The 72,089-nt window shown below is 45.6% G+C and overlaps 1 protein-coding gene across 1 annotated transcript; it reads right to left on the bottom strand.

The window, feature by feature from the left end:
- Positions 1 to 19,803: 19,803 nt before the first annotated feature.
- On the bottom strand, positions 19,804 to 57,172 carry GC (GC vitamin D binding protein). Its single transcript, XM_083398489.1, has 13 exons — positions 56,880 to 57,172; positions 38,430 to 38,499; positions 36,236 to 36,368; positions 34,724 to 34,935; positions 33,802 to 33,934; positions 32,886 to 32,980; positions 30,938 to 31,067; positions 28,410 to 28,618; positions 26,293 to 26,425; positions 23,475 to 23,566; positions 21,143 to 21,275; positions 20,729 to 20,829; positions 19,804 to 19,957 (listed from the first exon to the last, which is right to left on the bottom strand). The coding sequence occupies exons 1-12, from the start codon at positions 56,941 to 56,943 to the stop codon at positions 20,773 to 20,775; spliced, it is 1,461 nt and encodes a 486-aa protein (XP_083254615.1). The 5' UTR covers positions 56,944 to 57,172; the 3' UTR covers positions 19,804 to 19,957; positions 20,729 to 20,772.
- Positions 57,173 to 72,089: the final 14,917 nt, after the last annotated feature.

The following is a 72,089-nucleotide window of genomic DNA, read 5'->3' as shown; positions in this document are numbered from 1 at the left end:
GGGGTGTGTGGATTTTTCTATATGCGAGTACAGCTGCTAGAATAGTGATTGCTGCTAGATGGAAGTCACAAACTATACCCACAAAGGAGGAATGGATTTGTAAACTAAATGAATATTTAATTTTGGCAAAATTAACTGCTATAATAAGAAATCAGTTGAATCAAAAATTAAAAAAGGAGTGGAAATGTTTTGATGAATATATGACAAAATATTGCTCCAAAAAAAGATATGGTAATGTGCCTAGATTAAAATGTGAAGTACTGGATGGAAGAAAAATTAGTAAGGAAAGATAATAAGACTATATAGATTATTTGAGAAGTCTGTAAAATGCAAAGATTATTGTAAATTGTATAATGTGGAGGAAATTGAGTGGGGGTGGGTGGAGGGAAGTGGGAGGAGGGAGAAAAGAATAATATGATGGATTGAGGAAATATAAATGTAAATGTATGGGGGGGGTGGGGAGAAAATGGTGTTGGCTTTGGTACACCACTGTGAAATAATTCCGTTTGCCTCTCTTGCCAAGGCAAATGTTCTGTTGTCTTCACCCGCTGCTTGGAGCTGGTTAGTGGAAAGGGGTGGTGTCAGGGAACTGTCATCAGTGCCGGAGGGAGAGAGAGAGAGCTCCAGAGGGATCCCAAAGAGCATCCCGGGATTGGGAGAGGCAGCCCATCTTCTGGGGAAGGGAATCAGCTCAGCTCCAGTGGAGAAGGGGAGCAGATGGGGGAATCTGAGAGGGAGTCACATGACTCCTTGCCGGGAACCAGCAGGGGGGAGTAGAGGTCCTCCGCTGCCTACGCCCTCCTTGCGCAGAAGGCTTCCGCGCAGGGAGAGTAGGAGGAGACTGAGTGTGAAAGAACTTCTATGTTGGAAGAAGTTTAAGAAACGCCCACTGACGGATTCTGCCAGCGATTGAGACAGCCACGGGTGAGTGGCTGTCCAGACAGGAAAGGTTCACTCAGGCAACCCAGCCAGGTGTTGGCACCAGCTTATGCGCGAGCAACCCCTAGAACCACTACAGGTGGCCCCCAAAGTTGTGCAAAGCGACAAATGGTGTAGCAGGGAAGCTCACCACTCACCCACCCACAGATAAAGCCTTGAGCTTGCTCTTCTGGTGCTAACTGGGATGTCTAGGAGATCTGTTCTCGCTGGCAAGAGCGCATCCTTCCCCTTCAAAGGAATTGGGTCTGGTGACCATCCCTTAGATGATCAAATGAGGCATTTGCCTCATTGGGAAATCCAAGCCTGATTTTTGGGCTGGGGTGGCGGTAGGCTTCTGGCTGTTGTACAGAGAAGTATTAGCAAAAACCTTTCTCTAATGGAAAAAAAGAGAGAGATGAAGGTTGTGAAATCTCCACCGAAGGTTGTTGCTGGGTAGCTGGCTAGCGTGACTCTGTGCTTGTGGGAATTTTGCATGAGAGATTACCCGAGTTCCTTGAACTTTAGGTGCATTCGTGGCATTTAGAGGCTTTGCTCTTATTTAGAACCAGGGAAAGGTTAGTGGGCTTTTGTGGGGAAAGTTCATTCGCTCTCAAATGGCAGCCAGCCCAGAAAAAGGCCACAATCCACAGATGAGTTCTTCTCTTGCCATAACATCAGTAAAATGCTTTGAGTATAAGAAGCTGCCTAATATCAGTGTTCTTCAACCTGGGGTCCAACTCCCTTCATCCCTGACCTTTGGCTAAGCTCAGCTGGCAGTGGGGATGGTGGAAGTTGTAGTCCACCAACATTTAAAGATCCAAGGTAGAAGAAGACAGCCTTGTATTGAGTCTCTCCTGTCCTGGCAATGACATTCCTGGGTCTTTCCTAGCATTCCCACCAGGCATCTGGTACCTGAGAACAGTTGTTGTGACTTTAGCATCTGAGTAGGACCCATCAACATTATCTGCCTAATTCTGGTCAACTGGACCTTCAGCCTGCTATTTTAATTTCCCATAATGCCCTGGAGTGAGGCGATGTCAGGCACTCAGGGCATTGTGGGAAATTTAAGCAGTGCCTCTTAGCCAACTTTAGAGTCAGAAATGTGCCACCAGAGGACATTTTGCTTATGGCTACCTCAAACCTATATGCCCTTGTTTCTTGCAGGTGAGGATTGGATTTAGAACCTTTTGCATACAAAATGTGTGCCCTACCGCTAACCCTGTGGGAAATGTCCAGATCACAGTTGGGTTCTGCAAATACAGAGGTAACCTCAGAGCACCTTATGTCAGTGGTTTCCAAATATTCATTAACGCCACGTGTGATGAAGAACAGGATGGTAGCAAAATATCAATAGAACGTCACAAGATCCAACAGGAAAGTAAGGTGTCCTTTGTTCACACGAATGAGCAAATAGCCAAGGTGATTATTTATTGAGAAATTGTGAGAAAGAATTTTCTCTCCAGGGAATTTGTGAATTGTGAATGGATGATGGAGCATCTTTGATTACACACACACGCACACACTTAAAATGCATGGCTTTCCCACAGAGAACCCTGAGAAGCAAATATCATTTATCAGAGAGCTGCAGTTCCCAGCCCCCTTAATAAATTACAATTCCCAGGATTCTTGTATACAGCTTTAGTGGCCAGAATATTCCTTATGCAGATTATAGATTTAGCAAAATTTATATACAAGTCAACCTTTTAGCAGTTTACCTAAAATGCGATAAAATATTCATTATTGAATAGCAATTAAAACAGACTTCAAAAACAGTGGACACAACAAAATGACCAACCCCCCCCAATCCAAATGTACAAAATAAAATTGCCCAGGTAGTTTTGCCTAAGCAAAAAAAGTTTTTAGAAGGTGCTGACAACAGTATAGCTGAGGCACAACCTTAACCCTAATATTATTAGGTGGGATGTTTTGGAGAATAGGTGCTGGCTTGCTAAAAGATTTGGGGAAGGTTGCAGCTCAGGGGCAGAGCATCTTCCTTGTGTCAAGAAGGTATTTAGTCCCTGGCATCTACAGGTAACATGAGAATGGTAAGATTTTTGCACCTGAAGTCTGACTCAGTATAAGACCGCTTCCTGTATTTCTATAAGATTGATTTCTCGCAAGTGTGATGTAAACCTAATGTGGCACATTTGTGTGTACATATAGTCTTGCATCTTCTCACCGGGTTACTGGAGGTCAGTGTGTCACCTGCTTCATTCTCCAGTTCAGCCTTCCTTAACCTGCAACACAAGAGATGTTTGGGGAACTATATTTCTTCTCTTTCTCTTTGGTGATCACTCGTAGCTAAGTAAGATTGCCTTCCATAAACACGGTTTTAACAACAAGTCTGTAAGTGACTGTGGAGGCCAATTCTGGATCCACATGTCCTTCCACATTGGGGACATTGGTTTCCGGGAGAGAACAGATCACAGTGTGGATTTGCCAAGTGTGCCTTCGTCTTAGGACATTTCTCCCTTGTGTCCTGAGTTTGAGTGTCTTCAAAGCCCATGACACCTTTGGTAATGGCTGTTCTCCAACTGGAGTGCTCACAGGCCAGTGTTTCCCAGTTGTCAGTGTTTATACTACATTTTTAAAGATTTGCCTTGAGACAGTCTTTAAACCTCTTTTGTTGACCCCCAGCATTACACTTTCCATTTTTAAGTTCAGAATAGAGTAGTTGCTTTGGAAGACGATCATCAGGCATCTGCACAACATGACCAGTCCAACAAAGCTAATGTTGAAGAATCACTGGTGATCTTTGCTTCTTCCAGTACCCTGGTATTAGTTCACCTGTCTTCCCAAGTGATGTGTAAAATTTTTCGGAGACACCATTGATGGAATCTTTCAAGGAGTTGGAGATGACCTTTATAAATGGTCCATGGTCACTATAAACTCCCATCAGCCCCAGACAGTGTGGTCATATTTGCTGGGGCTGATGGGAATTGTAGTACAAAACAGCTTGGAGACCAGGCACACTCAGTCCTGAGATTCACCTCAACCTACAGTAAAAAAGATTTATTTATTTTCTAATGTTTTTGAGCCTCATCATTGCAAATCAGAACTTGCTGAAGATCAGAACATTCTGCAACCGGAGAAGCCACATTTCGTAACTTTGCTGTGAGCAACATAAATTACGCTCAGCAAACTGGAATTCTTTGCGGGAGCTGAACTCTGAAATAGCTACACTCTGATTCTTTTTTTTTTTTAAAAAAAATCCTGCGGTTGCCAAATCAGTAATTATGCAAATGTTTATAATCTTGATAATTTCGCTTAAAAATAAAAATGGCAGGTTGAGGCAGCTTCTTCCTTTTGGCACGTTGAGAATGTGGTAGTTCCCCATTGCTTGCTGCTACACTCCCAAGATAGACATCTCTATGAGGTCTATGAACTTTACGCCACCTAGAAGAGGTTCTGTGTGACAGTGTGGTTTAAAAGGAATATTATCAGCCCCCTTTATGAAACTACAGTGGCGGTTCTCCTCCTCAATTCAGCCTCACAACCCTTTGAGGTGTTGTTGTTGTTGTTTAGTCATTTAGTTGTGTCCGACTCTTCGTGACCCCATGGACCAGAGCATGCCAGGCACTTCTGGCCCTTTAAGGTAGGTAAGGCTAAGACAGCTAAGATCAGCAAACGTTTTCAGCAGGGGGCTGGTCCACTGTCCCTCAGACCTTGTGCGGGGCCGGACTATATTTTTTTGGGGGGAAAGAACAAATCCCTATGCCCCACCAATAACCCAGAGATGCATTTTAAATAAAAGGACACATTCTACTCATGTAAAACACACTGATCCGTGGGTTGGATTTAGAGGGCGATTGGGCTGGATCCGCCCTCCCCGGGCCCTAGTTTGCCTACCCATGGGCTAAGAGATGGTGATTGGCCCAAGGTCACCAAGTGAGCTTTGTGGCTGAGAGAGGATTCAAACCCTGGTCTTCCAGGTCCTAGTCCAACGCTCCAACCATTGTGCCACACTGTTGTGGACTGCAACTTCCACCAACTCCATTCAGCATGGCAGATGGTCAGGGATGGGTTTATTCATTCATTCCCCCTCCAGAAAGATGGGAGTTGTGGTCCAATGACACTGAGAGGGGTCACACATTTCCCATGCCTGTTCTAAATCAAGGCCAATGCAAATAATGTCAACCTATGATGGCTGAATTGAGCCTTTATATATTGTTTGGGGCCACATTAATCTCTCTCTATTTCTCTCATAGCCATATTCAATTAACTGAAAAATGCAATACATCCTTTTTTTAATGCAGCTTCATCCTCTTGCAAACTTTGCATCAAAGGAAGCAAAAGCAATAAGAGGAAAGGAGAGAGAAGAATGTGAACAATTGGCAATGGCTTTGTGCCATTATTGCGTTTGCTGGCGATATTCGTTCATCCATCCACGCTTGAGGTTGTAGAATGACTGCAATTTGTTTGGAATAATTTTTTTAAAAGCAAGTTGGGATCTGCGACAAAATGTTGCAGAGTATCCTGGCTCAAGCCCTGACAGGAGTGCTCCCGCTCAGGCCCCAGTCAGTCTGGACTAGGAGACTTGCAGCGTCCCTCAGGGCCTGTGTGTACGTGTGTGTGGAGTTTCAATTTTTTAAAAAATAATTTTTATTAATTTTCCATTGAAACATATATAATCACATCATTATTATCCACTTTACTTCTTTGGCTCTTTAGAGCCTAGCGACTTCCTTCCCTCCCACCTCTTGGCTTTCAAAAATAACCTTTATATCACAGCATTATATATATTTCCCATTTCTAATATAACTCATTACAAAATACCTCAAAATTTAAACAAATGTAGAAAGGTAAAAAATTCTGCATTACAAATCTTCAGATAACCCTACTAAGTGTTGTTAATTGCTTACAATTATCTTTCAAATATTGTGTAAATTTACTCCAGTCTTTTTGGGATTCTTGATCGTGCTGGTTTCGGATTTTTCCTGTCAGCTTTGTATTTTCACCTTCCACTCTTCTTTCATTGGTACTTCTTGTTGTTCCTATTTTGGGGGCTAAAAGGGTTCTTGCCACTGTTGTTGCATACATGAACAGTCTTTTATCTTTATTTTGGTATTTCTTCACCTACTATACCCAGTAAAAAGGTTTCTGTTTTTTTTTTTAACAAAAGTGTTTTTAAACATTTTCTTTAACTCATTATATATCATTTCCCAGAAAGCCTTTACCTCTGTCCAAGCTCACCGCATATGGTAAAAGATACCTTCCGTTTCTTTACATTTCCAACACTTGTTAGATCTTGTCCTATACACGTTAGCAAGTTTTGATCGTGTTAAATACCATCTATACCTCATTTTCTTTAAATGCACTGAATGCAGTAAAATCAATACCTTCATTCCACATTCTTTCCCAAGATTCTAACTGAATATTATATCCAAAATCTTTAGCCCATTGTATCATCACTCTGTGTGTGTGTGTAGCTTCTAGATCCAGAAAAGATAATAGGTGCTTTTCCTCCTTCCTGCGTTCCTGAAAACTCTGTCCGAGGTGCTATGTTATCTTAGAATCATAGAATCATAGAATCTTAGAGTTGGAAGAGACCACAAGGGCCATCGAGTCCAACCCCCTGCCAAGCAGGAAACACCATCAGAGCACTCCTGACATATGGTTGTCAAGCCTCTACTTAAAGACCTCCAAAGAAGGAGACTCCACCACACTCCTTGGCAGCAAATTCCACTGTCGAACAGCTCTTACTGTCAGGAAGTTCTTCCTCATGTTTAGGTGGAATCTTCTTTCTTGTAGTTTGGATCCATTGCTCCATGTCCGCTTCCCTGGAGCAGCAGAAAACAACCTTTCTCCCTCCTCTATGTGACATCCTTTTATATATTTGAACATGGCTACCATATCACCCCTTAACCTCCTCTTCTCCAGGCTAAACATGCCCAGCTCCGTTAGCCGTTCCTCATAAGGCATCGCTTCCAGGCCTCTTGAGGGTGGTGGTTCTGGAAAGCAGGAAAGGCAAGGATGCCCACCTGCTTCCTCTTCCCATCTCTTGCCTATTTTTGCTACTGGGAAACTTGCAGGGCAGGAAAAGAGGGTTTGGTGGAGCAGTGGGTGAAAGGAGGTTTGTCATTGGAGGCTCAGGGATTGGGCTCAGAGGGTCCCTGAAGGGGAGGGGGACAGGCTGATGGAATTCAGATTTATTGAGATAACCCCCCAATCTATTCTTCAATAGCTTATGTGGGAACAGCCTTTCCGAGTCAAGCTAATTCAAGCAGAGATGGTGTGGGTGTTATCATGATCCCTAACACACACACCATATGTAATATTATAGGACAAATATACAGAAATATACTACTATGCCATAAGATCCACTGGGTCTTCTGCTTTGTTCGTTTGTTGAACTTTATGAGTTACTTCCGTTGAAATTTATGATTTGATACATGAATAGTATACTTTACTTATCTAAGAACACAGTTGTTTTTGTCTCGTGTGTTAATTTATTCTCTTTGCAGCAACTCTGCAGGATTTTGGTTTCCTTGGCCATGGAACTCGCTTGGCCCAGAGAGGGCTAGAGGGTGCTATCTGATAATGGGAGGAAAGACTGACTTCTACTTCAGAGTTTGTCTTGGTTTCTCGCTATGAGAATGAGCTCTGATGAGCTTGTGAATTTCCTTCCCTTCTCTAGTCCATAGGTGGTCTTCAGCTAAGTCGTACTCAGAGAAGACCCATTGTAATGACCATGACTAAGTTAGAGCCACTAATTTTAACGGGTCAACTTTGAGTAAAACTTAGTTGGCTACCACCCTCAGTGTTGAGATGTCTAGACACATCACGTGAAAATGGCTTCAGAGAAACCTCTTTAGAGAAATAACATCTGAGGACAGTTCAGCGCCACCCCTGCTCCTTTGACTTAGCTCAGAACTTCAGATTGTGCATTTATATTCGAAGGCAAGAGACACAAATTATTTCCCTTAACTGGTGCTTCTCAAGCAACTCCCTTTTCATGTATGTGAAATGGAAGCTATCTTAACTAGGAGATGAGCTGGTCAGTTAGCTTAAATTCTTTGGGTCAATAAGAAAACATTTTTTTAAAAAAAATCTCATCCACAAAGTATTATAGTTCGCTACCTTCAATAACTTTATATTAAGAATGAATGAAACGCTAGGCATTCTAAATATGAATGATGAGTTTTTGAAGCTGTCCTTAGGCATAGCTGACACATATCAGCTGAAGGGAAAAGGGCTTCTGAGAGTTATTCGGTTCTTTCATAACCTGCGTGCTTCATAAAACAACCTGGAGAAGATGGTTAGAAGCCATTCTGCTCTTAACAACAGGAATCTTCAGGCTTTGGAGAGCTGGACGGTTCTTTTGATCTCTGTATCAGGTCATGCGATCACATGGTACATCTCTTGATGGGTTATTCCACATCATTCTGCAGAGAGCTAAGCCACGTTTGTCCAAGGATTAGGGGGTTAGGCTAAGGGTTATGGTCAAGGCTTCCTCACCACCCAGCCTCAGTTCCAGCACCTCACAGGTGGGCACCATTGCCATTATAAGAGAGCAAGGGAGACATTCGTGGTGAGTTCTGGCATCTCCTTTCTCTAGAAAAATAGCACAGATTATGGTAATGGTTAGGTGTAGACTTTGGGTTAAAGGTAAAGGGACCCTGACCGTTAGGTCCAGTCGTGGCCGACTCTGGGCCGACTCTGGGGCTGACTCTGGGGTGCTCATCTCGCTTTACTGGCCGAGGGAGCCAGCATACAGCTTCTGGGTAATGTGGACAGCATGACTAAGCCGCTTCTGGCGAACCAGAGCAGCACATGGAAACACCGTTTACCTTTCCGCCGGAGCAGTACCTATTTATCTACTTGCACTTTGCCATGCTTTCGAACTGCTAGGTTGGCAGGAGCTGAGACCGAACAATGGGAGCTCACCCCGTCGCGGGGATTCGAACCAGTGACCTTCTGATCGGCAAGTCCTAGGCTCTGTGGTTTAACCCACAGTGGTTCCTAACATATTGTGGCATGCTACCCCAATCTCCAAGTGGTGAGTGGCGCCAGGGGTTCTAGCCACTTACCCAGGGTTCAGTTCCCTTGGAATGAGGGACAGCGGAGACTGTGGGGTTTTTATGATGTATGGTTTATCTACACATATATACAACCTGAGCCTACGATGGAGGGGCTCTGTCATGGACTGGTTGGATGCAGAGGAAAGGTGGGAGGAACCAGCTGGGGAACCACCAAGGGAAGAAAGCTCAGAGCTTGGGGAGTGGTGGTGGGACAATGATGAGTGGTGGTGGGAGAAGAGGGAGAAGACTGGGAGGAGGAGGTGTCAGAAGCTGAGGAGGTAACAGGGCTTAGTGAGCTGGGAGAGTCTGTGGCAGAGAGAAGTCCAGCATCAGAGGCAGAAGCTGAACCAGGATGTTAGAAGAAGGGAAGCCAAGAGGCAGAGATGAGTCAGGCTGGTGAAGAGTCACAAGTGTCTCCCCCTTCTGCTGCAACAAGCTCCCCTCTCCACCGACTCCCAGAACCAGGAGAGGCATGAAAAAGGTGGAGCAAAGACAGAGGGCACACAAACGCAGTCCCTGGTTGCTTGGAAGATCTCGAGAGCCTCAGACCCAGTGCCGGATTTACGTATAAGCTAAACAGGTTTTGCTTAGGGCCCCACTCTCTTGGGGGCCCCCCAAAATTTAAAGGAATAAAACCTAGATGTACATTAAAAAAATATAAGATAAAAAACAAAATAAAATCTACATACAGCAACAGTGTTTTCTGTTGTGTAGGCTCCTATGATGCAAGTCATGGGCCCCGCCTGCTAGCCTGCTCCCTAAAATATCACTGGTTTGCTCATTTGTATATATAGGGTACCTAAATTCTGCATGGCAACATGTGCAAATGGCTTTAGATACTTATTAGGTCCATAAATTACCATATAGCAAATATTCAACATAAAAAATGAACATTTGTTGTTGACAAAGGACAGCTGGACATATAAAGGGCCCCATTGCCTTCAGTAGCTTAGGGCCTCATCAAACCTAAATCCAGCCCTGCTCAGACCATAGAGGCAGAGCATAGCCTTCATGGCTAGTAGCCATTGATAGACTTACCTTGGATTTGTCTAACTCTCTTTTAACGCCACCCAAGTTGGTGGCCATCACTATTTCTTGTGGGAACGAACTCCATAATTCCATGGTTCTCTAATCTGGATTTGAGCTCAACAGCTTGCTCCCCTCCAGTAACTAGTATTCCGAAGCATCCTGCCTCCAACAGTGAAGAGAGAACTGAGCCATTTCCCCGACATTTGGACATCCTGCCATAGCATCATGGAAACAGCAGTCTGCACTCAGCATGCTCTGAGCCAGACTTTTCCTTTCAATATCTAGCTCCATGACCCGTGATATCTTAGAAGCTCAAGGAGCTGACTGTAAGGTGACATTTAACTTGATAGCTCGGCCTTTGCTATTAATAAAACATAACATTACTTCAGCGGTGCAAATCCTGTTCCTTCAGATCATCCCAACCCACTGCAAAAATAGAAGAAGAAAAAGGTTGGGGGTGGGAGACAGACTATAAAGAGAAGGTGCCAAAAAAAGCTTACGCCAGTGTTTGCTGTCAAACAAAACTTTGTGCCAGACGTCCCAAACCGAAACATTACAAGATCACAAGGCTTCTTTTTTCAGGAGAGCCTCTGAATGAGGCACCTAAGCACAAGGATTATGTCCATGTGGGTTGCAGTGGGGAATAAATTGAATTCTGTTTGCATTTAAAGGTGTTTCAACCAAATCTGCACCTTCCAAAATAATATGCAACACTGAAATGCAACAACCCTTCAGAATTTGCGCGTTTCGGAATTTTGCAGTTAAGTTCTCTGGCCAAGTAATTCGTATAAACAACAACTGCATCAACAATTTATACCCCGCCTATCTGACTGGGTTTCCCTAGCCACTGTGGGTGGCTCCCAACAGAATATTAATAATAAGAAGAATAAAGTGATAAAACATCAAACATTAAAAACTACCCTAAACAGGGCTGCCTTCAGAGATCTTCTAAAAGTCAGATAGTTGTTTATTTACTTGACATCTGATGGGAGGGTGTTCCACAGGGTGGGTGCCACTACTGAGAAGGCCCTCTGCCTGGTTCTTTGTAACTTCATTTCTCTCAGTGAGGGAACTGCCAGAAGGCCCTCAGCGCTGGATCTCAGTGTCCAGGCTGAACGATGGGGGTAGAGATGCTCTTTCAGGTACACTGGGCCAAGGCCATTTAGGCCTTTAGAGGTCAGTAACAACACTTTGAAATGTGCATACAATTAAGCATACATTAGGGTGATGTGTCCACAACAATGCATTTGTTGGTGAAAGTAACATACCCAACTGCATTGTGTTAGAGAATATTGCTATGCAAAACTGAGCTGGATTAAACTAACCCACTCTACTAGCAGAAGCCAGTGCAAGAAGCCAGGGAAGTAATAGTGCCACTGTATTCTGCTCTGGTCAGACCTCACCTGGAGTACTGTGTCCAGTTCTGTGCACCACAGTTCAAGAAGGACACTGACAAACTGGAAGGTGTCCAGAGGAGGGTAACCAAAATGGTCAAAGGCCTGGAAACGATGCCTTATGAGGAATGGCTAAGGGAGCTGGGCATGTTTAGCCTGGAGAAGAGGAGGTTAAGGGGTGATATGATAGCCATGTTCAAATATATAAAAGGATGTCACATAGAGGAGGGAGGAAAGGTTGTTTTCTGCTGCTCCAGAGAAGCGGACACGGAGCAATGGATCCAAACTACAAGAAAGAAGATTCCACCTAAACATTAGGAAGAACTTCCTGACAGTAAGAGCTGTTCGACAGTGGAATTTGCTGCTAAGGAGTGTGGTGGAGTCTCCTTCTTTGGAGGTCTTTAAGCAGAGGCCTGACAACCATATGTCAGGAGTGCTCTGATGGTGTTTCCTGCTTGGCAGGGGGTTGGACTCGATGGCCCTTGTGGTCTCTTCCAACTCTATGATTCTATTCTATGATTCTATGACTCCAGCTAGTGCAACAGGACTTTCTTTGCTCTCCTTCCTGCATGCCTCCCACAAATCTACTCTGGGGGGTTGGGAGAAACCCCCAGAACAGGGCACGGTGAGGGGGAGGAGCAGGAGCATGCTTCTATCCTCACAACACCCCAGGGAAGTAGATTCGGCTGAGATATAGTGATGGATCCAAGCAAAGGTCTCTCCAAATGGGTCTCTCCAAAGTTAGATCAGTGTTCTGTCAGGCAAATGTCTGAAGGGATTTGCACTACCCTGTTGTAAAGGGAAGAACTCAACACTGTACTGAGACTCAATCAGCATGAGAATTTCTGCTTGCCCAACGAGCATAGCTGCCAACTTTTCCCTTTTCTTGTGAGGAATCCTATTCGGAATAAGGGAATTTCCCTTAAAAAACAGGAAACGCTGACAGCTATGCCAACGAGACAAGGGGAGTTTGGCAGGTTCCCTCCTTTTCCTGCCTATTGGAGGAAGAGGGAGATATAAACTTAATGAACCAACGCTTATTTCCATCTATATATTTATAGAAAAGCCACCTTCAGGCTGCCCACTCTTCTGAAGCTCAAATGCAACCATCCACACTGAAGAAGAAGCTATCTGCAGGCACGGTGGGGAGACTGGCCCCCAAGGGTGGCAAGACAACAGCTTTAGGAAAAAGCTCTAAGAACGAACCCTCCCAAAATGTCCAACAAGAACTGAGCATGCTCAGTGGCCACAAGATGCTGGGTATGTGTTGGGCTGATGGTGGAGAGCATGGCTGGTGTGCTAAAGAGGAATACTTCACAGTGCAACATTTTGTTGCAGTTCCTACTTGTACCACGGAAAGAAAAGTGACCCAGGGGGTAGGCAGGGCTGCTGCTGCTCCCCAACTTGGCCCGTTGGGAAGCCTAGGGCAGCCACACATGTATTACTATGTGCTCAGTGACTGGTTGACATAGGGAGCTGAGGAATAGCAATATTAAGAGGAAGCTTTGCTGAATGGAACAGTTCAGGGATGTGAAAAGCTTCACCTGTAGGTTTCTGCCTGTTCTAGGGCTGTTAAAGGGCCAACGCCTCTATCCACCAGAGACAATAAAAGGCTATTTAAGGAAATATTCCTTTAAAAGAATGAAAGAAGCAAACCTTAGTTAAAAACCAGCAGCATTTATAGGTCCAAGCAAGTTAATGTTTGATGCATTGATAAACCAAGCTATTTTTCCCACACTTTGAACCGCCCTTTGGTGATATGAGACTGGGATGGAAAGAACATTATTTTAATAAATGATGGAAGTGTTGTTTACTTAGAAACGACAAATGGCATTTTCTCTTTCTCACTCTCTCCGTTCATGCAATCCTCACTTCCCACGTGATGCCTTCTGGTCCCTGAGAAACTCTACTGACATGGACGCTGCGTAAAAAGGCCGTGATCTCAAGTCAACATTCTATGCCAGCAATAAATGCGCCCATTCAGATGTCTTTGCCTTCTCAGCTGGTGGTTATTGATGAGAATTTGAAAAGCAGCTGAAAGATACATGAGCAAGAATCACACTGAATGCAACTGTGAATTTATCACCTGCTTCCCATGTGAATTTTTTTTTGCATAACTGCCTAGCCTGAACTGTGATGTTAGAGCAGTTAGAATCATAGAATCATAGAGTTGGAAGAGACCACAAGGGCCATCGAGTCCAACCCCCTGCCAAGCAGGAAACACCATAAGAGCACTCCTGACATATGGTTGTCAAGCCTCTGCTTAAAGACCTCCAAAGAAGGAGACTCCACCACACTCCTTGGCAGCAAATTCCACTGTCGAACAGCTCTTAAAACTGATGGTTTCAAGGAACCAGGGGTGCCAACTTGAATAAACTTGCCCGTCAACTTTGGGGGCCCCGGACCCCTCAAATATTTTATTGGGGGACCAAAGACCCCTTGGCCCCTAAGAGTTGGCTCCCATGGTTCCAAATGTCACATTTTTCACTTAAAGATTAATCTGTAGGGATCAGAGAAATGTCAGCCCCGAAAGAAAAAAGGTTAAAAAAGTAAGAAAATGTGGTCAAGAATGCTTGGAGGAAAGGAATCAAAATGCTCTTATTAAGTATCAAGGTCTCTGAGAACATACTGTTCAGAAGCTTATACAAAACACTGCACCTAGGCGTTTTTTGTTTAAAAAAACACACACCCAACTTCAGAACAAATTAAGAAAATCTGTTTTTCCCCACAGCCCTGGGAAAGGGATAAACTAGGGACAAAGAGATGAGTTCTCTAAAAATCAGTTGCTTCTAAAAGTCGACACATTATGCTGTAATATTTGCACCCTCCCCCCGCAAAAAAACCCCATACAAGTTAATTTGGAGGCATAGCTTAAACTCTCCAGCACACCCTCACAATCCCCTGTTCTCACATCAGATTTCCAAGGAGAAAAAACAAAAGTTTTTCCCCCTCTGAGTCTAAGCTATAGTTCTCTGCATCTTTTCTCAGTCTGCCTCAAACTGCTAGTCTATTCTTTTCACACGGAGATCCAGCTTGGTTTTCCCATCCTTTACTGTCCCCTCTTTGATTGTTCTGTCCCAAGAAGCAATTGGCCAGCTCTATAGTTCCCATGGAGGGACGCGGGTGGCACTGTGGGTTAAAGCCTCAGCGCCTAGGACTTGCCGATCGAAAGGTCGGCGGTTCGAATCCCCGCGGTGGGGTGCGCTCCCGTCGTTCGGTCCCAGCGCCTGCCAACCTAGCAGTTCGAAAGCACCTCCGGGTGCAAGTAGATAAATAGGGACCGCTTTATAGCAGGAAGGTAAACGGCGTTCCGTGTGCTGCGCTGGCTCGCCAGATGCAGCTTGTCACGCTGGCCACGTGACCCGGAAGTGTCTGCGGACAGCACTGGCTCCCGGCCTATAGAGTGAGATGAACGCACAACCCTAGAGGCTGGCAAGACTGGCCCGAATGGGCAGGGGTACCTTTACCTTTACCTTTATAGTTCCCATGGCAACATATCACCCCTAATTTTGCCCAACAAAGGGAAATACTTGCTAGGCCAGGCCAGGGCCACCAAGATATATGGGACCATGCTGTACTTCTTCCAGCTGATCCTGTTTGTGCCTGGAGATCCTGTATGTCTCTCAGGGATTTCCTTATGATTCCACTCTCCTTTGAAATGTCCCATGCAATTTCTTTTCCTCCTGGCCTGAGGACTGGGTTTATGAGGTCAATGGAATCATTCAGCCGGGACTTGAAAGGAGTTTTCGGTAGAACATTACCTTGGTGCCCTTGCTATAATCCTGTAGCACTTTTCAAATACTTTCTTCCTATATTGAATACCTGAGAATCATAGAATTGGGAGGGACCTGTCAGCCCTCACTTGCCAATACAGGAAATTAACTTCTACAGCATTCCAGATAGGCTGAACATCCGGATTCTGCCTTTAAAAAAGGGTTCTTTGCCATTTCCACTCCTCTTGCTTTCAAATCAGAAGGTCTTTTTTATTGTGCATGCGGGTGGCGCTGTGGGTAAAAGCCTCAGGGCCTAGGGCTTGCCGATCGAAAGGTCGGCGGTTTGAATCCCCGCGGCGGGGTGCGCTCCCATTGTTCGGTCCCAGCACCTGCCAACCTAGCAGTTCGAAAGCACTCCCAGGTGCAAGTAGATAAATAGGGACCGCTTACCAGCGGGAAGGTAAATGGCGTTTCTGTGTGCTGCGCTGGCTCGCCAGATGCAGCTTGTCACACTGGCCATGTGACCCGGAAGTGTCTCCGGACAGCGCTGGCCCCCGGCCTCTTGAGTGAGATGGGCGCACAACCCTAGAGTCTGTCAAGACTGGCCCGTACGGGCAGGGGTATCTTTACCTTTACCTTAAGAAAAGTGAAGGCGGAATGCACTGGAATGTAGACAGGTAACGCCTTCTTTGATGCAACATCATCTAAAAGGTAAAAGGTAAAGGTACCCCTGCCCATACGGGCCAGTCTTGACAGACTCTAGGGTTGTGCGCCCATCTCACTCAAGAGGCCGGGGCCAGCGCTGTCTGGAGACACTTCCGGGTCACGTGGCCAGCGTGACATTGCTGCTCTGGCGAGCCAGAGCCGCACACGGAAACGCCGTTTACCTTCCCGCTAGTAAGCGGTCCCTATTTATCTACTTGCACCCGGGTGTGCTTTCGAACTGCTAGGATGGCAGGCGCTGGGACCGAACAACGGGAGTGCACCCCGCCGCGGGGATTTGAACCGCCGACCTTTCGATCGGCAAGCCCTAGGCACTGAGGCTTTTACCCACAGCGCCACCCACGTCCCTAACATCATCTAAGCACCGTGCAAACAAATCAGGATGATTGTTCAATAAACAGGTTGACTGGAAGTGCTTTCAAAGACTGGGGAAAGTGGCCCTGCTCCAAATTGTTGCTGTGCATGCTGTGTTCTATCACTCCTTCCATAAATTAGAACTTATGCACAGCTAGCATGGTCCACTGTGAGCTTTATCCACAATGTCGGCTTTATTCAAGCTGGTAACATTGACCATGGACAACGACATATCGAAAGCAGATGTTCAGTGACCTCAGGAACACTCCTCAACAGTCTTAGGGCTCAGCTACATTAGCCAAAAAAACAAAAACAAACAGTGTTTAAAATGCATTATAGACATGCAACACCAGATGGTGCTGTAGAGCACAAAACATTTCCATGCGATTTTACATAGAGTTTTTTTCCCCTTTTGTTATAACGATTTACGGTAATTTATGACTTATTTTTAGTGTAGATTCACCCCTACATACCTTTTGGCAACTTCTATTTGCTCTTGCTGTCTCCATCTCAACCTCTGAGCTTTTAGCCACCTCCTCCTCTCTTGATGCAATTGACTCTGATGTCAGAGTGGAATTTTGCAGAGGTTTTACAGTTTCTTGCATAGGAGCCAACTCCCAGGGGCCAAGGACCCTTCGTCCCTTCCATAAAATATTTGAGGGGGCTGGAGGAGGCAAAGTTGATGGGCATTGCATTCAAATGGTGCGTGCCTACCGTATTGTGTGACACAATAGAACATTGCGCTATAAAGTGTTATATACCATAAAAACAATGCAATTGTTTGTCCAGGGGCAGGTACCACAAAAAAAGGAGCATTGCTGGTAAACGGAATATCTTCCGAGACAGGAGACAGGAGACAGAGTCAGGAGACCAGAGGAAGACTAGAGCTGTGACCTGCAGCTGTTATTTCACAGATAGTGCAATGTTGCCATCTGCAGGCTAAAACAATAAGAATACACATTTCTTCATGAAATAAAACTAGGTTTATTAAGGCTTTGGTGGACTAGAGATCTCTTCAAGAATCCTAGGAATCTGATATTCTACTGCAAGGGTCAGCAAACCTTTTCAGCAGGGGGCTGGTCCAATGTCCCTCAGACCTTGTGGGGGGGGGGCAGACTATACACACACACACACACACACACACACACACACTTTTTTGGGGTGAAGGAATTCCTATGCCCCACAAATAACCCAGAGATGCATTAAGTAAAAGCACACGTTCTACTCATGTAAAAACACCAGGCAGGCCCCACAAATAACCCAGAGATGCATTTTAAATAAAAGGACACATTTTACTCATGTAAAAACATGCTGATTCCCGGACCGTCCGCGGGCCGGATTTAGAAGGTGATTGGGCCAGATCCGGCCCCTGGCCCTTAGTTTGCCTACTCATGTTCCTTATTGGAAACTTAGGTTTTGTCTTAGGGCTGTCAACCACTGCAACACATTTCACTACACTGGGGGAAACTGTGGCCAGATGATTTGTGTCCTTCTCTCTCTACTGTCCAGATATGTGGAAGGGCACCTCCATGGCCTTCCCCTTCTCTCACAAACCTATATCCCACCTTTCTTTCAAGGAGCTCTAGGGGGTGTACATACCTATCGTCCTACCCATTTTATGCTCACAACACCCCTGTGAGATGGGTGAGCAACTGCCCCAAGGTCACCTAGTGAGCTTGACGGCTGAAGGAGAATTTAAACCCTGGTCTCCATGGTCCTGGACCAGCACTCAAAACACTAGACCACACTGGGTCTTCTTTTTATGGTTGTCTTAATAATAATAATAATAATAATAATAATAATAATAATAATAATAATAATTTTATTTATACCCTGCCCTCCCCAGCCAGAGCTGGGCTCAGGGCGGCTAACACCAATAAAATCACAGCAAAAACATAATATGGGAAATAGAGGGGGGGAAACCAATTGAAAATGCAGGTTAAAATGCAGTTTAAAATGCAGCCTCATCAAAAACATAAAGGGAGCGAAACATAAGGATCAGACCGAGTCCAAACCAAAGGCCAGGCAGAACAGCTCTGTCTTGCAGGCCCTGCGGAAAGATGTCAAGTCCTGCAGGGCCCTAGTCTCTTGTGACAGAGCGTTCCACCAAGTCGGGGCCAGTACTGAAAAGGCCCTGGCCCTAGTTGAGACCAATCTAACCACCTTGAGGTTCGGGACCTCCGAAGTGTTGTTACTTGTGGACCTTAAGGTCCTCCGCGGGGCATACCAGGAGAGGCGGTCCCGTAGGTACGTGGGTCCTTGGCCGCATAGGGCTTGGACCACACAGTTCTCCAAACAGGGTATTCCTTCAAATAGGGACCTGGTGCTAGACTGAGGCCTGTCTGTCTTTGCATGCAGTACATTGGGCTCAGCTTCTGCCAACAGCGGCAACTTTGACTCAACTTAGCTCTGCCTCTTGCGTCCCAAAAGCTTACAGATTCCTCAAACCATGGGAATGGCTAAAGAGAGACGTGTTTCATAATAAGGGCTGAGCTCCTTTTCCAATGCTGATTTGTATGGTACAAGTCAACACATATTAAGTACCTTTAGTCTGAGCTGATTAACCTTTTGGACCCAGATATACAAACAATGAGAGTTGCCCCTCCTTCCTCCCTGGTTCATTTTCTGCTGGCTGGTCTTCTAGCTTGCCTTACATAGATGTTGGGAAGTCTTCCAGAACTCAGAGGGCCTATTCCATTTTTCTTGTGGCATATTGAGATGCACCTCCTATCTCAAAACCTGTCCTGCATTCTGATGTTTGATATTTGGGATACAATACTTGGGGGTGGTGTCGGTTACCTCTGAAATTCACATGCTACCAGAAAGATTGTCTCCCAAAATCTGCCTCTGATGAAAGGGGACTTCAGTTTTGGACAGTATGTTAGCTCAGGAGGTGTGCATCAGATTAGCTCTTCAAATCAGAATCCACAAAGTCTAAGTTCCACAACCATGTCTATTTCTTCTTGAGCTTAGATTGGTATCTGCTTGGAGCAGGGCCTTTTCAGTGGTGGCTTCAATTGGCCCTATGTACTGTGGACGCTCCTGCTCCTGTTCCTGTTGTTGTCTTTTAGAAAAAAGGTTTGAGGATGTCTTTTTTATTTTATTTAATGTGAACACATGCATTAGGCCTCAACCTTTCCCCCAGGTCTCTGGAAATGTAGCAAGGAGAACACATCTTACCTCTAGCACATATAAAATGTGCATGGAGGATTACTAGGCCATGCACTGAACAATAGATACTAAAGTACATAAGATGGTCACTATTTTCCTCTGAGGTGTTCTCCTTCAGGTAGGTCTGCCTGGCTACATCGCCTTCTGGGCTTTGTTGTCCTATGAATTTTCTATTTTTATTTTGACAGGGTTTTGAATCTGTTGTCTAGCATGATTTGGCTTTTGCCACCACTCCTTTTCTGGCTCAGTTCCCTTGTCTGCAAAATGGGCTTTTTGTGTGTGAAGTTGAATCACAACTGCAAAGCATTTCACCCTCTGAAGCAAAAGAGCTATACAAACAATGTTAAGTAGAATTTGTAAATTATAATGAATGGGATTATTTTTCTTATCATTTCTAGGTGTGCACTTAGAGAACTTTTTTTAAAAAAGGCTCCCTCTCCCCCCCCCCCCCCCTTATTGAAACAATCACAAGGCTGGAAATATGAATACAGCTTTTATTAAGATGCCAATATGCCCCAATCAGGATTCTAGAAAATTAGACAAAGAGATGTGTTCAGAGGGCAGCAGTGTTGACTCAGCAAAATCTAGGCTCTGTGTGCAATCTGAAGTCACAGAAAGTCTTTTCTCGCTGCACCTGCAAATATGAAAAAGAACATTTTTTTCATGGCTATGGGAAAGGGATGAGTTAATTAGCAAAGATATGCTTGTGCAGTGTTAGCACTGGATACATTTGTGCAGAGAAATACATGATCAGCCTAAAGGATTTGCCATGCTACACTTTTAATTCTCAGTCACTTGCAATAGCACAGGTGTAGCATCCTGTCATGAATGAGCCAGCCCCCAGTGAAGGCTTGTAGCCAGCTCCCAGGCAGCCAAATGAAGAAAGCAGCCAGGAACAGAGAGGGTTAACTGCCATGCAGGACGAGCGTCGGCTAGTACCAACTCCCCCGCCCCGGTGGGGAGCCAGCCGGGACCCAACCAATGCTCCCGGGAAGTGCCAATTGGCATGGACAGAGAAGGAAGCAGTTTGTCAGAACAAGATGAGATGGGAGCTGAGCCAATCCCTATTAAGAACAGGCTAAGGGGAGGGCTGTTAGACAGAAAACAAAGCAAAAGGCGCAAAGTGAGAAAGTTCAATATCTTCTGTATCCGGAAGAGGTCTTCAGAAGGGTCATCTTGATTGGTGGTGGAGGAGGCTGCATTAAAGCCTCCTGGAGCTATCTGTTTGTTTTGAGAATAAATAATCCTTTTTTAATGAACTACGCTCACTGTGTTATCAAGCCGGGGACTGGACTCCTGACACATCCCAAAGAGATGTTTTGAAATAAAAACTTCTCAGTGCATACACAGGCACAACACCATACCCTGCATGCCACACAGAGTCTATTTTTGCTTTTCTACCTACCTGAGCCTTCCCCGCTCCAGAAGACACAAATCATATTCTCACAATTAGTTCTGGGCCAAGCAGTCATCACCGGTGCATGTGTAGGCCACTTCACTTTGAACCTGAAAATGGGGGGGGGGGGGGAATGTTTCAAAACTCTTATTTTCTAGGGTTGCCGTATTTCAAAAAGTGAAAATCCAGAAACAAAAAGTCATTGACCTCTTTTTTTGGGGCAAAGCTGTTGCGAAATCTCAGAAGAGAATTAAGTTTTTATTTTTTATGAAATTCGCCAAAATTTAGACTTCCGACATTGGTTGCCATACATCTGGACATACATTTCCTGGACATTTCAGCAATGTCTCTAGTAGGTCCTAGAAACCAGAAATCCAAGGGCTGCTTCCTTGAATTGCTGAGCTGGGAGAGACGGCTCCTTACCTTCAACCCGCAATACGATGGAGGTGCGTTCAAATGGCAGCAGGTGGATGCAAACGTCGACCTTTGCTCGACCAGACCAGAAATGGTATCTTCAGAGGCACTGGGAAGCGCCTTGTGGTAGTGCTCTCTTAGCCTGCAGAATGGGCATAATATCTGGTTTAAGAAGGCCTTGCTTATTGCAATTTCAGGGGGGAAATGACTCTTTCAATATGTGTTTCATGAGGCACTACTAAGCCAATGGACTATACTGCCACATAGTGGATGTTTTTTTTAATGTATCGTATTTTTCACTCTATAGGACGCACCCGACCATAGGAATCACCTTGTTTCTCCCCCTCTCTGTGCAGCGCCCCTTCAGTGAAGCGGCAGGAGAAACAGAGCCCCTTCCATTTCTCCTCCCGCTTAGCTGAAGGGGCGCTGCGCCTTAGCTGAAGGGGCACCTACCCTTCAGCTAAAGGAACCCGAAACCTCCGGAGCGCAGCAGGAGCGCTCGCACTGTGCTTCAGAGGCTTCCGGTTCCTTTCGCTGGAGCCAAGGAGCCTGCATTTGCTCCATAAGACACACACACATTTCCCCTTAATTTTTGGAGGGGGAAATGTGTGTCTTATAGAGCAAAAAATACGGTATATTTAGAAACCCAGCAGATGACTCGCAGGTTCCCACCAAATCTGATTTTACTTGGTTCTGATCACATGTGAAATTTCACTTCTATTAGCCTACTTTGCATCTATGAAAACAAGATTCCCTTTTTCTTGACTGATCTTGGGTTGAATCTTTTAATGTTCCGAAGTAATATCTACCTATCCATTAGAGAGCTATAATAGCATGTCACAACTGGTCCTTTGTTTCATTGCATCGTAAAATGTTTTCATTATTCCAGAAAAACTTTAAAAGGGGAAAGCAATACAGCTGTGTCGCTAGCACTTTGTATGGAACCCCACCTCCAAATCGAATCCTTAACATCTACATCGGGTTAGGGAACATTTTAGAACCCAAGAGCAACTATTTTTTTTGGGGGGGGCACATGCCAATGATCAGAAGAGAGAGAGGTAAAGTGGGTGGAGCAATGGATATACCGTATTTTTCGCTCTATAAGACGCACCAGACCATAAGACGTACCTAGTTTTTGGAGGAGGAAAACAAGAAAAAAAAATATTCTGAATCCCAGAAGCCAGAACAGCAAGAGGAATTGCTGTGCAGCGAAAGCAGCGATCCCTCTTGCTGTTCTGGCTTCTGGGATAGCTGCACAACCTGCATTCGCTCCATAAGACGCACACACATTTCCCCTTACTTTTTAGAAGGGAAAAAGTGAGTCTTATAGAGCAAAAAATACGGTAATTTTTTACTTTTGTGCACTAGAGTAGTTTCTAACATGCCACCTCTCTACCCTTCATCCAGACAAGCAGGAAACATAATCAGGCACATCCCAGCCATGCAAAAACACTCAAGGACAGTGAAGAACAGAGTCAGAATGGTGTGGCTTATGAGAGGCATGAGGGCCAGACAGGGAGACTTGGAGGGTGGCCATTGTCAATTGGGACCGAGGTTCTCTACCCCAATCTACAAGCTGAAATAAAATCTTAAGAAATACAGCTAAGCCTATACAGTCATACCTCTTGTTACGTTTGCTTCATGATACGTTTTTTTCACGTTGCATCCCGAGGCGACCCAGAAGTACCGGAAAGGGTTACTTCTGGGTTTCGCCACTCGCGCATGCACAGATGCGCAAAATGACATCACGCGCATGTGCAGAAGTGGTGAATCGCGACCCGCGCATGTGCAGACACACAGATGCGGGTTGCGTTCCTTTCAGGTTGCGAACGGGGCTCCGGAACGGATCCTGTTTGCAACCAGAGGTACCACTGTAAATTACATGGGGGTTACAGTATATTCTGGGTATCATGCCTAAAGCCAATATTGCTTATACAGTAGTACCTTGGTTTGAGAACTTAATCCATTCCGGAAGTCTGTTTGACTCCTGAAACGTTTGAAAACCAAGGCATGACTTCCAATTGGCACAGGCACCCTAAAAACAGTAGCCGACAGCCGCAACAGAAGTTCGGCTTCCGAAAAACGTTTGAAAACAGGAACACTTGCTTCCGGGTTTTGGGAGCCAGTTTGTTCGTCACCTAAGCCGTTCGAGAACCAAGGTTCCACCATAGTCATAACACACTGGGTCCAATGGTGGCTGGGATCGCCAAAGTCATTTTCCCCAGAACCCAGACCGCTTTCTGCCTCCTATTTATTTATTTATGCCGCGTGCATAACACTGAATGCCCACAAATTTTGGGCTTACTATACAACCACTCCTTATCTAGAAGGTAGCGCTCACCTCTTCTTGAAATCCAGGAAATTATGAGTTGTGTAAGCTCCGCACATTTCATTTCCTTTCGAAAGCAAATCAAATAACTTTGTCGGTGGTTTCTGGAGTTCATAAGGAAAAATGTAGAACGGCAGTCATATTAAGCAGTATATAAGTGCTTTTTAAACAATAATGAAATTCTGCGATGCTGATGCCACCAGTGAAAAAACCTGTCTCCGTGTCACAGCAAGTCAATAATAATCAGGCCATGTCTAAACTAACTGGTTTCCATTTGCAGTACTAGTTCTTTTAGCATTCCCTTTAGGGCAGGGCTGGGGAACATGTGGTCATACAGTCATTTGTCGGACTACAGTTACCATCATCCTTGACCATGCTGGCTGGGGCTGATGGGGGTTAGAGTCTAGAAGCCCACAACTAGAAGCCCACATTGCCCTCATATTCTTTATTTTACAGTGGTACCCCGCAAGACGAATGCCTCTGAAGACGAAAAACTCGCAAGACGAAAGGGTTTTTTGTTTTCTGAGGTGCTTCGCAAGACGGATTTTCCTAAGGGCTTGCTTCGCTAGATGAAACGGCCCTGCCTCTCGTGTCATGGCGACAGTCACTGCACGCACGCACGCTCGCTACCCCGCTCCTCCGGCTCCCTCCCACCTTCTGGCTGACGGTTAGTGCCTTGCGCCGCTGCCCACCCCCCTCGCGTGCTCCCCTCAGAGAGATGTTGCCGCCAGGGCCTCTCTCTCCCTGGAGTCGTGCTCCTGAGCCCCGCCGCCCTCCAGCAGCTGCGTCGCACGGTGGTCACAACGCACGGGTGAGTCTGAGGTACCGGCTGCAGCAGCTGCCCTGCTTCTCCCCACCCCTCCCCGCCGTTGTCAGTGTTTAAATGCAGTGGTGCTTCGCAAGACGAAAAAACTCGCATAACAAAAAAACTCGCGGAACGAATTTCGTCTTGCGAGGCACCACTGTATTTTTAATGTGAAATGAGGAGCGGAAAGGGTTTCGTTTAGGGCAGTTTTTCATGTTAATATGCCATGCCATATTCTGGAGACCCTATGGAGGCAGAAGATCGCTCATGACTGGCCTAAGGTAACTCGGTGAGATTCACTGTTGTGAGGGGGTTTATCATTGAAATAAAAAAATTTAAGGTCTTTTTTATATATATAATAAATGTTCATAAATGTACCAAGCAGGCGCATACATAGATGTGTGGACCACATGTCTGGAGCAGCTCAGGAGGACCGCCCTGAAACCATTTTCACTCCCAAACTGACCACATGTTTTCTCTGAAAGGAGGGAGGAGGTGGGGAAGCCTCCCCATTGTCTTTTCCTTCACAAATCCTGTCTTAAGGGTTTGTCTGTGTATGAATAGGGTGAGCCTGTGACCTGGCTCAGGAACTAAGTATTTGTCATTACAAAAGACTAGCTAGGCTCTCCAGGGTATCCAATCAAGTAACCATTAACAGGTAACTTGCCAGACAGGAGATAAACAACGCACTCAGATTTCTGTTGTAGATCACCTCTTCTGTGATGTAGGTATGATGTTTCTGGGGGTGGTCTTGGACTCCAAGGCAGGCAATTTAAAATGTCTATATAAGGGCAGACCCTTTGTTCGGGGTCCTTCTCCTTTCCTGCATGTGAGGGGAGCACCCTGTTGCAACAGTTCAATAAAGATCAGGCTTACGAGCTGCTTTGCTTCTCAGTATTCTCTGGTTGGCCTCTGTTCTTTTCTCCGACTGATGGAGAACCTACAAAGGACTCTATAAGGGCTCTTGTATCCCACATAAGGGAATAAGGGCAGATTTTCATTTATTACATCATAGAATCCAAGAGTTGGAAGGGACCACATGGGTCATCTAGTCCAACCGCCCTCATTTGCCCAACATAGGGATTGAACCCATTATCCTGAAATTAAGATTGAGGTTGGATGGCCATGTGTCATGGATGCTTTAGTTGAGATTGCTGCAATGCAAGGGGTTGGACTAGATGACCCTTGGTGGATTACTTCCAACTCTATGTCTCTTTCAGACCGGGCTCTTTCAGGTTTTAAAACTAGGGCACACTATATATGGGGCTGCCCTTGACATGCAACCTTCATCTGGTCCAAAATGCAGCTGCTAGCCCCCCTTCTAGGGCCCCGAGGGGGGAGAGTGCGGTCTCCAAAGGCTGATGGATCGTCAAATGACTGATAACTGTGGAATAAGGTTTATCTGCATTGTAATGCAAACAGTTTTGCCTAACAATTTAACTTGGAAGGTACTGGTTGAATGAAGCTCAAAAGGAAGGTTTTGGCAATTAATGATTGGAAGTTGCTGCGCCATTAAACTTCAGATAAAAGGCTTGGACAACATCCCAGATTGGAACGGAGACAGAGGAACCTGCGCTGATACAAAGACAGTTGGAAAAATATATACTAACGAAGCTGTATTCGACGGATGAAAGTACATGATGTTTGACATGATTGAGAATCGTGGACTCAGGGTCAGAGAATTATAAAGCGTCAAAATCGAGATGTGGGAAATATAGAAACAAGGAGGAGAAGCAGGGCTGAGATGTGGAGATATGCTTCAGAGATCCAGACCGTGGGGAGCTCCAAAAAATTAATAATTATAATTTGGACCATAACTTGGTCTTTTTTATTTTAGTTTTTTATTTTAATTTATTTAATTGGAGCATTATGATTGGATATATTAATTGGATGTTTTTTATTGGAAAATCAATAAAAATGATTTAATAAAAAACAAAAAACAGAAACAAAATGCAGCTGCTAGATTACTGGCTGGGCTTCTGTTTAGAAATGAAAAGAAGCTTTCAGAACTATATTGCATCTTACCTTTCCAGCAAAACAAGCAGCGGGGTCCTCCGTGCCACAACAACTGTTCGCCACTGTTAGGCTATCGTCATAGAGAGCAACGAGAAGAGCTTCTGGGGCATACGTAAATGTCTGGGCAAAGCGGTGTATGTAGCTGCAACAGAGAGAAAAGCGTCTCAGAACATTTCACAGAATGTTTGCGCTAGGTCTTCCTATGCTCTTATAAAGGTAAAGGGACCCCTGACCATTAGGTCCAGTCGTGACCACTCTGGGGTTGCAGCGCTCATCTTGCTTTATTGGCCGAGGGACCCGGCCTACAGCTTCTGGGTCATGTGGCCAGCATGACTACGCCGCTTCTGGCGAACCAGAGCAGCAAACGGAAACACCGTTTACCTTCCCGCCGGAGTGGTACCTATTTATCTACTTGCACTTTGACGTGCTTTCGAACTGCTGGGTTGGCAGGAGCTGGGACCAAACAACGGGAGCTCACTGCGACCTTCTGATTGGCAAGTCCTAGGCTCTGTGGTTTAACCCACAGCGCCACCTGTATCCCAGCGCCACCAGCGTCCCATATACAGTGGTGCCCCGCAAGACGAATGCCTCGCAAGACGGAAAACCCGCAAGACGAAAGGGTTTTCCGTCTGCAGAGGCGCTTCGCAAGACGAATTTCCCCATGGGCTTGCTTTGCAAGACGAAAATTGACGAAAATTTTCGGGGGTTTTTTCCGCTCCAAAACCCCTTTTTCTGAATCGCTAAACATTGATAAAATTAAAACTCTATACATATGTGAAATCTGTTAAACCCAGTGCTTTTTTTCTGAGGTGACACAGGGGGACGCAAAACCGCTAATCCCCCAAGCCTTAAAAAGCCGTTTTTAGCCCTTAAAATGTCAATAGCGCTAATAGCGCTACTCCGTCAATGGGCTTGCTTCGCAAGACGAAAAAACCGCAAGACGAAAAGACTCGCGGAACGGATTCTTTTCGTCTTGCGAGGCACCACTGTATTATATATATATGACCATATATGCTCTTATATCAAGCAGCTAACCAGGACTTTTATTCTTCATGAATAAGTTCTTGAAAAGTTTGTTTTAGGAAGGAATTAGTTCCAGTTCATTCCTCACCTTACAAATGAATTAGTACCCAAGGCTCTGGGTCAAGGCTGGTACAGTGGTACCTTGGGTTATAGACGCTTCGGGTTACACGTTTTCAGGTTACGGATGTGCCGAAACCTGGAAGTACCGGAATGGGTTACCTCCAGGTTTCAGCACTCACGCATGCGCAGAAACGCTAAATCGTACTTTGCGCATGCGCAGAAGCGCCAAATCGTGTCACATGCGTGCGCAGACGCAGTACTGCGGATTGCAAACGTGCCTCCCGCATGGATCATGTACGCAACCGGAGGTTCCACTGTACTGTTCTCTTCCTATTTTAATTATTGGTATGGGTTTAACCAGTGCTTTTTTCCTAAAAAAAATTAAAATACTCATATTGAAGTACTGTCCCTCAATCAGGCCAAACTTAGATTCACAAAATGTTTAGGGGTATGCGTCCCCCTGTGTCACCTCAGAAAAAAAGCACTGGGTTTAACAGATTTCACATATGTATAGAGTTTTAATTTTATCAATGTTTAATTGTTTTTAAATGATTGGCTTCTTTGAGAAAATGTTTGTACCGGTTCTTGTTTTTAACTGTAAGTTGCATTTGAGTCCTGTCCGGGGGGAAAATGCAGGTTGTGAAAAATAAATATATAATAATGATAATTAGGGCTGCGTGGCTACTTTTTTCTTCAAAATAAACACATTCAGTTTCAGTCCTGCATATTACAACACATCATAGCTTGTCTGGGAGAACTTAAATGTTTTTCCTTGGAGCCTAAGGCCCCAGTCTCTTCCACAAGTCCTACCACTGATGAATTAAGAAATGTCCTGTTACCTTCAAGTCGGGTGGGAAAAAAGCATATAAGTGGGTTCTCCCACCTTTTTGACGCAGGTTTATGTTGAAGTGGGAATTAAGGTCAGTTTGCAATTTTGAGTTTGGAACCAGCAGGTGTTGCCAGTAATGAATAAGCACATTTAAATTACAGCTAATTAAAAAGCTTATCTCTAGGAAAGTGTGTGTGTGTAGGGGGACACTTACTTATAAATTTCCCGCTGTCTACAGTCCACATTACACAGGCATTCAGGAGTCGGACGTGCAACATTTGAACTGTCGGTATTCTTGTCCCATGGCAGGGAATATATGCATAAGTATTTCTGCAAGGAGCCAGAATTGTCTAGGCAACAGTCGTTAATTCTTTTATCTTGGGTTGAGAGTTTATTGCAGGTTTTGGCAGTGTGGTTCGACACCTGGGGAGGAAAGGCAGGCAATGATTTCGCAACAAAACTGAACCACATGCGATGGTTCGTGTGGAAGGATGCGGGCACCAAGGGACCAATTTCATGTGGCGTGTCCAGCCACAGAGGCCAATTTCAAAGTAATTAACTAACTCGACGTTTTTAAAATCCACCTTTTGGGAAAGGGCCATAGCTCAGTAGTAGAGCATCTGCTTTGCAGGACTGGAAATGTCCACTGTTTGAAACCCCAGAGACTTAACTGCCGGTTAGTGTAGACAATACCAAAGAAGATAATCCAGTGACTTTACTCAAGATAAAAAAGAGCCATATGTCCCTGCTTCACCTGAAATGTCCCTGGGGAGAAATATACCATCAAGGACTGGCTGAAGAGTAGTGGCAGAACCCCCTAGGGCAGGCACAGGCAAATTCGGCCCTCCAGATGTTTTGGGACTACAACTCCCATCATCCCTAGCTAACAGGACCAGTGGTCAGGGATGATGGGAGTTGTAGTCCCAAAACATCTGGAAGGCCGAGTTTGCCTATACCTGCCCTAGGGCGATCTCAGAGGAGGAAGGCTCAGAGCCTGGGGAGTGGTGGTGGGACACTGAGAACAAGTCAGAGGATGAAGCGGGGGCAGAATGATTGGAGGCTGAAGAAGCAGCAGGCTTGAGTGAGAGAGAGGAGCCAGATGCAGAAAGCAAGGCAGACTCAGAACATGAAGCAGAGAAGGAGGGGCTAGAGGCAGCAGAAGCATCTACCGAGCTTGTCTCTCCGACTGTAGCAATCTCCCCTCCTCCCTTGCCTCCATGTTTAAGGCTGCTTTGGAGGCATCCAGCTGGGGAGGGGAGTTAGTGGGAAGTGCTCTAGTTATCTCCCGCTTGGACTACTGCAATCTACTCTATGTGGGGCTACCTTTGAAGGTGACCCTTTAACTAGAACTACAACTAATCCAGAATGCAGCAGCTAGACTGGTGACTGGGAGCAGCCACCAAGACCACATAACACTGGTCTTGAAAGACCTACATTGGCTCCCAGTATGTTTCCGAGCACAATTCAATGTGTTGGTGCTGACCTTTAAAGCCCTAAATGGCCTTGGTCCAGTATACCTGAAGGAGCGTCTCCACCTCCGGACGCTGAGGTCCAGCGCTGAGGGCCTTCTGGCAGTTCCCTCATTGCGAGAAGCAAAGCTACAGGGAACCAGGCAGAGGGCCTTCTCGGTAGTGGCACCCACCCTGTGGAATGCCCTCCCATCAGATGTCAAAGAGATAAACAACTACCTGACATTTAGGAGGCATCTGAAGGCAGCCCTGTTCAGGGAAGTTTTTAATGTGTGACATTTTAATGTATTTTTAATCTTTGTTGGAAGCCGCCCAGAGTGGCTGGGGAAACCCAGCCAGATGGGCCGGGTACAAATAATAAATTATTATTATTATTATTATTATTATTATTATTATTATTATTAGACAAGGACCTTCAGTCCTGGCAACTATTCCATGGGGGCTTGGGATGCTGTTTTCTTGAATAAAGAGCTAACTTTTCTGCTTGTCTCTACGTCTTGAGTGCTGACCTACATCTGAACCAGCCCTGACATATACAGTGGTACCTCGGTTTTTGAAAGTCTCCGTTGAAGAACATTTCAGAACTCGAACGCCAAAAACCGGGAAGTAAACGCTTTGGTTTTCAAATGCGCCTTGGAAGTCGAACATGCCACTCGGCTTCCATACTGAGTTTTCCATATTGATTTTTCCATTTTCGAACAATTCGGAACTCGAATGGTCTTCCAGAATGGATTACGTTCGAAAACTGAGGTACCACTGTACGTGATCCAAACCAAAAATGAACTGATTGAAGCATGCCTACCTTCCTATAGGAAAACCTTTGGATATTCTTTTTTGGAATTCATAGACTCATTGCTCTAAATCCACACTTCCTTGGAAGTATTGAAATATGTAGAACTTGCTTTCAAGTATATGGCTCAGTCTTTGTTACATAGTCGGCATGATCACATGACACAGTTCTTCCTGTCTTGTATCATTTTGGAACCAGTGGAGGGCAGGATCACATTTCTGAATGCCCCATATAAAAATTGTTCTGCAGATGGAAAACCAGCACATAGAAGACTAATTGAGAAGGCCCAATTAAAGCCCTTCTCTCTGATTTGCTCCTTTTCTATGTGGAGCTGGAAGCGGTACAACCCAGCAAGAGCTACATCACCTGATTCTGCAGATAAGAGGACTCAGCCATTCCTGTCGGACACAGAATGCTCTACTATTTTCAACAGAATGACAACGGCCATCAATGTGAAATGGCCTTTTGCTCCTGAATGCTCACCTCCTTCTGGACGCAGTCTTCTTCCAATGAATCGCAGCACTTGGCAAGCACTTCAGAAGCATCTTCAGCGAGGGATAAGATATCCTCCACAGAAGCATTTGGACTTTTCTGAGTATATGTTATGAAATAGCTAGACATGGGCAGATAAAATAAGTGGGAATTTAAATTAGTGTAGCTATCCCAAAACGGTCCGTTCAAAAACCCCTAAAAACTCTGAAACCCCATTTTAAAATACAATATACTCCTATAGAGACTCCTTATACTGAGTTTAAAACCAGAATTGCATTTGGGTAGAAACTGTTTCTCAGGCGGCTAGTCCTAGTCTTTGTAACTCTGTACCTTCTTCCAGAAGGCAGAAGCTGAAAGAGATCATTTCAGGAGTGTGCACTATCCTGCACTATCTCTGCAGCTTTCTTATGGCACCTGGAAGCATAGATTTGATCCAAGGTGGGAAGAGTGCAGCCAATTATTCTCTCTGCAGTCTTTACAACCCTGAACAGCATTGTTTTTCCCCTGGCCGTGCAGCTCCTATTATTATTATTATTATTATTATTATTATTATTATATACTGCCCTATACCCAGACCTCTCAGGGCAGTTCACAGAATTGCTGCAACATGCCTTCTTGTCTGAAGCAGATTAGGAAAGGGGGCAGTGATTGGCTCCATTTCCCAAATCCTCTGATACTCTCTGACCTTCCCACATTTAGTGTGGTGTATTCTAGCCATGGGACGCGGGTGGCGCTGTGGGTAAAAGCCTCAGTGCCTAGGGCTTGCCGATCGAAAGGTCGGCGGTTCGAATCCCCGCGGCGGGGTGCGCTCCCGTTGTTCGGTCCCAGCGCCTGCCAACCTAGCAGTTCGAAAGCACTCCTGGGTGCAAGTAGATAAATAGGGACCACTTACTAGCTGGAAGGTAAACGGTGTTTCTGTGTGTGGCTCTGGCTCGCCAGAGCAACGATGTCACGCTGGCCACGTGACCTGGAAGTGTCTCCGGACAGCACTGGCCCCCAGCCTCTTTGAGTGAGATGGGCGCACAACCCTAGAGTCTGTCAAGACTGGCCCGTACGGGCAGGGGTACCTTTACCTTTACTATTCTAACCATGCTAAGCTAAATGTGTGAAGAATCCCAGTCCCTAATATGTGTCCAGGCAATAATAGGTCTATTGTCATGATCTGGCTTCAGGCAGTGACCTGGACACAGTGGATGGGAGTACCAAAATGTTTATAGAGGATCTATACTATAGGGAACCTCTGGCCCAATTTGGGAGCTCCTGAGTGAAGCTGGCATCTCACAAAAGGGAGACTGTGGCTCTCCCAGTTTCTCATTTTTCCATTCTTAAATTCAGTTCTCCACATTTCTCCAGCAATTTGTGATTTTTTTGTTTAAATCCTCATGAAAATTCATTAGCATTTTAGTGTGAATTTTGCCCGACAAACACATTTTTGTATGCAGTTTGGGCTAATGTTCAAGTTTTAGCAAACTATTTCCCTTAACATAATGCATGTTTGCATGTTATTTTCGTTAATACATTCATTTTTATGCAAACTCCCCCTTATATTATTGTCTAGTTGAAAATTGCATTGCAAAATTCAGTAAAGTGTGATTTATTTATTTTTTGGAACAATGGTTGTGTTTCAGTTCTCATATTGTTCTGCAACGTGTGAATTAGGTAGGTTTACCTTTAGATATGAAGTGAATCATTTTTTGTGTGCCCTAGACAGAATTCTTATGCACTACCGCATTTGAAAAACACGACTTGAAAGACACATTTGGATATGGTAGCAAATTTGGTACTATCCCGTGAAATTCCATTGCAGTTTGCTTCTTCCAACCCAGATAGATCTATCCAAGCTTTCACAATGAACAGGAACTACCAAAAATTCAGAGATTCAACAGGTAAAGTTCTGACTTGCCATAAATACATAGGATGCAGAAGGTTTGCTTTGTACCTGAGTTTTGTTTTCTCTTTCCCAAACACGGAATAGCGGGAGCACGCTTTGTTGGACAGATCAGTGAGCATCATGAGAGACTTCCTCTCCAGCTTCTGCAGCATAAAAGAAAGAGGTGAGATCAAACACTTGACATACTTAGTGAAGGGATCTGCTTCTAGCAGATCTGGAAGTGCCTGTTAACAGGAATCTGAAATATAACAGAGCTTTGCAATCACACATTTTCACTCAATTTAGTTGTCAGGGATGTGAGGCGAGTGGTCACGAGGAAGTCCTAGAACTCTGTCATAGAATACCAACCCGTAAAATGGGTGTTAGGAACATTCCTTCCCAGAGTGAAAGAGAGAGCTCTGAGGAACAAGGGGAGTGGCAGGAAGGAGGAGACAGAGGGTTGCTTCCTTCACATGCGGAGAGTGAAGCAAGCCCCTCCTTGTTGTGATGCGCCCAGGGAGTCGGTCCAGTATACCTGAAGGAGCGTCTCTACCCCCATCGTTCTGCCCGGACACTGAGGTCCAGCGCCGAGGGCCTTTGGGGGGTTCCCTCATTGCAAGAAGCCAAGTTACAGGGAACCAGGCAGAGGGCCTTCTTGGTAGTGGCACCCACCCTGTGGAATGCCCTCCCACCAGATATCAAAGAGAAAAATAACTACCAAACTTTTAGAAGACATCTGAAGGCAGCCCTGTTCAGGGAAGCTTTTAATGTTTAATAGGTCATTGTATTTTAGTGTTTTGTTGGAAGCCGCTCAGAGTGGCTGGGGAAAGCCAGCAAGATGGGCGGGGTATAAATAATAAATTCTTGTTGTTGTTGTTATTGTTGTTATTGTTATTATTATTATTATTGTTATTGTTATTATTTGGCAGGCCGCCAGCTGGCTCCAAATGCAATGTGTTTAGTCCTGAGAAAATAAAGCACCTACCTCTTTTAAGAAGCAGACTGTGGGTTGCGCATGGGTACAACATGTTCCGACGATGGACAAGTAGGTCGTTGTGGAGGCGATCAAGAGTGGCAAAGGTGTATGGCTATGGTCAATGGAAAACTCATACAGAAACCTAGAAAATGGACCACAAAGTAGAACATAAGTGATTGCATACCACAAGTGAGGTCAGCGAAATCTTTGCAGCTACTTCCGTTGTCAGACTTTTCCAAGTGCTGAGTCTCCACATTTTATGCTGTAAAGGGATGGTAAATTTTAAACTCTACTAACTGGATGTTAACTCATAGAAGTGATAAGAGGAAAGATAAATAATATCCTATCTAACCTCCAAATCCCTCCAATATTAAATCCCCATCTGTGCAAAACAACAAGATAAAAACCCGTTTGTGATTTTAAAGTTCTTTCTTGCTTCACAGACACCTCACTGAAAAGAACTTTGGGCAAACTGGAGGAAAAATACGTTTCTAGAAGGAAAATATATGGGGTGGTATATTTGCATTATAACAGACCCAGGAAGGAGCCATAGCTCAGTGGGTGGAGCACATCACATGCTTTGAGTGCAGAAGATCCCAGCTTTTCCTCTCTATTGTTGAGAGTAGAAAACTAATTCTAGGCTGAAAAACCTCCGCTCCCCCCCCCCCGACTGCTGTTGGTGGACAGGAGTGAGCTAGCTGGATCAATGATCTTGACTCAGCAGAAGGCAGCTTCATAGGGTGAGATTTGTAAGAACTAGAGTGGTACCTCTGGGTGCGAACGGGATCCATTCCGGAGGCCCATTCGCAACATGAGCAGAATGCAACCCGCGTCTGCAGGTCGCGATTCGCCACTTCTGTGCATGTGAGTGACACTTCTGTGCATGCGCGGGACAGGTAAGTGGCACAGTTGAAATGCACACATGACTCACCTGTCCGCTAAGTCCTGGGGGTCCTTTCTGAAGGCCCCACATAGTTCCTCATTGGATGGCTCCACATATGTATGGAACTCCTTGGGTGGGTGCTTCAAGGCTGCAAGGCAAAGCTTTCGTTCAAGGCCTTCCTCACGGCAACAGGCAGCTGTCCCTGGATGCTTCGGGAAAGGGTTATTTGGGTCACAGGATTTGGCCGAGAGTGCTAAAGACTGGGTAGGAGGAAGAGAGAGGGAAGGAAAAAAGAGGAAATGTTATAAGCTTGCCTAAGTACTACAGCCTCTGATACATAAGATCACAAGAAAAAAACACTGTCTGATCAAAGCAAAAGGAAATCTAGGTGGAATCTACACACATACAGAAAACACTGTGAAATTGTGAACAGAATGTGAGTAACCTCTTTTTATACTTTTATAGAAGACTGTGTCATGTCTTATCTTTTATGAGGGAATAAGGGGGAAATACCAGAACAGTTATAATAGAGGCTTTAGTGAGCCTGAGCAAATACATCCACTGAGTTTAAAAAGGGGAATGTTACTCTGCTAAATTGTAGAACTTGTTAACACAAGTTGGAAAGGATATAATCAAACAATAGACGCGGGTGGCGCTGGGGGTAAAACCTCAGCGCCTAGGACTTGCTGATCGTATGGTCAGTGGTTCGAATCCCCGCGGCAGGGTGAGCTCCTGTCTTTCGGTCCCAGCTCCTGCCCACCTAGCAGTTCGAAAGCACAATTAAGTGCAAGTAGATAAATAGGTACCGCTTTATAGCGGGAAGGTAGATGGCGTTCAGTGTGCTGCTCTGGTGCCGGTTCGCCAGAGCAGCTTCGTCACGCTGGCCACGTGACCCGGAAGTGTCTCCAGACAGCGCTGGCCCCCGGCCTCTTAAGTGAGATGGGCGCACAACTCTAGAGTCGGACACAACTGGCCCGTACGGGCAGGGGTACCTTTACCTAGATGCTCTCCTGCATCCCTGAACATTCCCACATGACCTTCCTCAAACCCCTGCTATAAATCAGTGTTGCATGCCTCTTCTCCTGCAGCGTCAGGAGAAGGGGTGTGTGTGATCTCCACCATTCCTCATCCGCCTCACCCTCTTGAGTCCAATCCCTGACAGTTTGGAATGGAGCAGCCCAGCAGGAGTGCATGGGTGAACCAGCAGAGGCAGCCCCTTCCCACGGCAGGGACAGCGGCCCCCTTGGGAGCTACTCTGAACTACCACGGTGGCAGTCCGAGCTCTGACAAGCACATCTGGCCAGCTGACTGGGGGGGAAGGGAGGAAGGACAGCAAGTGCCCCGGCCATGATGCTGACATCTATGCTGCCACCAACTGTTGCTCACTGAGCCTGCCTGAGCGCATGCTGGCCTGACCTCGACTTGGAAGGAGCGTGGCATGATGAGGGGGCATGGAGGGGGCAAGGGAACCCCCGTCACCTGCCATACCCCCCAATGTTCTCCTCAAGTTGGTACCACTTAGCACCGAGAAGGTCTGGGTGCACATATATGCTTGTGTACCTCTGTTGTGTAGCATTCCGGGTCGGCTCCCTCAACGCAGCATTTTTCCGCAAGGGCGACAATCTCCACCGCGATACTCTTGACTTCCTCAAAGGTGCTGTTGGTATACTTCCTGCTGTTCATGATAATTGCTCTGCGAACCAACAGGAGGGAAAGGGTATTATAATAATCTTAGTATAATCCAAAGTGCTGGTTTTGCCCTATGGAGCCTTAAATGGCTCAAGGACCACCTCTCTCTATATGAACCTACACGAACCCTGAGAGCATCCTTTGAGGCCCTCCTTCATGTGTCTCCTCCTTGAGAGGTCCAGATAGTGGCAACATGAGAATGGGCCTTTTCTGTGGTGGCTCCCCACTTGTGGATTGCTCTCCCCAGGGTGGTTTGCCTGGCACCTTCATTATACAGTGGTGCCCCGCAAGACGAATGTCTCGCAAGACGGAAAACCCGCTAGACGAAAGGGTTTTCTGTTTTGGAGGAGCTTCGCAAAACGAATTTCCTATGGGCTTGCTTCGCAAGATGAAAATGTCTTGCGAGTTCCTGCGGGGTTTGTTCCCTCCCCCCCCTCTTTCCCAAGCCGCTAAGCCGCTTATCAGCTGATCTGCTAAGCTGCTTAACAGCTGATCCGCTAAGCCGCTTAACAGCTGATCCGCTAAGCCGCTTATCAGCTGATCCGCTAAACCCGCTAAGCCGCTAATAGCGCTAAGCCGCTAAGCCGCTAATGGGCTTGCTTCGCAAGACGAAAGAAACCGCAAAACGAAGAGACTCGCGGAACGGATTCTTTTCGTCTTGCGAGGCACCACTGTATACCTTTATGACCCAGGCAGAAATATTCCTCTTCAACCAGGCGATACGATAACGACACGATACTATACAATACGTATCTACAATAATCTACATAAGACATTCAAAAACCAACAAGCCTGCTATCCCAGCTATCCCAACCCGGTTAGCCCCTTAAAGACTCTGATACCCCATAATTAAATGCAATATACTCCCATAGAGACTCCTTACACTGCGTTTAAAACCAAAATTGCATTTGGATAGAAACTGTTTCTCAGGTGACTAGTCCTAGTCTTTGGCTGGTTAACATTTGATACCTTGTGAAATGTGTTGTGGGAAAGGGGTGGGGCTCATTGGTTTACTTTTCTTCTTATTTTTTATATCATGTACTTTGTGTTTTTTATCTTGCATTTTTATGTTGTGAACCGCCCTGGGATCTATGGATGAAGGGTGGAATGCAAAACAGACAGACAGACAGACAGACAAACAAACAAACAAAATGACAAACATGGAATTGTGGAGTTGGGAGGGATCCCAAGGGCTTTGTTGCAATCAAACAATATATCAATTTTGTTTAATAAGGGTAAAAAAACCCCAAATATTTCCACGCTATACTGTGGCCACCAGCTGCAGCCACCAAAACCCTAGACACGAAAAGCCATTCAGTTCCACATTCTGGCAGTCTCCACCCACAATGCAGTAGGAGCTATGGGACCGCCTCTCCTGGTATGTCCCACGGAGGACCATATGGTCTTCAAACAAAAACATCTTGGCGATCCTGGGCCACAGGGAGGTTAGGCTGGCCTCAACCAGAGCCCGGGCTTTTTTGGCTGTGGCCCCAATCTGGTGGAACACTATGTCACAAGAGACTAGGGCCCTGCAGGACTTGACATCTTTCCGCAGGGCCTGCAAGACAGAGCTGTTCCACCGGCCTTTGGCCAAGGCACAGTTTGACCCCCTCTTTTGGCAATCCTCACAGAACTCTAGCCCAATGGTTGCCATTAATTTGATTCTGAATTGATTTTAGAATGAATTGATTTTAGAATATATTTCAATTAATTGATTGTGATTTTATGTAAACTGTGTTACTTTTATTGTTGTTAGCCGCTCTGAGCCCGGCTTCGGCTGGGGAGGGCGGGATATAAATAAATGATGATGATGATGATTTCTCCCTCAGATTCAGCGTGCCTTACCAAATGGCTGTGTGATCCACCAAACTCTCTCCTTAAGTTATTGGGTTCTGGCTCCCCCCACCCGGCTTGGCTCAGTATTTTCGAAACCAAACAAGGGCAGCCCTGTTCAGAAACAGATATTTGATATCTCCCTTTTACTGCCAGAGCTTCCCCATTTTGGCTGGTCTGAATGACAGCAGGTGTGCGGCTCTGAACAGGCGTCGCCTTCAAAAATACGTACAGAGAACGGAATTTGTCTTTCCCCAAGTGGTTGAATTCTTGACAGATTTTGTCTCTCATGTAATCCCGTCCTGAAAAACCAAACAGGAGGAAGAGCAATTAATTCAAGAGCCCGTTTGCATTTCAAAGAACTACCATATCACCCCAGTTACTGTTATCATCATTGTCACCAGTCATCAATAAAATGAGGATTGAATTCTCCGGAGCCATGATGGAGTTCGATAATAAGAACATAATACAAGCTTGCTGGATCAGGCCAAAAGCCCATCTAGTCCAGTATCCTGTTCTTACAGTGGTCAACAAGATGTCTGGTGGAAACCTGTGACCAGGATTTGAGCCGAGGAGCACTTTCCTGTGGTTTCTAGCAACTGGTATTCAGAAACATTTGCTTTCTTCAGTTGTGGAGGCAGGGCATAGCCATCATGGCTTTGTAGCCATCAATAGTCTTCCCCTCATATGTGGTGGGAAAGTAGAGAAGTTAAATTTTTTTGGAAAATGATATACAGTGGTACCTCAGGTTACAGACGCTTCAGGTTACAGACTTTGCTAACCCATGGGAAGGGAAGAAGAAGGGAAGTCATGGATATGTTAAGGTTGTTTAAACGAATATTCTAAAATGTAAAACAGAAAATTTAATAAAAATTGGGGGGGGGAGGTTGCTTGCTTGATAATGGCCGAGCTTAAAGATCCTGAAAGCATGCTGCTGTTTATTCTTCAATAACTCCAGGTTAGGAACAGTTTCTGGAAGATGGCTTACACCTTTGGAGAGGCACAAAAGGACCCCTGACCATTAGGTCCAGTTGTGGCCGACTCTGGGGTTGCGGCGCTCATCTCACTTTATTGGCTGAGGGAGCCGGCGTACAGCTTCTGGGTCATGTGGCCAGCATGACTAAGCCGCTTCTGGCAAACCAGAGCAGCACACGGAAACACCGTTTACCTTCCCGTCGGAGCGGGACCTATTTATCTACTTGTGCTTTGACGTGCTTTCGAACAGCTAGGTTGGTAGGAGCAGGGACCGAGCAATGGAAGCTCACACCGTCATGGGGATTCGAACTGCTGACCTTCTGATCGGCAAGTCCTAGGCTCTGTGGTTTAACCCACAGCGCCACCCGCATCTCTTGGAGTGGCATAAGTCACAACCTAAAGACAGCTCACTGTTTCAGCAATTGCCACCGAGTGCTTACGGTGCTGAAATGAGTCTTGACAATCACCAAGGGGAAGATATTTTATCCGAAACCCACCTCTCTCGTTTCCTCCCCTCCAGGGCCCCAATTTCCACAATTCCTCTCTTGTCTCCTCTTGATTCATTAAGGCTAATAGGGCTGCAAAATGTAATAAAATAAAACATCCCAGCATCCTTTTTACCGCTGCTTCTTTCATCCTCACTGCACATTTTGGAAATGAGTATGTTATGTTCTAGAAGCAAAAGCTGAGAATTTCTAAGGGAAATTGCTGTTTCTGCTCATTAATTCTGGGCGAAGGCTTTGGGTAGAGAGAGAGAGAGAGCATGGAAACCCCAACAATGAAGGAAGGGTTTGTGGTCTCTTCTGGGAGCTTCGAGACTGTCATTCTTTGCAGTTGAAACAAACAAAATAATATATTTTTTTTTCATTCCATCAGCACCTTAGAGACCAACTAAGTTTGTTATTGGTATGAGCTTTCGTGTGCATACACACTTCTTCAGATACATTGAAACAGAAGTCACCAGACCCTTATATATAGTGAAAGGGTGGGGAAGGGTATTACTCAGAAGAGTAGTGGGATTCAAGGACGTTTTGTGCAGTTAAGAGTGGGCGAAAATACTCTGGCAGTTTAAATCCACTTTAAACAATGGAATTTGTCTTTTTCTTTTTTTTTTTGCCACCTGGCGAGTGAAAAGAGAAATAGCTAGAAAAGTGTCGGGCGAATGAAAGATGAATGGGAAGATGTATAAACACCCCATGTGCAAATCAAGCTGCATGCTCATGAATCGTTGGCATCTGTCTGTTTTGAGAGACAATGGAGTGTGCCTCTGGGGGTGAAGTCAAACAGCTGCATTAGCAGCACTGAAGTGACCTCCCTGGGGTGCAAGGCTGGGCAGTGTGTCTGGAGGTGCTGGGCTCTCTTGCCCTCGCTGATGAGGCTCAAAGGAAAGCAGAGCAATACACTTGTCAGCAGCTTGGCTCCAGGAGCTGCCAGAAGGCGCCATCCAATATGTCAGGAGTTCAGCCTACACTCAAGTAGGACCCTGGCAGAGACACATGCCCAACTGGCATGTTCCTTCTCTTCTGGTCGATTGTTTGGGAGCTTCAAAGGCTTTCTTCAGCCCGAACATCACAGCGACCAGTGCCAACCGACATCGGCACACTTAGGGATCTGCAGAGTCTTCGCAGTTGCGTAACAGACCTCAGCAACTCAGCATTTTGGCTAATCTACTTTATTTACATATAAACACACACAGAGCACTGCAACGTGGCTACCTCTCTAGCATCAGACAGCAAAGAGAAAAAGAACAAAGGACAATAGTCCCACTTCACGGAACACAGTAACACAAACATCTTGTCTCCATCACATCCCACTCTGTGGAGTCAAAACATACACCATCATGTGACAGACAACAATCCAATGACTGCAATTATGGAGCAGGAATTCTAACACAACGATCTTATGGACTCTACTCCTGATGTGTGTAGGGTATGCTCCTTAGCCTTTTCTTCTCCTGAAGATATCCCACAAGGTAGGGGAGGTTTAGGGTCAGAGTTTCTCTTCTAGATGGGCTACCTACCCAGATTCACGAGCCCCATCTGCCACTCAGTTCCCTCTACAGCAGGTTTAGAAACAGCCTTCTCTTGAAAACTGAACCCACTCTTAGTCTCATCCACTCAATCTGCCAGAGGCTGTCTGTGAAGCAGCACCAGTGAGGAGTTTAGTCTAGGATGCATTCTGAGAGGGCCAGATAGAGGGGGCTGGAGGGCCACTTTTGACCCTGGGAATGACCCCCCCACTGCCTTAGAGCAATAATAATGAGAAAACAGAAAGATTACAACTTCTGTTTTAGGAAGCGATTCAGTACAGAGGCCAAGGGCATTGGAGAGTAGAAACTAGCAAAGAGGTAGAGAAATAGACAGGAACAGAAGAATAATCAATACTGAGTTGGTCTGTATAAGTTTGGAAAACAAGCATCTTAGAAAAAAAAGACTGATAAAATAAATATGCGTTCTTAAAAATGCAGGTTAGTCTACAGAAGTGGAGAATAGAGAAAGAGGAGAGAATGCGAAGATGGTATTTCAGGGAAATAATAAAATAAGTAAAACTAAAAGCAACCATATCGGCGCCATCCAGGTGCTCCCAGCAGCTCCCAGGGAAACAAATGAGTGAAAAGTAGACTCGGCTCCTTGAAAATAAATGGAGGAGGATGCAAAGGAAAAAAGAGAGGTTCATTAAATGCAGTATAAAAAGAAAATAAGAAAGTATGGGAGTGTTAGAGAATGCAGCATACATAATATTCACTTTGAAGGTGCATTACTCAAGTCTATAAATAAATAAACAGAGGCAATCCATGAAGTGCCAAAAGCTGCAAGAAGCAGGCAGGATTCTTTGTCTTTTTGAAGCAACATTTGAGAAAAAGTTAGAATGAGTGCAAGATCTTGCAAAGCAAGTGAGTTCTACAGGCAGGGATGTGGAATCAGTGATTCTTTGGAAGTTGTTAGACTCTGTCTCCCATGAGCCCCAGCCCACACAGCCAGCGGTCAGGGAAGATGGGAGTTGTAGTCCAACAGATAACTAGAAGGCTCCTGGCTCCTCATCCCTGCTCCATCCCTGTACCAAACTGAACATTTGAAATTGTTTCACAATGGCTATAGGTTCTGCTGAAGATGGTATTAGAGTGGAAAGGAGAAAGTCCAACAGTGAATTCCTGTGAATTATAAAATTTATACAGTGCTTGACAGTAGAGAAAAATTCAAAGTGCTTTACTCAGACCCTGTTTTACAATTTTGTGTTGTACATTCCCCTTCCTGAGTGGTAGTACCCAACTTCTTTTAGAGCAATAGTTCCTGTGTGAGGAGGTGGGATTAACTAAAGGGGGCACCAAGACCAGTGGCATAGCGTGGGCTGCCAGTGCCCAGGGCAGCTTGGAGAGCAGGGTGGGAAGGAGGGAAGCGTACTGAATATGCACGTGCATCCAACTGCCTAAAGGCGTCCATGTCACCCAGGAGCAGGGGATGGCAAGGTTTACCTTGCCTGGGCCAGTTCACTCCAGCGGAGATCCCTCTGTGGGCCGAATCACACACCCCTCCCACGATTTCCAGTGTCTGTGTCTGCGCAGACACGATTTCCGGCGACACGAAAGCGAGTCCCTGCACCGCACTGTGCCAGTTTAGTGCAGCACGCAGAGACTCACCGAGTGGGCGGCTCGGTTTGGGGGTGGCTTATGGGCTGGTTAAATGACCCCCGTGGGCCACTTGTGGTCCATGGGACTTAGGCTGCCAATCCCTGCCCAAGAGATAGCAGGTGCAGAGATAAGAAAAGAAGAGTTGTTCCATTGTTGGGAAAGGTCACCTCCTGGTTTGTATAGAGAAGCTACTACTTCTACTATATTATTTATACCCCACCCATCTGGCTGAGTTTCCCCAGCCACTCTGGGCGGCTCCCAATCGAGTGTTAAAAACAATACATATTAAATATTAAAAACTTCCCTAAACAGGGCTGCCTTCACATGTCTTTTAAAAATAAGATAGCTGCTTATTTCCTTGACATCTGAAGGGAGGGCATTCCACAGGGCAGGCGCCACTACCGAGAAGACCCTCTGTCTGGTTGCCTATAACCTCACTTCTCGCAATGAGGGAACTGCCAGAAGGCCCTTGGTGCTGGATCTCAGTGTTTGGGATGAATGATGGGGGTGGAGACGCTCCTTCAGGTATACAGGATCGAGGCCAGCAACAGAAGCACATTGAGACTGCACCAGGTGTTGAAATTTTGTGCCCCTAACAATTTTGCACCCAGGGCAACTGTTCATGTCGCCCCCTCCACACTACTCCTAAGAGGGAAGGAGGTGGTAGAGGGGTCACAGGAGTTGAACCCCTTCATCCCATAAACTCATGTCCTATGCCTCCTACCATTATTCAAAATAGCGGTTTGCACAACCCACTAAGACAACAACACAATGAAATTCAAGACAGTAACAATTGGGTGCACATTGATTGAAAATCCAATTGAAACTATTCAGTTTAATTCATTCAACAAAACTGATGAACTTGATTCAGTGATACTAGCTGTTCAAAGTCTCATAGTCATTTACACCTTCAGTGCCCCCTGCCTCTTAGCGCCCCTTCCCAGGTAATTGCACTGCCCCACAGGGGGTGGTACGGCCCACTCTGAGAACCCCCGCACTTAACAGATGTGCCTTATCATGCTGGTTTGGGGTCTAGACTATCCTGTTGCTTCTCTCGCCCCTTGCCTGTTAACAAAAGGGAGAAGGAGATTTCTGTTCCAGTAAGAACCCGAAGAGGGCACTATTGCGACGCACATTGTCGAAAGAGCGAGGATTTGCTAGCGCATATTGTTCTGGCTGGAAATATCCCGGAGAAACATACAGAAGTCAATATGATTCCAATGAAATAACACACTGCGTCTCCATTATGAAACCTCAAAAGAGAATATTGCAACTCACGTAGCTTCCATTTGTGCTGAAGGGCTTATTAATGAATAGCTAATCTCACCGAGTAGCTGCGTAAGTGTGCTGGCTCGGCCTCCGGAGAGACAGCCATCGGTTTAAATGCAAGTGGGGAATCTGGGGAAACGGTGGTGGCTTTTACATCCACTTTTACATTCAATTCCATGGAGTATTTCTCTCCCGAAAAGACTGAATCAAAACCTGGGCTATATTTGCAGATGTGTTGTTTAGTCATGTCCGACTCTTTGTGACCCCATGGACCAGAGCATGCCAGGCACTCCTGTTGTTTAGTCGTTTAGTCGTGTCCGACTCTTCGTGACCCCATGGACCAGAGCATGCCAGGCACTCCTGTCTTCCACTGTCTCCCGCAGTTTGGTCAAACTCATGCTGGTAGCTTCGAGAACACTGTCCAACCATCTCATCCTCTGTGGTCCCCTTCTCCTTGTGCCCTCCATCTTTCCCAACATCAGGGTCTTTTCCAGGGAGTCTTCTCTTCTCATGAGGTGGCCAAAGTATTGGAGCCTCAGCTTCAGGATCTGTCCTTCCAGTCAGCACTCAGGGCTGATTTCCTTAAGAATGGATAGGTTTGATCTTCTTGCAGTCCATGGAACTCTCAAGGGTCTCCTCCCGCACCTTAATTCAAAAGCATCAATTATTTGGCGATCAGCCTTCTTTATGGTCCAGCTCTCACTTCCATACATTACTACTGGGAAAACCATGGCTTTAACTATACGGACCTTTGTCGGCAAGGTGATGTCTCTGCTTTTTAAGGTGCTGTCTAGGTTTGTTTGCAGATATTTGCAGATACATACCGTGTTTTGATTTGTATGCTAGTCCTCCCCATCCAAACAACAGATCTGCAAGTATTTTTTTTTTTTTTTTTGCTTCCAAGTTTTCAAAGGTTTCTGCTCCTGTTGTGAAGATCAGTCATAGAATCATATAGTTGGAAGGAAACATGAGGATCATCTAGTCCAACCTCCTGCAATGCAGGAATACACAGCTGTCCCTTATGGGAATCGAACCTGCAACCTTGGCATTATCGGCACCATGCTCTAACCAACTGAGCTGTCCAGTAACGTAGGTAGGAACACAGAAAGCTGCCTCATACTGAGTCACACTATTGGTCCATCTAGCTCAGTAATCTCTGCAACGACTGGTAGCAGTCAGAGGGATCCTCTAACCCAGCGGTTCTCAACCTGTGGGTCCCCAGATGTTGTTGGACTACAACTCCCATCATTCCTATCTAGCAAGGCCAGAGCTCAGGGATGATGGGAGTTGTAGTCCAAAAACATCTGGGGACCCACAGGTTGAGAACCGCTGCTAACCTGAAGATGCCGGGCATTGAACTTTTGGCGTGCAAAGCTGATGTTCTGCCACTGAGCTATGACCCTTCCATAAGGTTTTGGGTTAACTGGGTTCTGGAATTGTAGCCATGGGAGAGATGGTGGTGCTGCAGAAGGGAGCACAACTCCGGGACATTTTGTAGAGCAGGTATCACAGAACCAGAGCATTCACAGTGCTGGTTTTGACCTATGAAGACTTAAGCGACTCAGGGTCACAATACTTCAAGGACCACCTGTCTCCATGTGAACTGACCTCCACCCTGCGATCATCTTCTGAGGCTCTTCTTTGTGTGCCTCCTCCTCGAGAGATCTGGAGGGTGGCAACACGAGAACGCAGTGGTTTCCCATTAGTGGAATCCTCTCCCAGGGGAAGTTCACTATTCACCTTTAGGCACCAGACAAAAATGTTCCTCTTCAATCAGGCCTTTGGCGGATTAACATCCTATGTCCTTTTAAATGTGTTTGTGTGTGGGGAGTAGTATTCATTTGTGCTTTTTTTGTTCTTGGTTTTATTATGTATTTTGTGTTTTTCTTTTGTTATTTTGTTTTTTAATGTTGTTTTGTTATTTTTATGCTGTGAATCACCCTGAGATCTACAGATGAAGAAGAAGAAGAAGAAGAGTTTGGATTTGATATCCCGCCTTTCACTCCCCTTCAGGAGTCTCAAAGCGGCTAACATTCTCCTTTCCCTTCCTCCCCCACAACAAACACTCTGTGAGGTGAGTGGGGCTGAGAGACTTCAAAGAAGTGTGACTGGCCCAAGGTCACCCAGCAGCTGCATGTGGAGGAGCGGAGACGTGAACCCGGTTCACCAGATTACGAGACTACCACTCTTAACCACTACACCACACTGGCTGAAGGGCAGCATACAATTTTAATTAATAACAAATTTAATTTAATTTGTATCATGATCATCATAACACAGGAGGTCCCACCTTCAGTCTCAGGCATCACCAGTAAGGACTGGGAGACACAGATTATTGAGACTTTACAGATCTTATAGCGTAGCAGTGGCAGCAACTGGAACAAATGCTATACAGCAGCAGTAGTAGCAGCAGCAACAACAGCAAAAAGCTTGTTTTTATCTACAGCTTAATAAGCCAGCATCACTCCGGCACTGAAATGCCTTTTATTTCTGGTAAATTGCTGCAAGGATTTCTCAATCGAGCATAGGACTAGTACACCCTGCACACGTATTTTCTGTTTGGTCAAGGCTGTCTTGTGCAACTGAGAAGGACAGTTATCTCAGGGTCATTATCCTGCTCTAATGACCTTTGCCTACAAAAACAGTTGCGTGTCGAGGTCCCCAATCCACCCCCCAAATAACTCACAACAGACACGTAATTTTTGTTTAAGATTTTTGGCATGATTTTGGCCACAACTTTATTCAAATACAAACCGTGAGTGGTTGTTTAGGCATTGGTTAAGACTATCTGTCCCCCCGCCTGGGGACAGAACTGACTTCCGGGCACCACCGAAAGACAGTGCGGGGGAAAGCAAGTCGGGGAGGAATTGGAGCTGAGACACAGACCCTCAACTCTCACCCGCCTGCTCCCCGAAGGCTTGCCGGCCCTAGTCCCATTCCAGGGATTGGACGAAAAGATGGCAAGCCCCAGGATTCCTTTAACGGAATTCCCTTTCTGCAGCAACCATGGAGGGGCAGGCACAGCCTATCCTAACCCCTCCTCCACCAATTTATAACCAATGCCTAACCACAACCTTACAAGTTGTGACGATTTGCTACGCAGTAGGCAAAAACCACCCAGCCAGCCAATTTGCCAGGTGGAAAAATTCCTACCAGGCCCCTGCTCAAAGGCAGATGACCCCATGATAGGCAATAGCAATGTCAACGCAACAACCCCTTACTCTAGGGCGGGTGGGCGGGTGATCCGGTGCACGCAGCAAAAGAGAAAGTACAAGGCTGCGTGCAGAGTATATAAACCTTTTACCCCTCCCACCAAAATTGCAACATAACTTTTACCCCAGCAACCCAGTGAACCAATCACTGCCCCAGGCCATCTTTAGAGACTCTGCCTGGTAACAGAGGGGTGGCTCAGTAGACCCCACCGCAACACGTGCTCTCCCTGAAGGAGAACACGCTTTGCTATATCCACAGGGTAATCGGGGAGGAGCTTGCTTCGGGTGGCTAGCCAGGGCTGTGGAGAAAGTCTCAGGTCTTGTTTGCATAATAATAATAATAATAATAATAATAATAATAATAATAATAATAATTTATTATTTATACCCTGCCCATCTGGCTGGGTTTCCCCAGCCACTCTGGGCGGCTTCCACAAAGACCAAAAATACACTAATATGTCATACATTAAAAACTTCCCTGAGGTACCTGAGGTACAGTGGTACCTCAGGTTAAGTACTTAATTCATTCTGGAGGTCCATTCTTAACCTGAAACTGTTCTTAACCTGAAGCACCACTTTAGCTAATGGGGCCTCCCGCTGCCGCTGCGCCACCAGAGCACGATTTCTGTTCTCATCCTGAAGCAAAGTTCTTAACCCGAGGTACTATTTCTGGGTTAGTGGAGTCTGTAACCTGAAGCGTATGTAACCCGAGGTACCACTGTACATTTTAAGCAGTACCATACCACTTTAAACAGTCATGGCATCCCCAAAATAATGATGGGAGCTGTGTTGGCAGCACTGAAGTGATCTCCCTGGGACGCAAGCTTGGGGAGTGTGGATGGAGGTCCTGGGCTGCCCAGATGACAGCACCCCACTCTCGGCCTCGCTGATGTGGTCCAAATGAAAGGAAAAAAATACATTTGGCACCAGCTTGGCTGCAGGAGTTGCCTCCCAGAGCTACAATTCTCGGAATTCTCTGGGAAGTGGGATTGATTCTTAAACCACTCTGAGAATTCCAGACCCCCTAAGTGTCCCTAATTTCCAAGGACGTCCCTGATTTAGAGAAGCCATCCTGGTTTATGATTTTATCCCAGAATGTCCTGCTTTTCCTTTGGACGTCCCTATTTTCATCGGGGGGTATTTAGTTATGCGACACCCCCACCCCCCGAGTCAAGCAGATAAGTAACTATACAAGCTTTAGAAGGCATTCAAAGGCAGCCCTGTGTAGGGAAGTTTTTAAAAGTTTAATTATGTTTTTATATAATTAATTTGGAAGCCACCTAGAGTGGCTGGGGCAAGCCAGTCAGATAGGTGAGGTATAAATACTAAAATTATTATGGAATAGGACATCCCTATTTTCCTCAGAGAAATGTTGGAGGGTATGGAGTTTTCCTTTCTTAAGCTGAAGAGTAATTTTTGTGAAGGTGATAATCTCTATTTAGGCTAGGGATGACCAATTTTACAATATTGTCATAGGCTTGGTGGCAGGACAGGAAAGGCTTAGGTGTGATGTTGTCTTCCAGCCTGTGGTTTTATATCTGTAAAATGGGCTTCTGCAGCTGGAGGGTATCCTTAAGTGCTCAAACCAATCCATTTATTGAGTTAATGGCTCTAGCCAATTTCGTTAAGTATCTCTTTGCATGACTGAAGAGCGCAGAAGCTACTAGCTAAAGATGCTTTGAGAAGGCAGGTCTTCCCAGTGGCGTAGCGTGGGTTGTCAGCACCCGGGGCAAGGCAAGTAATTTGAGCCCCCTAACCCGGGGCAAGGCAAGTAATTTGCGCCCCCCACTGCACTGTCCCTCCCCCAGATAGTCCCTCGCTCTCTCTCTGCACCGCACCGCACGCCTGGCACCCCCCCCCTTGACAGTGGGCGGCGACCTGGTGGCTCGGATCAGATTCGCACAGCCAGCACTGCAGTGAGAGAGAGTGAGTGAGCCAGGTAGGGACAGAGAGCTGTGAGCGCGCCCCCCCAAATGTTGCGCCCGGTGCGGCTGGCCCCCCCTGCACCCCCCACGCTACGCCACTGGGTCTTCCTTCACTTCCCTGGCAGGAAGTGAGGTCACTGGCGAACACACAAGAACAAAAGGCCAGAAGTCAGTCTTGTTTAGAGGTCGGGGCTGCGGAAGGGTGGAGGGGTGAGAAAAAGAAAGAAATCTCAGAACATTTCTCCAAAAAATATATGCTGATAAAATTTGGCTTAACTCTTAGCCACTTCTGCCTCACCATCTGCAAAAAGACCCTGCAAACCTTTCTTGATTTAACACAATAATGAGATGGGGGGCGGAGAGTGTGTGTATTTTGGGACATGGCGACCTGGTCAAAAAGCAAATAATTTTTGGTCCCCAGGCAAAATATGGCAAATTGAGCCATTGGAGCACACTATAGACACTGTGGGTTTATTTTACTTTGTGAAATGCCCTAAGCTCTTTGGATGCAGAGTGGTGTATAAATTAATAATAATAATAATAATAATAATAATAATAATAATAATAATAATCATATGTTGTTGTTGTTTAGGCCTGGGACACAGCTTAGTCAAAGAGGGCTGCAGATGAAGAAGCTCCCGGAACTTTTACTGGCTTTGAAAACACATTTGGCTGCTTAACGTGGAGGCCTCTCCATTTATCACATCAAGAAAATCCAATTAGAGCGTTGATAAAAACAGAGCATCACTTCAACTGCCTTTCCAGAGCAATTGAAGCATTAATTACCATGTAATTTGTAGTCTTTAGGCTCAGGAAAATACTCTGAGGCTTAATGAGGGAGGGCATGAGAGCGATAGAGAGAACGCCTTCTGTCCCAGGAACAAATGAACAAATGTGTTTGCCAAATAACCAGAGAGGCGCACTTTCAATGACACAAGAAGCCTCTCCAAAGTAGAGACAGGCGATCTCCTCCTTTAACAAAGGAGATGTGTGTTTGTCCATAGCCTGGCCCTTGGGGAGGGGGCGGAAAAGGAGCTTTGTTCTGCCCCATCACCCTTTCGCCGCCATACACATTGGCCCATTCCATCTACAGTGGTACCTCGGGTTAAGAACTTAATTTGTTCTGAAGGTCCGTTCTTAACCTGAAACTGTTCTTAACCTGAGGCACCACTTTAGCTAATGGGGCCTCCTACTGCTGCCACACCGCCGCCACACGATTTCTGTTCTCACCCTGAAGCAAAGTTCTTAACCCGAGGTACTATTTCTGGGTTAGCGGAGTCTGTAATCTGAAGCGGCTGTAACCCGAGGTACCACTGTATACATTTAGCTCCTGAGGGGGCCGTGGTTGGGACGAGAGAGAGAGAGAAGTGGTGAGATGGAAAGCAGCCCGTTATATTTGCTAAGCAAGGGTAAGACTGAAAGCCCCTTCCACATCTACCTTTGGATTCACAGGGTTTGAAGATCCCCGCCTAGGGTTGTGTAGCTATTGCAAATAATTTGTTTGCTTCTGTTGAGAAATGCCTGTAAGGGCAAGAGGCAGGGGTGAGCAGTGGGCAGAGGCCGGGGTGTCATCTCCTGGGGGCCGAGCCCTTTTGGGGACCCCCAATATTTTGGGGGAGGGGCACCCGCCATGTTCAATGAGGGGGGGCAGTGGGCGGCTCCTTTTCCTCTTGCTGCTTCCGAGGAGCTGGTGTGGGGAAGCAGCCCCTAGCCAGGGGCAGCAGTGGGAGGAGCCATGTCCAGCTCCACCCCCTGGCTCCTTCGATGTCCTGACATCATGCACACAACTCTGGCCCCCCAGTTCTCAGTTGGCAGAGGCAGTGCAGTGCACCTGGTCTGGCAATGGCATCGCTACCATGTCCTGCAACAGTGATGAGGCAGGGCTGTGGAGCCCTTGATGCAGTTTGGGCATCCCAATGGGACTGCCCAATTGACTTGTGTGCTCAAACTGCCCTGCCCTTGCCACCCCCTGCCCATTCTAGTAGGTGGCAGCAACACAGCTGCAAATAGCCCCTCCCCACTGGCAGCTCCTGGTAAGGGGGAACAATCTGTAGCATAGTTGTGGGGTTGGGTGGGGAACTCACTTAATAACTGCCTAGCTCAGCTATGGGGGAATCTTTGACCCACCAAATGTTGCTGGACTACAGCTGCCATCAGCCTCAGCAAGCATGTTTAAGGACAAGGGATGATGGGAGTTGAAGTTCAGCAATATCTGGAGGGCCGAGTACAGTGGTACCTGGGGTTAAGTACTTAATTCGTTCTGGAGATCCGTTCTTAACCTGAAACTGTTCTTAACCTGAAGCACCACTTTAGCTAATGGGGCCTCCTGCTGCCACCGGAGCATGATTTCTGTTCTCATCCAGAAGCAAAGTTCTTAACCCGAGGTACTATTTCTGGGTTAGTGGAGTCTGTAACCTGAAGCGTCTGTAACCCGAGGTACCACTGTATTCCCTGTCCCTGGCCTAGCTTGCCTAAATAGCATGGGCTTAGCTGTGCTAATGCCGCCCTCATACTATATGGCAGGATAACTGTGCATTTTGAAACACACATGCAAAACAGTGCAAGGATATCTTTGTCTTGCAACTGTGAGAGAAACAAAGGGAAAGGTAAAAATAGAAAAGGTAAAGGACCCCTGGACATTCAAGTCCAAAGACGACTATGGGGTCGCGGCGCTCATCTTGCAGGCTGAGGGAGCCAGCCTTTGTCCACAGACAGCTTTCCAGGTCATATGGCCAGCAGGACTAAAACGCTTCTGGCGCAATGGAACACCATGACGGAAACCAGAACTCATGGAAAATAATAATAATAATAATAATAATAATAATAATGGCTCAGCGGCTTCCAACACAATATTAAAATACAATAGTCTATTAAACATTAAAAGCTTCTGTAAACAGGGCTGCCTTCAGATGTCTTCTAAAAGTCTGGTAGTTGTTTTTCTCTTTGACATCTGGTGGGAGGGCGTTCCACAGGGCGGGTGCCACTACTCAGAAGGCCCTCTGCCTGGTTCCCTGTAATTTGGCTTCTCACAGTGATGGAACCATCAGAAGGCCCTCGGCACTGGACCTTCCAGCCACAGTGGTACCTATTTATCTACTTGCACCAGCGTGCTTTCAGACTGGTAGTTTGGCAGGAGCTGGGACAGAGCAACGGGAGCTCACCCCATTGTGGGGATTCAAACCTTCTGATTGACAAGCCCAAGAGGCTCAGTGGTTTAGATCACAGTGCCACCCAAACCATAGGACACACTGTTCCCATACCCTAGACTGCAGGTACAATCTCATGCATCCTTAAAAGGCTTTCCTGTTGCCAGGCTGGTGGAAGCTGCTGTTTCATAGTCCGGTGGAAGATCTGATGCCTTGCCTGTGGAATGTTCCACCTGCAGAGTCTGGGAAGAGGTGAGCTGCATTCTAAGGGACCACAGGCCTCATCTGCTCCACAGACTGGGAGTTCCTCACCCCTGATCACCTCTGGGAGAAGGTCTAATGAAGGTCCTCCAGTGTAAGAGCCCAAGAGCCTCTGTCACGCAGAGCTATACCGATCTAGATGGACCAAAGTTTTGACTCAGAATATGGCAGCTTCATCTCTCCAGCCAGCTGTGAAAGTAACATTGCAGAATAATAATAGAAAAGAGGGACACACACTGTGAACATAAGAAGAGCTCTGCTGAATCTGGCCAAAGGCAAATCTCACCCAGCATTGTGTACTCACAGTGGCCAGTCAGATGCTTATGGGAAGCTGGCAGGCCTGGCTATGACGTGAGGGCAGTAATGGTCTCCCTTCCTGCAGCTTCCAGCCACTGTATCTGACAGCAGAGGTAGAACTTATTTGTATTGTTTTGTTCCAGTTTTAATATACGTGCTGGTAAAGCAAAGGAAGTATTCTAAGCAGACTCCACAGTGTTTTTCTTTCTTTTGTTCCAAAACACATTTTTTTAAAAGTATGAATAGCTTCAATACTTAATTCTTCGGTGTGCATATTTAGCTCTTTATCATCTAATCCGCTCCCTGTGTTTTCCCTGTTCCTGTTTGTTAGCTACTTGCAACGTGAAAATGTCACCTTCGTTTGCCTTGGGGAGTTGTATTGTTCTATGGCTGAAAAGGTCTTAAGAGAAAAGCTTGTCGGTGTCTGAACGCAGATCAAAAGGAGAGGGAATGCGCAATATTCTCATGGCAAAGGTGGGTCCACCCTTTTGTGACTGGAAATCCACCAGATAATGCATTTACCCTGGGAATGCCTAGAAATAAAATGTGCTTTTAGCAACTGAAGAAGGGGGCACAGCTCCATGGTAGAGCATCTGTTTTGTCTTCAGAAGGTCCTAAATTCAATCCCTGGCATGTCCAGTTAGGGTTGGGAGAGACCCCTTGGATAGTCATTGCCTGTTACTGGGCTAGAGGGACCAAGGCATCTTATTATATTCCAAGGACTTCTATTCCTTCGCTCAACGTCTGAGCTTGGCTCCGTGCTTGGGGAGAAGGTCCATGCAGAAGGTCCCAGGTTCAATCCCTGGCATCTCCAGTTAAGACTGGGAGAAACTTGTGCTTGAAACTCTGGAGAACCTTGTACAGACACTGTAGATGATTCTGAGCAAGATGGACTCAGTATCAGGCAGCCTCTTGCCCCAACAGAACTTGCTCACGAAATTTCTGAAGATATGCCTGGAGGTCCAGAGTTTTCTAACACAAGTGAGTGGTGAGGTGAAGGGCAAACAGGGGGACTATTTTGCATCAACTGGCGTACTGGGATAGGCCAACCGGAATGTTCAAATGCTGTATCTGAACAGTTGCTAGAAGGCTGCCTGTTTGGATAGCTCACTTGGTTAGAGTGTGGTGCTGATGATGCCAAGGTTGCAGGTTTGTTCCCTCTATGGGATAGCTGCATTGAATGGGGGTTGGACCAGATGATCATCAATTCTTTGCAATTCTTTGATTCTATGATTTATCTCTTGAATTCAAGGATTGTTGATATCCACTAGATCAGGGGTGGCCAACTCCCAAGAGAATGCAATCTGCTCACAGAGTTAAAAACTGGCCGTGATCTACTCCCTTTTGTTGAGCCTTTTTAGGAAGGAGGAAGGCCCATTTTGGGGGAGTTCAGGTCAAAGTTGAGTTTTTTTCAGGGAGGAAGTAAAATGTTGAGCTTTTTTTTTAGGGGAGCCACAGTTGTTCAGCTTCTTTGGGGGGAGCCAATGATCTACCTGTGATCTACTGCAGACGTCCAGTGATCTACTGGTAGATCACGATCTACCTGTTGGACATGCCTGCACTATATTGATACCAATACTTATTCTGATTTTCTGAGCATATAAATAAATACTGGAGTTCAAGGTGTCTTAGAGCAGCCTTGGCCAATGTTGGATCCTCCAGATAGCCATCTTAGATTTGATCATTAAAGATAGTCTTGCATATTAAAAACAAATCAGGTATTGCAGGAGGGGTATTCTTTTACAAATGCAGCAAGGTTGGGGTCACATTTAGACTTCTTTCCTGGCTGAACTTTCTTTTAGAATTGCTCTCTAATCCAACATGAATTTTCTACTGGAATCTCACCCTTTTGCAAGGAGCCTTCCACCCTCCCCTTTCCCTCTCGCACTACTTCTCATATTTAATTAATATTTTCCCTTTGTGTCAAAATGCTTTAAAAGAAATCCTTTTTCAGAACTGGTATTTACTGGGAAATATGGGTTGGGTAGAGGAATTGAGTGGGTGGCTGGCTTTGTAAATCAGGAGATATTAAAAAAAAACCTCTTTGCTTAACTCTAGTTCTACAATTGAAATCTTTGCCACTTGTTAAATTCAATTCTATATTAGCAACAACAAAAAGATATTATACCCACCAGTGAGCATAACTGGGCATTGTGTGCATGTAGAGTTTCAGGTTTCAGTGAAACAGCTTTGTTGAATTCTTTTTAGGATGAATTAGGAAACTGTTGTTTCGTCTTTAGAGGGGATATCAAATTCAGACTTCCCCAACCTGGTGCCCTCAATATATTGCTGAACGACAATTCCTATCAGCCTCAGCTGGCGTGACAAATGGGCAAGGAAGACGGGAGTTGTTGTTCCAGACATTGGATGGAATTTGATGTCATGCAGAGATGAATGTTCTGCCTGCACAAGCACATCAGCTTTCTGGATGGAGCTATCCTTCCCATGTGCTTTTCTGGGGGTTCACTTGACTGCCCCAGAGCCAATTTGGGGGTGTGCAAGGTGCTTGGGGAGTTATATATTTATTAATATTTATAAATGGTTTTATTTATTAATTAAATGGACCCAATGGTTCATAGAGGTTCAAAGGTCTCCATCCTCTAAGTTCTGAATAAGCAGGGGTGCCAGTGATACATGGAGGTGAGCAAAATCGTTTTCACAAATTGTGACCTGGGATGGGTCATTTCAGACCTTTTAACATACATGTGGAAGTAGTTCATATAATGCCCAAGCAATTCTCTCTCTCTCTCTCTCTCTCTCTCTCTCTCTCTCTCTCTCTCTCACACACACACACACACACAGAGAGAATATTTCTCTTCACAACACTCTTACAAATTCACGTGCTTAACACATTTTTCCCAAGCAAGTGATAATGGGTTTCTTTCTCACTGCCAAGCAAGGACCAGAAGCAATCAGTGTAGTTTACGAACCCATTGAAACAGCAATTTCTTGTCCAAGCCCAAGCAAATCCTCTCAAATGTTTCTGCTCGTATTATGAAGCTCTTGACAGGGTCTTAGAAAGAACAAAATCGAACCCTTTCTCTTTGCTGTCGGAGGCAACCCAAAATTTCAGAGGTTGCCTTCAGAGGTCTTCTGAAAGGCAGATACGGTGGTACCTCGGGTTACATATGCTTCCGGTTACGTACGCTTCAGGTTACAGACTCCGCTAACCCAGAAATAGTGCTTCAGGTTAAGAACTTTGCTTCAGGATGAGAACAGAAATTGTGCAGCGGTGGCGACGCCGCGGCAGCAGGAGGCCCCATTAGCTAGAGTGGTGCTTCAGGTTAAGAACAGTTTCAGGTTAAGTACGGACCTCCGGAAAGAATTAAGTACTTAACCTGAGGTACCACTGTATGTTATATATTTATTAATATTTATAAATTGTTTTATTTATTAATTAAATGGGCCCAATGGTTCATAGAGGTTCATAGGTCTCCATCCTCTAAGTTCTGAACAAGCAGGGGTGCCAGTGATGTAGGTGAGCAAAATCATTTTCACAAATTGTAACCTAGGATGGGTGTCTTTCAGACCTTTTATCATGCATGTGGAAGTAGGGAACACACAATCTAGGAGTTCATATAATGCCCAAGCAATTCACACACACACACACACACACACACACACACACACAATATTTCTCTTCAGAACACTCTTACAAATTCACGTGCTTAACACATTTTTCCCAAGCAAGTGATAATGAGTTTCTTTCTCACTGCCAAGCAAGGACCAGAAGCAATCAGTGTAGTTTACGAACCCATTGAAACAGCAATTTCTTGTCCAAGCCCAAGCAAATCCTCTCAAACGTTTCTGCTCATATTATGAAGCTCTTGACAGGGTCTTAGAAAGAACGAAAATCGAACCCTTTCTCTTTGCTGTCTGAGGCAACCCAAAATTTCCCATGGAAGTTTCCACAGCAGCAACACACAACGTGTGCCTGCATACATATGTATATTTTTAAAAAATCCTTACCTCTCTCGATTGCATGGCTATACGTTAACATGAGCAGCAAGGCGGTTATGATGACGGTCTTCATTTTTGTCACCTGACAATTGCACAGGTTTAAAGGGAAGATGAAACGATCACGGTTTGCTTCCCAGAGGCTGCTTCACAAAGGCGGCAGAAAAGTTTGCCATGCCACTTATATCTATTTACTCCCAATTTTTTTGATCAATCATTAATTTTGGGGTGGGGCAGGGGGAATGCATCCTTGGCTGAGATAAACCGAAGCTTCTTCGGCAGGCAAACAGACACTGGTGGGTGCTGACAGACTCCAGACCATATTCCATTTTAAACATTAACTTAAGAATGCTCGGTTTTGGCACATAAAAGAGAGAGGACCTATGTGGTCCCTCTGCTGTATCATCTAGTTTCTGACAGTACTCTCCACATCAAATGTGGCACATTTATCTAATAGAAGAGTAGACAAGCACTGTGCACCATATTTGTCCTGAATCCCAATGCAAATCAGGCCTGTTTGGAGGGAACTGGGCCTCAGACAACTTGGGCTGAGACAGCCACGGATCTCCGTGGGTCAGTTTGGATGCCCTGAAGGGATCCAGGGCTGTCAGTGGGTGGGGCATTGGGCAGCAAGGAGAACTAGGTATCACATTTCCCTGCGAAAAGACCTCCCGGACTACCAGCTGCATCTTCCCAGAAGAAGCTAGAACACCTTTAAATGCAAGCAAAATCAATTTTCTCCCCATCCCTAGAGTGTACTATATTCAGTATCAGAGGCAGTTCATCTCTGAATAACAGTTGCTGTAGATCTTTAGTGGGAGAGGCTATAGCACTCCTGCTTATGGGCATCCCATGGGCATCTGATTGCCACTGGGAGAGAAGAATGCTGGATCTTTAGTCTGATCCAGCAGGGCTTTTCTAATGTGAAAATGACACAGTGCATTAATGCTATAAAGGTAAAGGTACGCCTGCCCGTACGGGCCAGTCGTGTCCGATTCTAGGGTTGTGCGCCCATCTCACTTAAGAGGCCGGGGGCCAGCGCTGTCTGGAGACACTTCCGGGTCACGTGGCCAGCGTGACGAAGCTGCTCTGGTGAGCCGGCACCAGCGCAGCGCACGGAAACGCCGTTTACCTTCCCGCTAGTAAGCGGTTCCTATTTATCTACTTGCACTTAGGGGTGCTTTCGAACTGCTAGGTGGGCAGGAGCTGGGACCGAAAGACGGGAGCTCACCCCGCCGCGGGGATTCGAACCGCCAACCATATGATCGGCAAGTCCTAGGCACTGAGGTTTTACCCACAGCGTCACCCGCGTCCTATTAATGCAATATACAGAGATAATTAAGATATAATATCAATATTGTGAGTTAACCAGTCTCATATAACCAAAATATTTTAGTCTAATTAATGCACAAAGGGGTTAACACCATAGAGGAAGCTGTCCTGACAGGCTTAGCTCTCCTTGGGAGGGACTAGGTGATGAAGCTTCCAATCTACCACAGAAACTCAATGTGTGAGGAGGTCAGAGCTGGTTGCTGCAGCTCAGACTGCATGGGTCTTAAAAGTCACTCTTGAGTTCCTAGACCAATAATTTAGGAACTTTCACCGCTGATGCTGAGCCAAGTTTTACTGCGTGTGTAATTTTTTTCTAAACGCTGTATAGATATGCACATGAACTTGACCTTTGGAGGGTGTGCAAGTAAAGTATTTGTTGTTGTTTAGTCGTTCAGTCGTGTCCGACTCTTCGTGACCCCATGGACCAGAGCACGCCAGGCACTTCTGTCTTCCACTGCCACCCGCAGTTTGGTCAGATTCATGTTTGTAGCATCGAGAACACTGTCTAACCATCTCGTCCTCTGTCGTCCTCTTCTCCTTGTGCCCTCCATCTTTCCCAACATCAGGGTCTTTTCCAGTGAGTCTTCTCTTCTCATGAGGTGGCCAAAGTATTGGAGCCTCAGCTTCACGATCTGTCCTTCCAGTGAGCACTCAGGGCTGATTTCCTTAAGAATGGATGCGTTTGATCTTCTTGCAGTCCATGGGACTCTCAAGAGTCTCCTCCAGCACCATAATTCAAAAGCGTCAATTCTTCGGCGATCAGCCTTCTTTATGGTCCAGCTCTCACTTCCATACATCACTAAGATTTCGATGCTGCCCATCTGGTGATGTCCATGTGTAGAGTCGTCTCTTGTGTTGTTGGAAAAGAGTGTTTGTGATGACCAGCTTGTTCTCTTGACAGAACTCTATTAGCCTTTGCCCTGCTTCGTTTTGAATTCCAAGACCAAATTTGCCAGTTGTTCCTTTTATCTCTTGATTCCCTACTTTAGCATTCCAATCCCCTATAATGAGAAGAACATCCTTCTTTGGTGTCACTTCTATAAGGTGTTGTAAGTCTTCGTAGAATTGGTCAATTTCAGTTTCTTCAGCACCAGTAGTTGGTGCATAAACTTGGATTACTGTGATGCTAAAAGGTCTGCCTTGGATTCGTATCGAGATCATTCTATCATTTTTGAGATTGCATCCCAGTACAGCTTTCGCCACTCTTTTGTTGACTATGAGGGCCACTCCATTTCTTTTACGGGTTTCTTGCCCACAGTAGTAGATATGATAGTCATCCGAACTGAATTCGCCCATTCCCGTCCATTTTAGTTCACTGATGCCCAGGATGTCAATGTTTATTCTTGCCATCTCATTTTTGACCACATCCAACTTACCCAGGTTCATGGTTCTTACATTCCAGGTTCCTATGCAATATTTTTCTTTACAGCATTGGACTTTCCTTTCGCTTCCATGCATATCCGCAACTGAGCGTCCTTTCGGCTTTGGCCCAGCCGCTTCATCAGCTCTGGATCTACTTGTACTTGTCCTCCGCTCTTCCCCAGTAGCATGTTGGACGCCTTCCGACCTGAGGGGCTCATCTTCCAGCGTCATATCTTTTATATGCCTGTTGTCTTTGTCCATGGAGTTTTCTTGGCAGGGATACTGGAGTGGCTTGCCGGTTCCTGCTCCAGGTGGATCACGTTTGGTCCAAACTCTCCACTATGACCTGTTCATCTTGGGTGCCCTGCTCGGCATAGTTCATAGCTTCTCTGAGTTCTTCAAGCCCCTTCGCCACGGCAAGGCAGTGATCCATGAAGGGGAAAGTATTTAAAACTTACCAAATATGTAGTCTTTTTCTATGCGGGGGAAGAGGGGATTTTTTTGAAAGAATTCACAAGGGTTTTAAGGCTTTAATAGCCTATATCTCCACACTTTACTTTGCTGCATGTTTCGTGTTTTTAGAAGAAGAAGAAGAAGAGTTTGGATTTGATATCCCACCTTTCACTCACTTTAAGGAGTCTCAAAGCGGCTAACATTCTCCTTTCCCTTCCTCCCCCACAACAAACACTCTGTGAGGTGAGTGGGGCTAAGAGACTTCAGAGAAGTGTGACTAGCCCAAGGTCACCCAGCAGCTGCATGTGGAGGAGCGGAGACGCGAACCCGGTTCACCAGATTACGAGACTACCGCTCTTAACCACTACACCACACTGGCTTTTAAATCTGTGCTGCACCAAAGAGCACTTGCCCCAAACCTGGATAATGCCATCCAGGGAATTATCCTTTTTATATATCTGTATTTTTCATTGCCACCAACAAATATCAGGTATAATATATCAAAACACATTCTTTTCAGATGATGATGGTTCTGCCAAAACATGCATATTTGTTCAAAATTCCATGCAGATGTGAATATTAGGAGTCACTGGCACTACATTACTGGTGAATTTTCATGGGGAATTTAAAAAAAAAAGAAATCACAAGCTGATGTGGAAATGTGGAGATCTTAATTTAAGCCTGGAAAAATAAGAAACTGAGAGGAAACTGAAACTGACAGATCCCTACACCCCTAAGACAAACCTATCATGACTAGCAATTACAGTGGTACCCCGCAAGACGAATGCCTCGGAAGACGAAAAACTCGCAAGACGAAAGGGTTTTTCGTTTTCTGAGGTGCTTCGTAAGACGGATTTTCCTAAGGGCTTGCTTCGCTAGACGAAACGGCCCTGCCTCTCGTGTCATGGCGACGGTCACTGCACGCACGCACGCTCGCTTCCCTGCTCCTCCGGCTCCCTCCCACCTTCCGGCTGATGGTTACGCCACTGCCCACCCCCCTAGCGCGCTCCCCTCAGAGAGCAGTTGCCGCCAGCGCCTCTCTCTCCCTGGAGTCGCGCTCCTGAGCCCTGCCGCCCTCCAGCAGCCGCGTTGCACGGTGGCCACAACGTGTGGGTGAGTCTGAGGTACCGGCTGCGGCAGCTGTCCTGCTTCTCCCCGCCCCTCCCCACCGTTGTCAGTGTTTAAATGCAGTGGTGCTTCGCAAGACGAAAAAACTCACACAACGAAAAAACTCGCGGAACGAATTAATTTCGTCTTGCGAGGCACCACTGTATTGCTAGCCTCATTCCCCATGACAGCCTCCCTTTAGGAATAAGGTGTGAAGCATGATGCCCCATTATTTCTGTTCTTCTGGTGCATGCTGAAAACCTTTCTCTCCAAACAGGTTGAATAGCACAGGGACCCTGCATTAGAGAACACTAGCCTATCCCCCCTATTGCTCAGCACCAGCCACCGGAGCAAGAACAGATGGCTGTTACTATGGCTTTTTGCTGGAGTCTTTCAGGCACTGCCCTGGATCTGTCCCAGAAAAATATCTTTAAACGGACCATAAGGGCAGTGGCAACTAAAAACGATCTAAACTCTATGTACACGTCTACATGCGCCCCATTATATTTTAAACTTAGAGAGGTCTATGAACATACATCTTATTTTAATGAATTGACTTTTGTACAACTTTGGAAAGCTTTTACAGAGTTACGATTAAATACAATAAACCCCGCTTATAGAGATGGGAGACACAGAGGCATACCAACAAACTAACGTGTTTGCATTAGGGGATGTCCTGAAGTAGAGGACCTTATGCATTATATCTTGCACTGCCCCTTATATAATGAAGCAAGAGAAAGATTTTTAGCACCTATAATCACAAGGTCCCCTGGCCAGAACCCCTCTGACATGATTTTATATCTCTTCGCAGAAACAGATAAGTATGTGACCTGGCATGTAGCACTCTTTGCAACTGCAGCTAGGAAAATTAGAGCAAATTATATAGCCAAGGTAGCCACCAACTGTAAAGGAGATGAATTTATTTGACCCTATCTACATCAAGCTATATTCTATCTTCATCACCAAACTCCGAATATAATTGCACATTGTATCAATGAACATTATTTCTTAATATATTAGTGGCCATGTGATAATCTTAGCTGATAAATTTTATTTTTAAATGTCTTAACTTGTATATTAAGGTACTTTTATAGCTCTGTTTAGAGCAGGTAATGTCTTGATAATATAAATATTTTAAGTTTTTTGTATCAATCCAGTATATTTTCTTTTAATTGTTGAATGTTTCTGTGTACATTGTGGCAGCCTTTGGCTATGTGCAATAAAACTGCCTGCCTGCCTGCCTGCCCTGGATCTGTCATTCACTCTGCCTGATGGCTCCATCCAGGTACCATAACTTGGGAAATCGAAAACTGGCAATATGCTCCTGGACATTTGTGAATCCTTGTTTTCAAATCCAGGAGCTGAACCTACAAGCTGTGATGGACAGGGCAGAATCCATTGCCACTCGGGGTATTGTAAGAGCTGGAGGAGAAGAGCTATAGCAGAGCGCTTGCTTTGCATGGATGCAGAAGGTCTCAGCTGAAAGGACCTCTGGCAGCAAAGCTGAGAATCAGAGACATCTCCTTAAGACGCCAAAGAACTGCTGTCAGACAGGTTAGATCAGTCCTGCAACCACAAATGTTAGAAACCCACTCTCTGTATGGACAAACCCTTTGACCCTGAACAGCAGATGAGCTCTATTCTGAAACCTTGTGAAATGCGTCTGCAAAAATAATCATAAACCAAGATAACTGAAAATACAATTGAATGTGTGGTGCTCTGATTCCAGCTGTCTTGGTTGAATTGCACTGGGTTCAGGGGAGATGAATGCATGGGGTGGGAAAGCAATGTGCAAGCAGTATGGCCAATGCCTAGGGATGGTGGGAGCTGCAGGACGACAAAATTTGGAGGGCCACAGGTCCCCCACTCTCGCTATTCTGAACTACATGGTCTTGACACTGTATAAGGTTGCATATGCACACACAAACACACACCCCAAGAGGTCCACAGCTTCTAACAAAAGACATGCAAGTGGAGTGAGTGAGCCCAGCTTTTTAAATAAAACATTTGCATGTGCAAGGCAGAGCTAATCTCCTCCTGAGACAAAGGTTGAAGTCTAGTCTGCCAGATATCATGGTACTTATATAACACATCGCAAACATCCAATGCTGATAACCAGACAGGCAGAAGGAGGGCTGATCCCATTACAAATATCCTATTCAGTCCCCTGACATAGAGATGTCTTGATATATTTCATGGGACATTCCAGCTGTGTTTTATTGGAATGTACACCTTCCTGTTCTATCCTGGGTAGTAAGCATGGCAAGAGCAAGGGACAGAGGCAAGGGACCTTAGCCTGAATTTGTTTGCACATTTTTTGGACATAGGGAATTATGAGCTCATCCTTGCCTAGCTCTATTTCATGAAAAATACTTTCTGGGGTGAATCAGATACGTCTAGAAGTATTTTACAGTCTGGTTTTCTTTAGCAGTTTTCTTTAGTGTGGGGGAGAGGGAGACCTCTTGCACCTCAAGGTCCACATTACCTTCTAGACAACATTCTGGGAGGGGCACATGCCAGTGGTAGGTGGGGCCAGAGACAAAACGGACTGTGCAACCAACCAAAAATTTATCTTTTGTACGAGTTGGCTAGCTTTTCTTATTTTCTTTAAAAAATCAAGTCTTCACCCAAAGGCTTTATGAATTCCTCTTCCACCACAGCCTGTTATTTCTTGACCCCCCCCCCCCGATTTTCATCCTTTCACCCCTAATCATGGTCATTTCTTTGCCTCAGCTCCCTAGAAGACCCCCTCATATTTTCACCTCTCCCCTAGTCCATGCCATTACTTGACCCTTCCTCAGCATATGGCTCTGGCCTTAGCTTTTTCTTCGTGTGGGCTAATTTTGACACACATTTGCACGCAGAGCTATTAGAGTGTTTGAGGATATATTCCAGATAGGAAAACAACAACAATGACACTCAAGGAAGATGTGGCTGAGCAGGGCGTGTGGTCTGAGGACATTTCCAAGGACCAAACAGAGCAGGCCAGGGGGACCTCAGTTGGCCTCTGAGCCTGAGGTTCCCCATTCTGCCAGTGTGATGTAGTGGTTAGAGTGCTGGACTAGCACCAGGGAGACCAGGGTTCAAATCCCCACTCAGCTCATGGGGCGACCTTGGGCCAGCCACTCGCTCTCAGATGAACCCACCTCACAGGGTCGTTGTGATGATACAATAGGCAGGAGGGGAAGTATCGAGCTCTGGAGGAAAGGTAGGATATCAATGTAAACAGCAAAAGAAAATGCTAGGGGGGCTTCAAATCTTCACCCCGCATTCTGTGACATGATTGCTTCTCACCTGTTGCAAAGAGGGGAATTGCTGCACTTTGTTTCCCAACCCAGTCATTCATCCATGGGATTTCAAACCTCCATCACAGTCTGTGCACTCTGTGCATTCTCCTTACATCCAGCATTGTCTCAGTTGGGGAAAGTGCCTGGATTTCGCTTTAATCAGAGCAAATGGGACCTTTTGTGTTCATCCTTTATGTAAGAGCTCACCCCTCGGTCAAGCCACCACTTGACCTTTTTCAATAAAACTTAGCAGGTCGAGGCTATTAAAAACTTTCATCGCAAGACATCTCCCATAGCTCTTAAACAATCTCTTTTCTTCTTTTCACAGGTCAAAAGGTCTTTAAAAAAACGACAACCCTTGTGAGACACGATGGGGTATTATGGGTATACTGGGCAAGGGTCAATGATGGTAAGGATGGCCCTTTAAAATAGGGCTGATTCAAGGAAATTGGTGCTTGACCTGAGTTGGGTCAAGATAACTCTAGATCATCCTGGCTTAGTTTGGGCCACCCAGAATGATCCAGGACTGCCAGAGTGTTGGGTGGGAAGACTGTAGGGGTCTGCTAGCAGTCAGCTGATGCCATCATGACAGCTGACACCATCACGACCCACCTACCCATCAAAGCTGGTCCATGCAGGGAGACAAAGGTCTGACTCCCTTGGCCAAACGTGGGCCACCCTTAGGCCACCCCTGACTTATAGGGAAGAGCAGAATAACCTAGATGCTCAGATAAGCAAGCAGTTGGGAGATCAGACTGGGAACTCATGGTTTTGTATACAGCTGCCACACGTGGTGAAGCATCTTCCTGGCTAGAAAAGGTGTCCCAGCTACAGGAGTGAATCTACTTAGCCAAGCTGACCATTTGCTGTTCTGAGTGTTTATTATTTTATCATTTCATCACTTTCACAAAGGAAAGGGCAACAAAGCCTTCCTGTTCAGGATGGGACCTAGGCTGGGCAATGATAGCCCTTAGATGTGGAGAATTTCAAGGGAAGCCCAGCAAATAAAGGTGTGTTCCAAAGCCATGGGAACATAGGAAGCTGCCTTATACTGAGCTGGACAATTGGTCCATCTAGCTCTGAGTGGTCAACACTGACTAGCAGTGGCTCCCCAAGGTTTCTGGCAGGGAGCCTTATTCCAGCCCTTTCTGGAGATGCTGTGGACTGAATTTGGGACCTTCTGCATGCAAAGCCAAATGATCTACCATTGAGCCATGTAGGTATCAAGAATGTTAAGTCCCCAGTCCTAAGTCCTGTTGAGGGATGCCAGTGGCGCTGTGGGTTAAACCACAGAGCATAGGACTTGCCGATCAAAAGGTCGGCGGTTCGAATCCCCGCGACGGGGTGAGCTCCCGTTGCTCGGTCCCTCTCCTGCCAACCTAGCAGTTCGAAAGCACCTCAAAGTGCAAGTAGATGAATAGGTACCACTCCGGCAGGAAGGTAAACGGCATTTCTGTGCACTGCTCTGCTTCACCAGAAGTGGCTTAGTCATGCTGCCCACATGACCTGGAAGCTGTACGCCGGCTCCCTCGGCCAATAAAGCGAGGTGAGTGCCGCAACCCCAGAGTTGGTCACGACTGGAACTAATGGTCAGGGTTCCCTTTACCTTTACCTTTAAGTCCTGTTGAACTTGGTTGGGCTTAACTTTGAGTGAATGGGATTGGACTGCAGAACATACTCTGCCTACAAAGTAGATCAATTAAAACCCCATTAAAAAACCACAGTATGAAGACTAAAAAGCCCAGCTAATTCATGTTATTTCCCAGAAACAACTTCATAAGCAATGCTTATGAAGAAGGCTTTTGGATTTGAACATTGTGTGATGACAATGACTCTCTTTCAGCATTGACTCAACAAAAACCAAGGAACTCCACTCAGTGGAAACAACTTCCATTTTTCTTCCTTTCCATTGCACTTGCATGAGCTTTTGGAATGGATGCAATTTTCCAGCTCAGTCAATTTTCTCAATATCACTGTCTTGTCCTCTGATTTATTTACTGCATTCTAAAGCATGGTGCAATCTGTCCTGAAGTTTATCAGTAATTATTCATATCTTCCTTGGAGGAATGAGGATTTGATTTGTTTGCAAGGCTATGGGGAGGAGAAAGGCAGTGAGACAGCCTGCTGCAACTCACGTTATGGGCTAGGATGTCTGCATTAAATGACCTTGAATGTATTCCTTTGCTGGGCCTGGTGGTATTATTTTATTTATTTTTAAACATATCAGGTGTATCATAAAAAAAATGATCAAAACAGCTTACAATGATACATGTAAATAATAAAGACATGTGCAAATTTAAAACCAGAAGCCATCAACTAACCATTATAGAAATATGTACTTTTAATTGGCAGTGTAAGTTGGCAGGACAGTAAAGTTTTAGGCAGCTGTTTAAAGGTTGAAAGAAAAAGTCCCTGGTGCATCTCTATTGGCTGAGTATTCCAAGGACAGAGACATCACCTTGCAGACAAAGGTCCGTATAGTAAAAGCCATGGCTTTCCCAGTAGTGATGTATGGAAGTGAGAGCTGGACCATAAAGAAGGCTGATCGCCGAAGAATTGATGCTTTTGAATTATGGTGCTGGAGGAGACTCTTGAGAGTCCCATGAACTGCAAGAAGATCAAACGTATCCATTCTTAAGGAAATCAGCCCTGAGTGCTCACTGGAAGGACAGATCCTGAAGCTGAGGCTCCAATACTTTGGCCACCTCATGAGAAGAGAAGACTCCCTGGAAAAGACCCTGATGCTGAGAAAGATGGAGGGCACAAGGAGAAGGGGGCGACAGAGGATGAGATGGTTGGATGGTGTTCTTGAAGCTACCAGCATGAGTTTGATCAAACTGCGGGAGGCAGTGGAGGACAGAAGTGCCTGGCGTGCTCTGGTCCATGGGGTCACGAAGAGTCGGACACGACTAAATGACAAACAACATTCCAAGGACTGGACCAGTGATGCTTGAGCCTCACCATCAGGGGACAACCCATGATGCTCCTGTATACAATTTCTTTATGAAGAGCAAAATGTCACTGTGTCAGGTGAGGCATAGTGAGACAAGGGTCCCGTTCATTTATAACAGCTGTAAATGGGAGAAAGGGAATGCTAACAATGGCAAAAGGGTTGACACAAAGGCAATGCATTTGTCTGTAATACTGTGCTTTGTGTTTAGAAAGATTAACATGACATTACAATGAGCAGCTGACATTTCTCATTTTAAGTAAAGAGGGTTTTAATCGCCATCTAATAAGGATTAACATTTCTAAAGCATTTGGTAAAAGGTAACTTCCCCACAAGCTCCAAAGATGTCTAATGAAGCTGGCTGGCTTTTATAATCTTATAATCTTGATGGACCCCAGGAAGTCCCTGAAGAAAGAGAAAGATCAATTCTCCCACTTCAGATTCCAACAGTAGAAGAGAGAAATGATGACCCCTATTAGCAAGAGAGAGGACTCAGCCCTGAACAAATAAAAGAAAGAAAGTTTGTGGGTCAGTCCATGAAGGTAAGAGGAATAAATGAAGTTTTAATGAAAATTTGCACAAGTTTTTAAAGGGGGGGATCCCAAACTTTCGAAGTAAACTTTATTTCTAGAAGAAAACTGCTGGAACTGCGGGATAAATAAATACAATGGAATCGGACCTTTCATGCTACTTTCTTAAAATAAGCCTCAAACACTTTTGGATCTCCTCTCCACAGAAAATACCAAACTGGCAACCAGAATTGGCTGGACAAGAATCCAGGCTGTACAGCAATATCCACCTCCTGCCAAATGAAGGGCCCTGAATGGAGACCAGCAATACCAGTAATGTAAGCAGTGATGTAAGCAGAGCCTTGCTGGTTCAGGTCAAAGGTCGATCTTAGACCATCACTCTGTTCTCAGAGGCCAACCAGATGCCTATGGGAAGTCCTCAAGCATTCTCCTCACTAGAGATTCCCAGGGATTGATATTCAGAGGCACAGTGCACCCAACGTTCTCAAATGCCAGCTCAATAACTGAGTAATGACAGTCGATGAAACATGCCAGAACTGCTTTGTTTCCTTGCCACAAAACAAATGCATCTATAGATCACCTATATTTCCACCAAGAAGTTCAGATACATCATCATCATCATCATCATCATCATCATCATCATCACAATCATTGTATGCCGGCTTTCTACAGTTAAAACAATGCTCAAGGCAGCTTACAATATGAAAAGATTTACAATATGAAAATATTTACATAATTACAAATACAGCAAAGTAGTCATAAAAATAAAAATAAAAACATTAAAAACTACATAACCGAACTCAACAATTTTCACATAAAAATAAAGATACAAAAAGTTAATATCACTAACTACAGCAAAAACTCCCCCCAAAACATCCCCCCAAATACCCCAGTCCTTGCTGGGCAGCAGCTGCAGCCGCAGTCCTTATGAGGCCAGTCAGGCCCCGCCCTGGGCCAGGTGGAGAGAGGCAGGAATGGGGCCCTCAGGCACTCAGCAGAGCAGGGGAGTCACTCTGGAGGAACAGGCTCATCTCGAGCCTTCCTCAAGAGGGAATGGACCTTCTGATTATTGAGGGTGACGTGGGTGAGTTCCTCATCAACAACACCTGAGTTGGCTCCCCAAAGCCAACATCCACTTTACGGCAGCAGCAAGCCCAAGTGCCCCATCATCTCCACCATGGCCAACTACTTGAGGGCCCCAGCTCACAGAGCATCTGGCTGGGCTGGCTCAGCAACAGGGATTGTGTGTATTTTCATGAACTGAACAGAGTGAAAAAATATACTGTATTTTTCGCTCCATAAGACATACTTGTTTCTTCCTAAAAAGTAAGGGGAAATGTATGTGAGTCTTATGGAGCGAATGCGTGGTCCCTGGAGCTGAATTGCCCAGGGGCAAAAAGCAGGTCATGCTTCCCCCCCCCCTTTTTTGAAAGAGGGAAGTGGGTGTTGAAACAAAGCTGTTGATCGTTTGCTGATCGGGGAGAGAGATAAGGGACGCTAGAGATAAAGGAGGCTGCCTGGGAGCATGGAGGTAAAGACAGCAAACTTGCAAAGGGGGGAAACAGGAAGACTAAAGCAATAAGGAGAGAAATTAGAAGAAAAGAAGGAGCAAAAAACTGCTCCAGCTAAGGAAAAGACACTAAGGCAAACAAGAGGGAAGGGAGTGTTGAAAGGAAACAGCTGATTGGTGGGATCGGAAGAGAGATAAGGGACCCTAGCGGAGGCTGCCTGGGGCGGGGGGGGAGGTAAAAGCCTATGGATCCTCAGGATTTTTGCATTGGGTCACCCCAAATTCACCATCAGATCACATGTCTGTGGCCACAGCATGAACCACAAAAATCATACATCCACTGTTTCGTTCAGAATATATTTTTTCTTGTTTTCCTCCTCTAAAAACTAGGTGCTTCTTATGGCCTGGTGCGTTTTATGGAGCGAAAAATATGGTAAGTCATGGAGGTGTGGCGAGTGTGTGTATGAACTTAGCAGCGCTTAGCTTCTTGTTTTTTTAGTTGCTATTTTGCTGATGTTGATAATATTGTTTTATAGATTATAAATGCTGTATTGAATTGTTAATCATATAATATGACTTTTGCTGTAAATAGCTGTAAATAGCTGGAAGTGAGAGCTGGACCATAAAGAAGGCTGATCGCCGAAGAATTGACGCTTTTGAATTATGGTGCTGGAGGAGACTCTTGAGAGTCCCATGGACTGCAAGAAGATCAAACGCATCCATTCTTAAGGAAATCAGCCCTGAGTGCTCACTGGAAAGACAGATCGTGAAGCTGAGGCTCCAATACTTTGGCCACCTCATGAGAAGAGAAGACTCACTGGAAAAGACCCTGATGTTGGGAAAGATGGAGGGCACAAGGAGAAGGGGACGACAGAGGACGAGATGGTTAGACAGTGTTCTCGAAGCTACAAACATGAATCTGACCAAACTGCGGGTGGCAGTGGAAGACAGGAGTGCCTGGCGTGCTCTGGTCCATGGGGTCACGAAGAGTTGGACACGACTGAATGACTAAACAAAGCTGATTTTTTTAGTTACTGCTTCATAGAATCATAGAATTATGCAGTGTCCCGTACAGGGATCGGACCTGCAACCTTCTTTGTTAATAGTGTTTTATAGATTGTAATTTTTCTACTGAAGATTTGTGAATTATTTTACATTATTTACGCTGTACTTGTGATGTTCTATGCTCTACTATGTTAGTGTTATTTATTGTTTGTAAGCTGCTTTGAGATTCATGCCTGATCAGGGGATCCTTTGTTGTATCCTTCACTCCTCTCCCTTCTGCCTCTGCGCTGTCCCCTCCCACCCTATGTTTAGCTGCACAGGAAATGGATTTGACAAGTTGTAGTTTGTCATCTCTTCTCTGACCCCAGAAATGGAGCCTGAGATGGCCTATTCTTCAAAAGGGTCATTGGTGCCAGGTTGTCCCTGACTTATGCAAGTTGGCAGGTTGCCAGGCCAAACAAAGTGCCCATGTGATGAAACATAGCTTTGGAGAAAGTTCTGTATCTCGAGCCAAAGGACTGCAACACTTGGAGTGAAGCTTTTGAATTAATAATAATACCTCTGTTTTCCAATCTCAGTAAATTTGGGACTTTTCAGGATAGAGACAAGGTGAGCAAGAGGCCACACGACTGAAGTGTATATGGTAATGCATGGCATGGAGAAAATTGGATGGAAATACTCTTTCACACAGCACACAGTTGAACTATGGAATCCACTCCCACAAGAGGCAGTGATGACCAACAACTTGTTGTTGTTGTTGTTGTTTAGTCGTTTAGTTGTGTCCCCATGGACCAGAGCACGCCATGACCCCATGGACCAGAGCACGCCAGGCACTCCTGTCTTCCACAGTTTGGTGAAACTCATGTTGGTATCTTTGAGAACACTGTCCAACCATCTTGCCTTCTGTCGTCCCCTTCTCCTTGTGCCCTCCATCTTTCCCAACATCAGGGTCTTTTCCAGGGAGTCTTCTCTTCTCATGAGGTGGTCCAAGTATTGGAGCCTCAGCTTCAGGATCTGTCCTTCCAGGGAGCACTCAGGGCTGATTTCCTTCAGAATGGATAGGTTTGCTCTTCTTGCAGTCCATGGGACTCTCAAGAGTCTCCTCCAGCACCATAATTCAAAAGCATCAATTCTTCAGTGATCAGCCTTCTTTATGGTCCAGCTCTCACTTCCATACATCACTACTGGGAAAACCATAGCTTTAACTATGCGGGCCTTTGTTGGCAAGGTGATGTCTCTGCTTTTTAAGATGCTGTCTAGGTTTGTCATTGCTTTTCTCCCAAGGAGCAGGCATCTTTTAATTTCGTGACTGCTTTCACCATCTGCAGTGATCATGGAGCCCAAGAAAGTAAAATCTCTTATTGCCTCCAACTTGGATGGCTGTAAAAGAGGATTAGACAAATTCATGGAGCATGAAACTACAAATGGCAGAGGCCATACACGTGCAAATACCAGTTGCTGGAAAGTGCAGGAAGGGAGAGTTCTCTTGTGCTCAGATTCTGCTTGTGTGCTTCCCATGGTGGGCATCTGGTTGGCCACTGTGAGAATGGGATGTTGGATAGCATCTCCAAGTAGGGTTGGGAATGTCTCCTGCCTGAAACCCTGGACAGCCATGGCCAGCCAGTTTTACCAATGATCTGACTCAGTCTCTGACAGCTTCCCATGTTCCCATGTGTATCCAGACAC

The sequence above is a fragment of the Podarcis tiliguerta genome (genome assembly GCF_965153285.1).
Source record: "Podarcis tiliguerta genome assembly, chromosome: 9".
In the NCBI taxonomy this organism is placed as follows: Eukaryota; Metazoa; Chordata; class Lepidosauria; order Squamata; family Lacertidae; genus Podarcis; species Podarcis tiliguerta.
Note: the sequence above shows the minus strand (reverse complement) of the source record. Positions and strands in the feature narration are given on the sequence as shown.

Excerpts from the sequence above, each read along its gene's own strand:
- GC (XM_083398489.1), bottom strand. The coding sequence starts at position 56,943 with ATGAAGACCGTCATCATAACCGCCTTGCTGCTCATGTTAACGTATAGC. Across the intron at positions 34,936-36,235 it reads CGGAATGCTACACAACAGAG|TCTTTAGCACTCTCGGCCAA; the intron begins GTACACAAGCAT and ends CCTCCTACCCAG. Across the intron at positions 23,567-26,292 it reads CTGCTTGTTTTGCTGGAAAG|AAACCACCGACAAAGTTATT; the intron begins GTAAGATGCAAT and ends TATGAACTCCAG.